The sequence below is a fragment of the Coptis chinensis genome, chromosome 7, assembly GCF_015680905.1.
Source record: "Coptis chinensis isolate HL-2020 chromosome 7, ASM1568090v1, whole genome shotgun sequence".
In the NCBI taxonomy this organism is placed as follows: Eukaryota; Viridiplantae; Streptophyta; class Magnoliopsida; order Ranunculales; family Ranunculaceae; genus Coptis; species Coptis chinensis.
The window spans coordinates 43,818,127-43,890,215 of NC_141462.1; the positions used below are offsets into that span (position 1 = coordinate 43,818,127).

Consider the following 72,089-nt stretch of genomic DNA (forward strand, 5'->3'; position numbering starts at 1 on the left):
AAGACGCTTTATCGGCTAACGGAAAGGAAATACCCTTAGTTTAATTTGTTCCGCACCAACCGTAGGATGGTGGAATGTTGTTAGGACTTGTTCAATCCTACGTAATGTAGCCGATAAGGTTTTTCATGGTCTAATCCATGAAAAACGGGTAACAAATTAAAAATATTTGGGGGGATTCAGAAATCCCCCACAGGGTCTGCTAGAACGATGCAAGATTTGGGGATATCGCTCAAGGCTTTATAAAAGTCCGAGACAGGAGTTTCTTCTTCGTCGGGCATTGTGTCAGGTGGTGTGTGTGAAATAGTAGCTAGAGGTGGAGTGGGTGGTATACTAGATAGAATTGTTTGTTAACGTTGTTGTGTGATTACGTTTGGTGTTTTTGTTCGACCAGACCTTAATCTCATACAAGGCTAAGACCAAATTTAGCTAAACACATCAATACTCCAAACAATTCTGATATACTAGTATAAACCTCTAATAGGAGATGCGAGGTGTGGAAGAAAGGAATACCTGATTGCGTCATTGCTTCGCTTATGAATAGCGTCTTGTTTACTCGTGTTCAGTGTATATAACAAGTTAGAACACTGAAAAACTTGAAAAATCAAAGTTCGAATCAAAACTGTAGTAATCCGGAAAAATTTAGCTTAGGGCGCGGGTGCGCTCGCATAAGGCGCGGTCGCACTCCGTGTAACTTCAAGTTACAGTGATTTAGGGCGGGTCGCACTCCACATGGGGGCGGGTTACGCTCAGTGTTCCAAACTTATAAGGCGAGGTATGCTCCCTCAGCGGTCGGTCCACCCTCCAAGAATAAGGCAGCGCAGGCTTCCACTTGAAGCCGAAGTCGCTCCGCGTTTTTTTTTTTTCGGAAGTTTTCAATGCTGAAACGGACAACCACAGTATGAATCAAACAAGGGTGGGTGGGTGAAATGGGACTTTAAGAAAAGTACTTACACTACGAAAACAATTCGAAAGTGAAACTAAGATGGCAGCGGCGCCATTTGATATACGATAAAATTGAATAGTTTACCTACGAAATGAACGATGAAACTCAAAATATAAGTAAACTAAAACTAGATTATGTGCCTATATTTTATCAAAGATTTCTACTCTCAATCCTATGAGATATAGTGGAGTAGAGTGATTCGTTCCACTCCTAGTCCTTCCGCATGCTGTGTTCTCTACGTATAAGTATTCTTAACTCTAAAGTCTAATAAGAGATTTACGAAGTGGCAACTAGACTACAGATGCAACTATCGACTATTAGAACAACTATGGGAATGCTATGTTGATTCTATGATAAGGAGTTAGAGGGGGATTGATTCCACCTTAACTCGACTTAATCCTACTAATCCATTTAATCGTCAGTAATCGAATTGAATTGCTTCGCAGAACAATATGGTTACTCCTAATCCCTAATTACACATGGCATTTCTACCAATTCATAACTAGTATGTGAACGATTAAACCCATTCTCATGGTGAACTAATCGTTTCTAGAGTGGAAAGGAAATTACGACAACTCTACGATAATCGGAATCAAGCTTTCATCAAGGTTTCTCAACCCCCTCAATGGAGGTTTAGCCGAGAATCATCACGCTATCATTCCCAATGGAATTCAAACAAGACATGATATAAAAGATTGAAACTTTGCTTGTTTAAACCCAATTCAAAACTACTAATGCAATAATTTGAATTAAACTAATAATGACAATTACTTAAATCTGCGAATTGAAATTAAACAATTAATGGAAATGAAACTAACTTATGGAGAACACAATTTTATTAATCTAATGAATAATAAAACAATGATTCAAATACTAAATTAATAATCTAACTAATCTAAGTCTAGCTATCTACGTAATAAGGGAAATTAGATCTACACAATTGTAAATGACAAGAATCGAAACTGACAAACTAGCTAATTTATTAATCAAACTAATTAAGAATAATGATTCTAAGAGTTTAATCTAAAACAAGAATTGAAATGGAACTAAACTTAATTAATCTACTGAAAACTAGATCTATAATTATCTATTGTTTTAGGTCTAACTAGCTACCATTAACTATCTCCTATTAACAAAGAGTGAAGCTTTGGTTTTTATACATTCAGAACCAAAAATCGTGCATGGGCTTGGAGCCATGTTTTGGGCCAGAGAATCAGGCCCAAAACCTAATTCTTTCAGTCCAAAAAGGCCTCTTCAGCTGCAGTTGGCTTCAACAGACTTTTCGTCCACTTCTGCTCCTCTGATTGGATCAAGGCTTCGACCATTGGAAAGCTCTTTCCGAGCCGGTCATTTTGACAAAAGGTAGGCCCCATTCCGAGGTCTGAGTTCAAAGATACGGCCTTCGGAAGTTCTGTCGACTTGTGTACTGTTTCTGCCCACGTCGACTTTTCCGCTTTTGATCGGGCTTTAGAAAGGCTTTGTCTTCTTGAATCTTGGCCTTTAGTCACGGAACTCCTTAGTAACCGACCTTTGCTCCTTTATCTCGTTAAAGTGGCACATTTCTGCACATAATGGACTTTGAAGCCTGAAATGCATAAAAACACGTAATCAGTGTTAACTCTTAATTATTACTCACATAATTGGTCTAAAAGTATGACTGTTATAGTTTTGGGCTCTTATCATGCAACAATGGCCTTTAGTGGAATAAGCCATTTGTTGACGAACTTGGGCCGTGTGTTCTGGGCGAACATGGGAAGCCCAAGCCCGTCAGGGGGCCCAACCCCAATTTCTCCTCATGGTCCCTGTTGTAGCCTATAAAAAGAAACCCCTCTTTCTTAGTCGTTTTACACTATGAAAAACTCAAGTTTCGTTCAAGAAAAAGAGTTCTAAAATCGGTTCTAATCTTGTGAGTGAGAGAAGCCAAGTGAGAAAGAAGGAGCTGGTAGATCGTTGCCCACACAACGTCCATTATAAGGATAGGAATACAACAGAAGACCAAGAGGTTACTGATTCGTATTCTCAGAGATATCACAGCTAATCTAAAGGTATAATTTCTAACCAAAATTGTGAGAAGCTTTATTTCGCTGTGAATAGTTCCCACGGTTTGTAAACTGCAACCGTAATAGTTCCTACAAGTCCTGCCCAAGATCATGTGATAGGGTGTATTAGTTTTTACCTCAACAATGTTTATGATAAGAGTTATCGGACTAGTAGCTACGAGTAGTTGGATCTCCCAAACTATCAGAGCTTTGTCCCCACTGAATCCATATAGGTTGGAGTTGGTAGCGACCATCTCAGAATCAAGAATCTGCAGCTTCTTGAATGTGTCGTAGTATAGCATATCTACTGAGCTGCCTGAGTCAACCAATATGCGATGCAAATTATAATCTCCAAAAGGGAGTGTCAGAACAAGTGCATCTTCATGTGGGCTTTGGATGCTACAACAGTCGCCATCAATGAAAAGGATAAGCGGATCTTTGTGGGTACCACATTGACCTGTGCACCCGTAGTCAGTTCACTGTTCATGATCCTCATTTGCTTGGCAATACGCATTTGATATCGTGCACCATTTTCAATGACCTACCCACTTCGTTTGCTGGCCTTTCTGAAAATCATATTTAGCTGGATGCGGCCATTGAGAGGTCCAGTTCTTGGGGGATCCTAAACTGACATACTAATCTCCTCAGACTGTATTGTGTTCACCTATTTGTGTGTTACAAACTACTTCAAATACTCCCTTTCAATCAGATCATGTAATTCATTTTTCAGGGTCCTACAAGCTCTGGTGTTGTGACCCTTACTTTATGGAACTTGTAGTAGGTTATTTGGTCTTTGGTACCCAAGGAGCATGGCTTAAGTGGAGCTGGCCATTTGAGGTAACTTTGATTCTTGATCGAGTCTAGGACCTCATCTGGCATTTTGTTCAAAGGGGCGAAGTTTCTGTCCAGTAAGGGAAGAGCTTTTTCAGCTCCTTCCACTCATGGTTTCTTCTGTGGTTTTCCATCTGCACTACTGGTTACATTTTGGTAATGTCCTCTAGGCATCCATCCCATTTATGGGGATTTAGCCCTTTGGCTACCTCGATTACCGTCTCTTTTCAGCTTTGGAGGGGAAGAGTTCCCTTCTCGAGGGGCCACAGGAGCTACCCAACTAACTTTTTTTGCTTCCTAACATCTGTTCAGAACATCCTCCTCTCACCACGCATGAGTCTCAACCCTGTCTAGGAGTTCCTCAAAATCACGGGGTGGTTTCCTGAAGTGGGATCCGAATAAGGCGTTATTCTCATCAAACCCTTGTTTGAAAGCTATTATGGCAGTCTGTTCATCGCAAGACTCTATTTGGATTGAAATTTCCATGAATCGTTGCATGTATGACCTCAATGCTTCTCCGTCCTTTTTCTTGATGTTGAACAATGCGTCGATCCGCTTTGGTTGGTGCTTGTTGCATGAATACCTATCTATAAAGGTCCTAAACATTTATTCTGAAGACCTGATATGCCGCTCAGGTAACCTGTGGTACCACTGGAGCGTAGATCTAGATAGGGAAGCTTTGAACTCTTGACACATGACATGGTCATACCTTTCATATTGTCCTATAATTGCTCGATATCTGAATATGTGATCTACCGAATCTGACTTTCCATTGAAGACACTAAACTTTGGTTGTCGATAACCACGGGGGTAAAGCTTTCTCATTATTCGAGATACAAAAGGAGATCTACCTGCCCCCATTATGGGGAATTTAACAAGGGAGTCTTGCATTTTTCTTCGCTTACTTGTCATTCGATGCATCTGACGTATCAGGTCATTCCTCTCAGTTTCCCATGCAGTTTCTTTGGTGGAATGTTTCTTGGTCTGAGCTCTTTTCCTGTGTCTAGGGTCGACATCACGATCCTGGTCAGTTGACACTGGTTCGGATGTTGTATCCGAGTCCTCATCTGAGTTGCTCTATTCTGACTCAGATGTCTCACGTCAAGCTAGCCCCCACGCCTTGGGTTCTTTGCATGACCACCTTCTAGAAAGTCGTCATTATCAAGATCTTTGGTGGAATGTTTCTTGGTTTGAGCTCTTTTCCTGTGTCTAGGGTCGACATCACGATCCTGGTCAGTTGACACTGGTTCGGATGTTGTATTTGAGTCCTCATCTGAGTTGCTTTATTCTGACTCAGATGTCTCGCTTCAAACTGGCCCCCACGCCTTGGGTTCTTTGCATGACCACCTTCTAGAAAGTCGTCATTATCAAGACCAATGAGTAACTCCTTCCCTGTGTCAGATTGATACAAATGCCTCAGCAGTTGTACTTCTCGTTCAAGATTGCTTCTTTGCTATTCCAGAGCCTGTACTGCATGACTTGCCTGAACAGACTCTGGGTTGGTGAGGACAGCATTCTCACCAACTTGACGCTCCTCTTTAGCGTTATTCCTGGGGCTTGCACTAGGAGCAGCTGGTCCGTCGATGATGGTCATAGTTCTTTGGAGGGGGTTATTCATGTCATGGTGACCAACGTTCTCCCCCTTCATGTATCTCGTGCTCTTCTTCTCTCATGGCGATGCTATGCGTGGTAGCTCCACCCTTTGTTTTCTTTACTCCTACCATCACAATGGTAAGAGTTTTTAAACTAAATCAGTCGTTTGAACGAATGTTTACCTACTTTTGTCCCTACAGACAACGCCAAAAGATGTAGGGGAGTTTTCGAGTATCCCCTGATCTTCCTCTGTGCCTTGTGATCCAGAAGCTTTGACTGAGTAGAGAAGGGATGAGATGATTGTGAGTTTAGGGTTGAACCGCCTGGCGGCTGCCTACGTATCTCCTTGTTTATTTAGGAGAATCAAACCCTATTTTGCGTAGTTCCTAAGAGCGAATCCTGATGGTTTATATAGGAAGAGCTACGAGAGTCCTAGTGTTAGGACTGTCCTCACCGCTTGTGAGTTCCCTTCCATCTTTAGACTCTACCTTCCTATTAGGAATCCTCTCCTTATGGAAGTCTGAATCTAGACCATATCTTATGAAAGGTAAGTTTCCTTGTTGATCATAATGTCCCATCGTGTATAGGAAGATTATATCTAAAAGGTAACTCCTAAGATATGTCATCATGATTCCTTACTTATCATCAGAGATCGCCATCTTCAATTTCCTTCTGTTCTGGAACTGTTTATATCAGTTCCTAACAACTTGGGGAACTGTCATATTTAGAGGTGATCAGCAACGTGCCTAGCACATGTCCACTAAACACTTGTGTGAAGCACAAGATCACTTATTCACAGAACTGATCTGATAGTCCTCGTCTCATTCTGAACATTTATAGTCTTAGGCTATTTCCTATACACGTGTCATCTGTTCAATGACCGGAAATCCCCCGTACACTTTCCTTTAGAAATCACAACTTTTTGTACGAGTTGTCTTTATAACATCTCTACGTAGTTTTTCAAAAACTTGAGGATATAAAAATTAAAATCTTACACCCAAGAGTAACCAAAATGATACTGGATAAACGTATGATTTTATCTTCTTGTTAAAACCTCTATATGGTTAGAGATACCTTTTGTGAAAAACAACCTAAAAAAAACACATACACACACACACATTTCAAATGTGTCTGTATATGTAGTTGTTTACATACTTTACATTTCTCACTTTTTTATTTCTTAACTTGTTAATATAATAATAATCATGTATGCATGTTTAGTGCTTGATATATGAGTAGAAGGTAATACAAATACATCATGCCAAAAAATTTCGTATTTCTACATTATATATGTTTTTCAAATATAAATACAAAAACCCAAAAATTTCATGGTAGAATAATTAAGTAGCTTACTATTTAGATAAACCATGAATTTCTTGTTCTATATCCAGCAACCCACGCTCCAAACTTGTATTCTCATCACGAAGAATAGAGTACAGGTTACTGCCATTTTTGCTCATGTTCCTATTGATAGGGTTATATACTAAAAGCATTACTTTTGTATTAACTCTAATTCTTCATATTTTGAATGAGAATCATATGGGCAAATGATATGCATCTTATATATGTTATTAGTTATATGCATGCGTCTAATACTTTATGTTGTAGATGATATGGTGTGTGGTGATGCACAGAAGATCATATCATCAATACCTTATAAATTATAAGTAAACGTTCACAACCTAGATGGATTTGGACAAACCATTAGTACAGTTATAGTATAATCTAGTATTAGTCTATCTTGACTACATGATTACACTAGTACACTTTGTGTGTATTGAACAAGACCAATTGAGGTTGTTTCTCTTTATACTAACTATATAAGAGAACAAACACCTCTGTTATTATGGATGCTTGTCCTCTTAATACGGATATAATAATGGGCACTTACATGCATTGTACATTGCTTTAAATCATCAATGAGTGAGATTCATTTGTGAATCAACAAACTCGATGGATTGGATAATGACATTGTATGTAAGGTGTGATGTTGATTATAGAAGGAATCCATGACCCGCAGGAAGTCGGGTTGATGATGTCCCCTTGAAGAGCTCATAAGGATTGTCATGTAAACCTTGCAGGTTGATTGAATCCGACATGACAATGAGGTTGAGGTAGTGCTCAAGGACTTCAGAAGTTGATTAATGTAGTTGTCAGTAACTTGACTTAATCAATGGGCATTCGATATCTTAACATGGGGAGATCAACAAGCTTATAATATGGAGCCCATAAACGTAATACACATAATTTGGGTTTAGGGTGGTAGTGCAACAATGGCCATTAGTGGAATAAGCCATTTGTTGACCGACTTGGACCGTGTATTCTGGGTGAACATGGGAAGCCCAAGCCCGTCAGGAGACCTAACCCTAATTTCTCCTCATGGTCCCTGTTGTAGCCTATATATAGAAACCTTTCTTCCTTGGCTATTTTTACTAAGTTTTTTCTCAAGAAAGACAAGTTCCAAATTCGGTTATGATCTTGTGAGTGAGAGAGGCCAAGAGAGAAAGAAGGGGATGGTAGATCGTTGCCCACACAACGTCCATTCTAAGATAGGAATACAACAGAAGATCAAGAGGTTGCTAATTCGTAGAGCTTGGATTCTCAAAGATATCACAGCTGATCAAAGGTATGATTCCTAACCAAAACCGTGGACACCCCTTATTCCGCTGTGCATGGGTTTTCGCAGTTTGTAGTAAATCATTCGATGCAACCATAACTGTTCCTATACCTATGGTAATCCCTTTTATTTTCTTCATACTTTGAGGACAAAGCATATTTTTGTTTGGGGGTGGTATAGTAACATTCTACAAAAACTAGGCATTTATTATATAGCAATTCTTATATTAGATATATTAAGTATATATTTCTTTCTTTCTATAAATTTTTTTCAAAAAGAGTAAAAATATTTTTATGTTTAGTACTAAAAGTCTTGTTTCCTTTTTCCATGATGAACAAATGATTTAGAAGTCTCATTATAGCAATAGAGTAAAGATTTGTTCTTTGAACTCAGACTAATATACATACAATAGTTTCCGTATCTTTTCATGGATGGCATGCATCAGCATCATTAATTGTATATAGCAGTAAGTTTTCAAAGTTGAGGTTAAAACAATTAAGTTACATATCCTATGAGGATCTAGCCAAAAACCTCATCTGAATGATTATTGAGTGATGACACAAAAGATGTCTGGATAGAAAGATAACACGTCCACTTGCTTCATCACCACACCATATCCTAAGAGAGAATTTAGGCCCTTTTTGGATCGATATAGCCAAATAAACGTTAAAAACCCAAAAATATTATTTTTCCTCTAGTTCCCCGTTTGAGCCTTCATAATTTATTAAACATTTTTATTGCTTCGTCATCAATCCCTGAACCGTTACTACACACAATAAAGAACGTACCCAACTAACGAGTTGAGAATTGGATAAACAGTTAAAAGAGAAGATAAGGTCTTGTACAAAAATAGAATAGTTAGAAGCTTCAAAAAGCAAAAAAAAATAAATCAAAAATTGAAATCTCCCAAAAGTTCAAAATCAAAAGGAGTCTATTTCAAAAGAAACAAAAGCAAAGTTAGAACTCCAAAAATCAAAATCATATGGAGTCACAAAGTCAAAGGGCTAAAAAATGAATCACAAATTCAGAAGCAAAAGAACAAAGCGAAATTCTTATCAAGTTACAAATATCCTGAAGACTTAATTTCTCAACTTATCAGAGTTTGTTTAAAATTCTTTTTTATTTCTAAACCACTACCTTAGCTCTGTAATTCCTAATAAAAGACCTCTAGCTCAACTAGGAATAAGATGGTGTGAAAGTAAGTGAATATTGTGGTCAATCGACCCTAGTTTCTTTGGACATCATTCGTGTATGTGAGGAATATAAGTGCCCTCTGCACTTGAGAAAATGAAACTTGAGTGAATCTATCAGAGAGTTGTGATTGCAACACACCCCTGTGAGAACCCACCTTAAGGACGCTCTCCAAAAGTTTCAAAAACGACTCTGCTTTTGCATTTCACTGCTCATGTTTTACATGTTTATCTTTAGATGATTAAATTACTGTGTATATGTTGTTCTGAGTTCAAAGGAGCTTTTCCTTATTCCCCCGCTAATGAGATGTATAAACTTTTGAGAATAACAAGGAAACAAGACCCTTTATACTAGATAGAGGAAGTTTGTGAGTACCTTCTTTGGAAAACTCTCATGAGGCTTAAGCTTGTCTACTAGGGAATTCCTAGTGCTTTAAGGACTTGTTGCATATGGTCAATGCAATCGCACTCCGCGAAATGAGATTAGTATAATAAACACATATTTGACCTCTTCTGTTTTAATTTCACATATTTTCTTGGAGACAAGCAAAATGCTATTTTGGGGTAGTTGATTAGACCTCAAATATGTACTTTTATCCCCTTACAATGTTTCAATTCAGTCAATATTATGATCAATAACATAGAATAACCACCTTCTTATTGCCTTTCAGGTTACAAGCCTATTCTAGAACCAGAAACCTCAAAGTATACATTCTAGAGTCAAAAGGAACCTAAAAGGGACCAATTTGGAAGAACAGGAGAAAGTGCTAAAAGTCAAAGGTCAAAGTCAATGGTCAAGGTCAAAGTCAACTGAAGGACCTAAAAAGTCAAAAGCTCAAAACATCATTCTAAAACTGCTATGATCAAGACCCAACTCCTTCCAAGACTTGGACTCTACAAAGGAAGCTGCAGAAGACAAAAGGCCAAAGCTTGTATCAGACATGGGTTTAGGCCCAAGGCCTACTCCACTCAAGAAATCTAAAGAAAGTTCTAGAATTAGGTTTTTTAAAGTCTAAGAAATTAGAGGGCTAAAAGGGTCAATCTCTTCACACTATATAAGTGAAGAGATGGCTCACTTTTTTTTTTAAAAAACAGTTAGGGGTTAGGCAGACCCCAACCTGTATTAAAAGTGCAGCTTAACCACTTTGGTACATCATACCCCTAGCATCATCCTCCACTATTACATTTAACTCATACTCAAGAGGAGGAATTCTATAAAAGGTGCTTAGACTCTCACAAGGACTAAACCTATCCATTATAGTACTTGCCTTAGCTAGCCAGTCAGCCATTTTATTTCTCTCCCTATACACGTGGGAGACTACAACAGACTCAAACTTCCTCATGTTCATTCTGATCACAGCAATCAGGTCTAAACAATACGAATGACATATCTCCACCTTGTTGATTACTTGAACTGCCCTCAAGGAATCAGTTTCAACCATGATGTTCTTACAGTTCATGATTGAGCTCCTAATAGCCCATCTTTAATTCCTTTTAGCTCCTGGACTATAACCGATCTTAGATTAGAGTGTCCCATGTAGATGATTAATGGTACCCCTTCATGGTCCCTTAGTACTCCACCACATCTGGATCCTTCAGTATTTACTGCCCCATATGTGTTTATCTTTATCGTGCCAAGAGGTGGTTTCGCCCATTGCCCTTGTACTAGGGTTTTTTGTTTCAGCAAGAGGTCTATACCGATACTGTTTGTGATCTTCCTGGTTTCAGGTGAGTCTTCTGCTTCCTTTATCACTCTCTGAAGGTAATTTCTCATCCTTTCAATTATGTCTCCAGAGAGAGTGTTAGCAGAGTTTATTTTGTTCTTGAAATTCCTGCTATTTTGTTCGTTCCAGATTCCGAAGACTGTGGCAAAAACAAAGGTTATGACTATCTCACTAGTCACCAAGCTTTTCTAACTAATCCACATAATACTCTGTCATTCTAGAGTAGATTCACATACAGTTGCTTGTAACCCCAGTAGCTACTTTACTGCTACCCATACTTTGCGAGAATACTCACAGTTGAAGTAAAGGTGTTTCAAAATTTATGGATGGGCCTCACAGAAACAACACCTTGAGGAGGTGAGAATCCTCCTGTATATCAACCTGTCTTGTGTGGCTAGGCACCCTGAAAATAGTTGCGAGGTTATGAACGAGTGCTTTGGAAACGTGTATTTACCCCAAACCAACTTGTACCAATTCACCTTCTCTCTTACCTTCTTTACAGCCATATATGCAGATTTAGTAGTAAACTTACCACTGCTGGAAGGTGTTCACACAACTAGATCTTTCCCTATGTTGGGGTTGATTCTCGTCTGCAAGATGTTCACTTTCAGTTCACCATCTGGTAACTGTGCTACCAGCTTATTCCATATATCATTGTGTATGAACCGTTATGGTTGCATCGAATGATTACAAACCGCAAAAACCCACGTGCAGCAGAATAACAGGTGTCCACGGTTTTGGTTAGAATCATACCTTTGATCAGCTGTGATAACTCTGAGAATCCAAGCTCTACGAGTTAGCAACCTCTTGATCTTCTGTTGTATTCCTATCCTTAGAATGGACGTTGTGTGGGTAACAATCTTCTAGCCCTTTCTTTCTCTCTTTCCTTGCCTCTCTTTTTCAATCAAAGAATGAATCAATTTTGGCTAAGAGAAAAGGGTTTCTTTATATAGGCTACAACAGGTACTATGAGGAGAAATTAGGGTTAGGTCTCCTGACGGGCTTGGGCTTCCCATGTTCGCCCAGAACACACGGCCCAAGTCCGTCAACAAATGGCTTATTCCACTAAAAGCCATTGTTGCACTACCACCCTAATCTCAAATTACGTGTATGGGCTCCATATTATATGCTCGTTAATCTCCCCATGTTTAAGATATTGAATGCCCGTTGATTAAGTCAAGTTACTGACAACTACATTAATCAACTTCTTATGTCTTTGAGTAGTACCATTCAACCTCATTGTCATGTCGGATTAAATCCACCTGCAGGGTTTACATGACAATCCTTATGAGCTCCTCAAGGGGACATCATCAACCCGACTTCTTGCGGGTCACGGATTCCTTCTATAATCAACAGCACAGCTTACATATAATGTCATTGCCCAATCCATCAAGTTTGTTGATTCAAAAATAAATCTCACTCATTGATGATTTAAAGCAATGTACAATGCAAGTAAGTGCCCGTTATTATATCTGGATTAAGAGGACAAGCATCCATAATAACAGAGGTGTTTATTCTCTTATATAGTTAGTATAAAGAGAAACAACCTCACTTGGTCATGTTCAATACACACAAAGTGTACTAGTGTAATCCTATATTCTAGATAGGCTAATACCAGATTATACTACAACTATACCAATGGTTTGTCCAAATCTATCCATGGTGGAGTCTTATACACGTATTGATGATTTCTATGTGTGACACCTCCTCCATATTATGGCTCCACCAATAACATATCCCAAGGTAAACAAAATATAAAGAATTGGTGAGGTAAGACTTACCACTTATCTTGTCCCTATAACAAATCTCCGACTTATACTTGAAAATCTAAGAATCAGATATCCCTTCAAAGGGAACCAAACTATCTATATGGTATACTAACATATAATCCTTAGTCTTTTTCCTTAGAGTTAGTACTTCGTTAGACATATGTTTTACCGCGTCAAGTCCAACAAAGGTTCCCGAGCCCTTTGTCTGGGTTATTCCATGGTGGATATCTCCTAACAATGGCTCCACCTAGGTAAACACAAAGCGGATGTACTCTTGTCCCTATCGCTGAAAATAGCATAAAGGGAACCAAACTATTATATGGTATACTAACATATAATCCTTAGTCCTTTTCAGGTACTTCAAAATATGTTTTTACCGCAGTCCAATAAGGAACCGCTTTCATGTCCTCTATCTCTATTTGGTGTCTTGGGACACATATCCTTTGATAGAGGAACTCCATGCCTGAAAGGCAAGAAACCTTTCTTGGAGTTTTGCATGTTAAAACGAGTCAACACAGTATCAATATAGGTAGCCTGAGATAAGCACAACATCCTTTTCTTGCGATCTCTTATAATTTTGATCCCAAGGATGTGACCCTCTTCTCCCAAGTCCTTCATATAAAGCACAAGAAATACCACTACGTTTCCATCAAAATTCTTGTACAAACAAGATGCTCTTGACCTTTTTCAATGAATCCTTCTGGTTGCTTCATATAGATAGTTTCCTCAAGACTTCCATTAAGGAAAGCTATCTTGATATCCATTTTATAGACCCACTTGCATCCAATGGGTTTTACACCATTGGGTGGCTCTACAAACTCCCAGACCTGATTAGAATCCATAGATTCCATCTCAGAATTTATTGCCTTTTGTCAAGATTCTACATCTCTATCTTGGAGTGCTTCATTGTAGGTCCAGGGATCAGGATCTTAGTTATCAGTGGTTATGTCTGAAGACATTCCCAAACCAATCCACCTGTCAGGTTGTCTAACAACCCTCCCACTACGATGAAGCACATCTTGTTCTTGTACGTCATTAGTGACACGTTGTGGTTCATGTTCTTGTACTATTGGTACTGAAGGAGTTTAATGTCTCTCCTCTCAATACTTTTAGAATAATACTACTCGGGGTAATAATTTAATGCACTGTGGGTGGAGTAAGATTAATGATGTATAAATTGCCTTCAAATGCACCAAAACAGATAAAATGTTTATTTTTCTTAATGACGATCTTGTCATTTAAAAGAAACAGGATACCCATCCTTAATTAACACAGAAACTGGAATCAAGTTCTTTCTAAAATTAGGCACATAAAGACAATTCTTTAACACCATAGTTTTATTTCTACCAAAAGATAAACAAACATCTCCCACTGCAACAGCTACTACTATCGTAGCATCCCCCCCAAGATATAGTAATCTCTCCAGCACTAAGTTTTCTGGTTTCCTAGAACCTCTGCAATGAAATGCAAACATGGTTAGTGGCTTCCGTATCTACACACTAGGTACTGGTAGATAACACCGCTAAACATGTTAAACGACTAGTGCATGAGACATACCTCCATTATTCTCTTGGTTGAGAAGAGGACAATCTGGCTTCCAGTGTCCTAACTGCTTGCACTTGATGCACTTGCCCTTATGCTTTTTCACAGCTCCTTGAGGTCCCATGCCTTTCTTTGCCATATTCATATGCTTCTGAACATTATTCTTCTTCTTACCGCCATTAGGCGTAGAAGTAGAAACCTTCTCAGTAGCATAAACCTGAACATAACTCTGCTTAAAGAAACTCTCAGTTGACTGAAGTTCTGTCATAAGTTTCACCAAAGAATACAACCTTTTGTTCATATTGTAGTTAAGGCAGAACGTTCAAATCTCTCAGGCAGCGTCATGAGAATGATATCTACCTGCGTTTCTGCATCGATATCAGCTTCAAGGATCTCCAACTCATTCAGATAAGCCATCATCCTGAGTATATGATCCCTTATAGGAGTCCTTTCAGTCATAATTGTGGTCATCAAGTTTTTCATGGCAGTTTGCCTAGCGGCCCTATTCTGGTGTCAGAAGAGTTCCATGAGATTGATCATCATATCATAAGTCATGGTCATGGCCTAATGCTGATGTTGCAGCACACCTGACATAGATACCAGAATGTAACACCACGACATTTCATCTGCCTTGATCCACTTCTTATATGTTCCTTTCTCCTCTTCTCCAACATCATTTTTAGGCTTAGGTGGCCATTCCTCATTGAGTACAAATTTGTACTCTTCAACAATCAACACGATATCCAAGTTAGGTTTCCAATCTATGTAATTAGGGCCAAGGAGTTTGTTTTCCTTAAGAATAGTTGCTAGTGGGTTGAAAGTAACTATTTTGAATACCTGAGAAACACATAAATTAACTATTATGTAGGGCAAAAACTTTTTAAGTTAATAACAAAAATTAATTAATTAATCAATCCGTCATAGCACCCTACACACTGAGAAGTAGTAAGCCACGATAGTGTGGACGTTTACCATTCTACATTCATGGAAATAATTTTGGAGTTAACTTAAAAATTAATTAATTAACCCGTCAGCACATTGGTAATCAATACACTGAGTTTGGCATCATCAGGTATGTCCTGCAGCATGTTTCGAGCTTAGTTGTTGTGGATCAGCAGTTTTGAGGACATCCAAGGATCATGCCACAAGCTAGTATCCTCTCCATCTGCTATCAAACATTGAATGAATTTTCTGGAAGTCTTTGAGTGCTTAAGAATGCATCTCCAAGCCCAAGAACAGTCTTGTGGTATCTTCATGGTCCAAAAGTGCTTACCCCTTATGTGATATTCCCAAGTCCACTTTGTCCATAAAGTTTCCTCTTTACTCACCACTTTGAGGACTAGCCCACAATATGCACCTTTGTTCCACACTCTCGGGTTCATAATGTTTAACCCCTTTTGATTTGTGTAATCTCAGTTTTGCACGACTAGCTTTATGCATTTTAGCTTGCATGGAAACTCCAGCCCAAAGAAATCGGTTGTATAACTTGGCCACCTTATCAAGTACCCCCATAAGCAAGATGAAGGTCTAAGCCCAATAGATGTGGAAAGAAGAAAGGATGGATTGTATAAGCTGCAATCTTCCCGCATATGATAAGGCTCTATTTTTCCATTTAGAAATTCTGACAGTGATCCTTTCAATCAAAGGTAGACAGTCCTTGGAGCTTATTCTCGTAGAGGTAAGAGGTAATCCAAGGTACATAATAGGAGGAGTAGCCTTCTGAATCCCTAGCAAGTTTGCAAGAGCAAGTCCATCATCCTCCGTCATACTACCAGTGAGCATAGTTGTTTTCATGGAGTTAATCTTGAACCCCGTATGAGTGGAGAAGCAATCAATGGAATCCTTTACTGCGGTAATAGATGTTGCTTCCCCTTTACAGAAAGGAAGGACATCATCTGCAAAGCTCAAATGAGTGATGGCGAGTCTTCTACACTTTGAATGTGGGGCAATACTTCGTGATTTCAGACCCTGCTTTAAAAGACCCTCCAGCAGTTCCATGATCAACACAAATAGATATGGAGATAATGGGTCTCCTTGCCGAATCCCTCTCTTGCCTTCAAAATAACCTTGTGGGCATCCATTCACCAATACAGAGTAAGAAGGAGAGGTGAAGCACATGGCAAGCCATTTGATAAACCTTGGGGGAAACTCAAATTTTTTAGGACTAGGATCAATGTTTCCCAGCTGACCGTGTCATAGGCTTTCTGAATGTCAACTTTGATTGTACATCTCTGGGGACCATGCTTCCTTGTATAGCCTTTGAGGAGCTCATGAGCTAGTAGAAGATTGTCTAGGATACACCTTCTAGGAATAAAGGCCGACTGGTTGAGCTCTATCAACTCTTCCAGGTGAGGTTTCATCATGTTACTTAAAACCTTGGCAATACATTTGTAAGTAACATTATAGCAAGCAATCGGTCTATACTTATCAACTTTATACACAATATATTTCTTTGGAATTAAACACAAAAAAGTAGCATTGGTACCTTTGTGTATATTCTTATTTCTGAAGATTGAATGGATAGCTCTAAGGAAATCACTGCCTATTATGTCCCATGTTTTCTTGTAAAAGAAAGTTGTATAACCATCTAGGCCCAGAGCTTTAGCATATTCCATAGAGAGAAGAGCATTCTTGATCTCGTCATCTGATATATCTTCAGAGAGCATATATGCCGTCTCTTGATCCACCACATTTCTAACAGGAATCTCTTGTAACAAAGTTTCAGAGCACATAGCTTGGGATTGTACTCCCAGACGACCTTGGTAAAAATGAATAAAGGCTTTAGAGACATCGACCCCTTCATGTTTTACCCCTCCATATCAGTCACTGCCCAAATGGAATTTTTATTCTTTTTTCCTTGATAGCTTGATGAAAGAATTTGTTACCTTTATCTCCAAAGTCAAGACAGTCATTTTCTGCCCTAGTTTTTAAATCCATAAACTCCATCTCTATCAAGTTACAGAGTCTAGCTCTAGCTTCTTTTTCCTAAACATTTAAAAGAGCATCTTGAGGGAACTGCTGTAGTTGCCTTTGTAACTTGTGCAAATCATCTCTTGCTACCTCTGTTTTAAGATGAAGGTCCGACATGTGAGTTATGGCCCATCCACGCAATCTGTTTTTCAGCAGCTTCAACTTGTGAACCAGGATATAAAGTGGACTACCAACCATTTCAATATTCCAAACTTGCTGGACAACCTCCTTAAACTCGTTGTGTAGTGTCAAGACATTGCAGAAACGAAATGAAACTTTACCCCTTTCTAAATCAACAAGATGCACCAGCATGGGTGAGTGGTCTGAGATACCTTGAGTTAAGAATTCAGCTGAGGCATATGCAAACACTCTAGACCATTCTACATTTACAAGCACTCTATCAATCTTAGACCATTTCATGTTACTTCCAGTCCCATAGTTTGTCAAAGTGTAAAAACAACCTGAAGCTTTTAAATCATATAGCCCTGTATCAGCTAGATAGTCCCCAAATGGTATAGTTTCCCTCGATTGCACTAATTCCCCAATCCTTTCATGAGAAAAAAGGACATTGCTAAAATCACCCAAGACACACAATTGTTTAAAGATGCTTTGGTGTAGGTGTCTAAGGTCCATCCATAGTCCCACCCTTTCCTGACTATTATTACTTTTATAAATAACTATTGCAAAGAAGCTAGAGGAGTTAAGATGCACAGACACCTTACAATGGATAAATTGAAAGGTTTCATGCAGCTTGTGTACTGATACTAGGTTAGGATCCCATATTATCCAAATCCGTCCATTTGGGTTGCTACTGTAGTTGTTTACAAAACAACAGCTTGGTGCACAAATTCCACTGATAATGCTGCTATTTGCCTCCTTAACTTTTGTTTCCATCAATCCCAGGAGACATAATTTATTCTTCAAAATGAGTTTATTTATTTCATCCACTTTCTTGAAATCATTGAGTCCTCTTATATTACAAGTGCAAAATTTAATCATCGAACCATTTAATGTTTTTTCTTCCTTGACCCCTTGGGTCTGCCTGTCCTTTTCTTCTTCTCACTGATGTGGGCTTCCTTGCTTTTCTTAGTTCTGGAATTCTCACATTCTTTCTCAAGTTCAACAACTCTTTTTTTAGCACGAGTCTTATCTTTTACCACCACATCCCTAGGGGGTACATTGATAAAATGTAAAATGAATAGTTTACCTACGAAATGAACGATGAACTCAGGACGTAAGTAAACTAAAACTAATTTACATGTCTATATTTATCAATGTTTCTACTCTCAATTCTATCGAAATAGAGTGGAGTAAAAAATCGTTGCACTCCTAGTGCTCTAGCATGGAATGTTTTCTAGTCTAATTAGTCGGTCTTAAGTCTAATGAGAGTTTTACGAAGGGTGTTATACTACGATACAATATGAAATTGATTATGTTGAATTTAAACTACGAATGCTATGGAAATATGATTGTTTTTGAATCTAGATAAAGTATTAGAGGGGAATTGAATCCACCTCGAATCCAACTTAATAACCTAGCATAGATTCTTGTATCTCGATTCTTACGTTCTTACGACAAGAATTTCGAGTTCTAATCCCTAGTGTTCATGGCATTTCTACCAAATACTAACTAGCATGTGAGGTCGTCCACCCATTCTCATGGCGAATCACGACCTTCTAGAGTGGAATAGATTCTACAATGTTTCTATACTATACCACTAAGTTTTCATCAAAGCTTCATCAACCCCTCTAATAGAGGTTTTAGCCTTGAGTCATCAAACCATCATTTCCCATTGAATTATAACTACTCATCATATTAAAATTCTAACTTAACTAAATTAACTAACAATGTTTCAATCTACTTAAACTACGAAATGATAATCAACAGGAATTAAAACTAGATCTATAAATCGAGATGACAAAAATCAAAATTGACAAAATAACTATTTTATTTATCTACTCAATCAAGAACAATGATTCAAAGACTTAATCTAAAACAAGAATTGAAAATGGAACTAAAACTTAATTAATCTACTGAAAACTAGATCTAGAATTATCTATCTTGTTTTAGGTCTAACTAGCTACCATTAACAAAGAGCTAAGCTTTGGTTTTTATACTTTTAGATCCAAAAATCGTGCATGGGCTTGGAGCCATGTTTTGGGCAAGAGAATCAGGCCCAAAACCCAATACTTTCAGTCCAAAAAGGCCTCTTCAGCTGCAGTTGGCTTCTACAGACTTTTTGTCCACTTTTTCTCCTCTGATTGGATCAAGGCTTAGACCATTGGAAAGCTCTTTCCGAGCCGGTCGTTTTGACATAAGGTAGGCCCAATTCCAAGGTCTGAGTCCAAAGATATGGTCTTCGGAAGTTCTGTTGACTTTGTGCACTATTTCTGCCCGCGTAGACCTTGACTCTTCATCTTTTGACCGGGCTTTACAGAGGCTTTGTCTTCTTGAATCTTGGCCTTTAATCACAGAACTCCTTAGCAACCGACCTTTGCTCCTTTATCTCGCTAAAGTGGCACATTTCTGCACATAATGGACTTTTACGCCTGAAATGCATAAAAACACGTAATCAGTATTAACTCTTAATTATTACTCACATAATTGGTCTAAAAGTATGACTGTTACAGGGTTAAAACTACAGTTTTGGGCTCTTATCAAACCACCCCCAAACAGCATTTTGCTTGTCCTCAAGAAAAGATGAGAAATTAGAATAAGTGACCAAAAATGGAGTTCTATCTACTCTCGTTTCGCTGAGTGCGATTGCATTGACCATATGCAACAAGGCCTTAAACCACTAGGAATTCCCTAGTGGACGAGTTATAGCCTCGTGAGAGTTTTCCAGTGAAGGTACTCACAAACTTCGACTATACTACAACGACTAAGAAATAAAACTATTGTTTCCTCATTCATGTCCCAACTATCTATACATCTCACTAGCAACTGAATAAGAATAACCAAGTTAAAAACCTAAACTAATATATGCATAATAATCAATCATCTATGATACAAATATATATACTATGAGTAATACTATGAAATGCCTAGCAGGTTCGTTTCTGAAAACTCGAAATAACGTCCTTAAGTAGGTCCTCACATAATTGTCAAGATGAAAACCACTCTGATTTTTCCGCTCAAGTTTCGCTACTCCAGTGTGCAGTGGGCACACTTTACCTTACAATCTCAATGACAACAAGGAAGTCGGAGTCGATTAAACACATCTGCCACTTACTATCACACTAACACATTCCTAATTGAGCTAGAGGTCTTTATTAGGTGTTGCGGGGATTAGGAGATGGTTTAAGAAGGAAGGAAATGGATATTCAAAAGGACAAGTCTGAGATAATAGAGTATTTATATTATGTAACATAGAGAAAACCTTGTTATTTTCTTTTGCTTCTATACTTTGTTTCCATCCTTAGCCATATTTTTCTTTTTCTTTTCTTTGGCTTTTGACTCCCTTTTATTCTATTTTTGGAGTTTTTATTTATTTCTATTTTTATTATTATTATTTTTTTCTTTTCCTTGGATGGAAACTTCTTTTCTTTTTCTGAAGCAACTACTAATTTTTGTTTACACAGGTTTTTCTCTTCTTCTTTCTTCACTCATTCTATTCTCAGACTTATTCTAGATTGGGTAAGTTGAATTTTTTATTTTGTTTGTTTTTGTAACAGGGTAAAGGAATTGTGGTTTATGGAAGGCTAAAGAAAGGCTCAGAGGGGCGACTAGCGGAAAATAATTCATAGGTTTGAATTTCTGGCTATATCGATCCAAAGAGGGCCTAAATTCTCACTTAGGATATGGCATAGTGATCAAGCAAGTGGACGTGTCATTTTCTAATCCGGATTTTACTTCTCCCTTGTGTCATTTCTCAAATGTTTCGGCTCATATAAGGTTTTAGGCTATATTCTCACAGGATTTGTAGAATAAGTACTCTAGCCTAGATTTCATAAACTCTTGCTAACAATCATAGATACTCATGTAATATATTTATAGATAGATGCAAAGATTATTACCTACATATTAACCTAAGTTGCTAACAATTATTTTGATGCAAAAGCTCACGGAGACTTCTAGATTGTTAAGCACATAGAGAAGGAAAACAATACCAATATTCCTAAGTGTATAGCATAAACTTATTTATTTATATTTTTGAAATTTTTAACTTGAAAACAAATGCATATTATACATATATATATCCTAACAGATGCCTTAATTACAAGTGTTTCTATGCCCCAAACAAGAAGCATGCTTTGTCCTCAAAGCATTTAAATAAAGAGGGTAGAACAATACCATGGAAACGCGTGAAATTCTGGGACATCTGTAAAACAAGGTTAGATCATACTAACATAGGAAATAAAAATACTGATGCAACTCTATAAGAGTTCCACCCATTATGGGGTTAACAGAATTAAATATGCTTGGGACATAAGCGCACAATAACAAAACTAAAACTTACCTTTATCTCCGCTTTAAACGCGTCCTCCTCCTCATTAAAGAGATGAGGTTCCTTCAAGATCCCTGCCAGTCCATTATAACTTGCCAAGCTTGCCGCCATTTATCATCTACTAATGCTAACTTGTTAAGTGTTATTATGTCTGATGGGATGTACGGGGCGACCAAATGAGGCTGCACCTGCCATCCCGGCCAAGTCATTATTCGCAATGAGCGAACCACCCAATTGGTGGGTCTCATGACTTCAACCCTTTTCCAATCTGTGAATTGTGCACAGAATATAGGTAAACAACTACGCATGATGCGGCTTACCAACACAGGCATAAGAAGATACTTACGCCTCATGGTTTGGGCTCTCTTAAGACTAGCGACTAAAACTCGGGGAATGTCATATCGGCGACGTCCCTCAGCTAAAGCGAGGAAAATGTCACCAGCCGAAGCATTGTTTGCGAAATGAAGCGCCATTCCCCAAAATATTCATCAGGATGAATAACATGGTGGTGCCTACGTTTAGGGAAAGGCTACCAAGGGCAATGCTATATCACCCCTGGTCCATTACTTGAAATACCCCTTCCCCATAATACTCATGGAAATATGTATAATCATAAAGATATGCATTATCGGTCATATATGCCCATGTGTGAGCAGGATCGGTATTGGTAATCCACGAAACTAAAGCGACCACATTTTTATTGAATTGATGTGTCGTGTCATCGACTCTGACGGAGAATTCTTGTTCTCCATCGATTACAATAGAATTTAACGTGGTCGAGAAATAAGCGATGAGTTGTGTGGTGAATATGAATCGTCATCACTTAACAGTAGATGACGCCATCCTAACTGCAGGATCTTGTGTCGGAACCAATGTCCATAGGTCTCGGTGCCCAACACGTCTTCGAAAGACTGTTCAGGTATGACTATAGGGGATGTCATCTCAACTACTTTTTGAACAGTTCCAAAAAAAAATCCTGGAATGACCCTCTGAAAATTGGAATTTTCCGCGTTGACAGAAGGCAGGGCGCGGGTGCGCTCGTGGGTTTTTGCTATTACAGTGTTTGGGCGCGAGTCGCGCTCAAGGAGGGCGCGGGTCGCGCTCTGACTAAACTTTGTGAAATTGTACAGGGCGCAGGCGCGCTCGTAAGTGCTGAAACAGAAATTTGGAGGAAAAAGAAGGAAAAGCTTGGAGTGAAAGGTGCGGGATGATGGTGGGGTGTAGTGTGGTTTGTTAGTGTAGAATGAAGGGAGTTTAAATAGGTTTTGAGCTTCCAAAATGAATCGGCAAGTTCCCAAATTGTTTTAAGGCAATTTCCGAAAATAGAAAAATTCCAAACCCGAAAACGGAAACAAACCATTTTCATGATTTTCTAAAAGTCCTGGTATCTTTCATAATGAATTTAGAATAGTAACTTCTAAACTCTCCTACATTTCATGCTACCACCACACAAATCATAGATATGCCGGTATCGGCCAAATTATCAACCTTTCCTTCAAGACTACTTTACCGTAGATGATCATATAACGAATTATGCTCGGTATAAATATTACCACCCCCAAACAAGTAGGGAAGGTGGGATTAATGATAAAAACAACCAGTACTCGAAATTAACCAATTATATTAAAAATAAAATTTAAATCCAAACAACATTAAACAAACACATTAATATTTAAATTTAACTACTTAATTAAAATCCAACTATTAAAACAATCAAAACCATGAAATAACAGCGAACACAACTGATGGTGAACACCTAGTTATGTGATGAAGATGGACCCTGAGATGGAGATTGGCCCTGGGATGGAGAATGGTTTGAACCATCTATCCTTCGGCGACGACGCTCATGCCTGTCGGACTCGGCTGAAACAGAGTCCTCCACGGGTGGCATGCGTCGTAGCATCTCTATTCTATACAAGCGCTCTGCTTCCATCTCAGTCCGGAGTACTGCATACTGGGCTTGTTGATGCTGGTGGATAGTCTCCATGTTAGACAAGATATCGTCCTGAACCCCTTCGAGCATTTCAAGTCTCGTCTGAAGGTTTGTTTGCTTCTTTCGAACTACAATCTGTCTATCTCGGATATCTTCACAAATACCATAAATGCAACGCAAGGCAGTTTGCAATACTTGCATGCGTTCTAAATTAGAATTACATTTATCTAATGCATCGTTTTCCAGAAATGTCATATCCTCCCTTTCATCCTCCGACTCCACCATTTTTTCTTCAGACAACGGCCAAGTCTCTTGGATGCAATCCGTATAGATACTTGCATTAGAATGTAATTTGATCTTAATAGGAGCAAATCTTGCGACAGCTCTAAAGGAGAGCATGATCTTAGTGATTAATACGGGAAGAGGCGCCAAGCTCTTCCCCACTCCTCGAATCACATTAAACATTAAATCGAGGATGCAGAAATTATACTTATTTTTGCAAAATCCAGAGAACATCACCGGACATTGCGGGCCGATATCATCGACTTTGTCTTTCCCGAGGGCGTTCCTACCAATCTACCGAAGCTACTGGTTGATTGGTTCTCGTGGTTGATCGGCGGGATCTAATGAGATGTCGGATTGTATTCACACTCCACAACATTATCCTTCATCAAAGCGGGAACTCCAAGATATCTTTGGGATTCCTGAATTGTCGCTACCAAGTTGCTTTCAAAGCCGTAATTCCTAACAGTTCAAACCAACAACCGCCTCGTTACTTTCCTCCTCGTTCCTCGCTACCTTTATGAAAATCCTATCCCCCTCCAATTCTCGCTTCTTATAAAATTGTTCTACCAAATCATAGTGATAGAACTCCTCAGTCGAGTACCACAGTCCCTTCCAATGCCTCCTAATCATCTCCGCGTCGTAAAATAGTGCGAAGCTGTCGGAAGCAAAAGCGTGCTCCGACAAAATTCTTCGTCGTAGTGCCATTGAAGTTTCTGAGATAACTAATGGTTTTGTAGACTGTGGGGGAGGCGAGTTTGAAGAAAAACAACTAAAACAACGGTGGTGGCGGTGGTTACTTGAATTGGTGGCGGTTTTTTGGAGTTAGGTTGGTGGTGGTAATGGTTTAAAGAAGATTTTAGTTGGATTTGATTATCTTGGAGTTTGTGTAGTTAGGTTTTCTTCTCTCTCTCTCTATTTTTTTTTTTTTTTTTTTATTTTGGTGTTTAAGGTTTGTTTTACCTTGATAACCGACGGGATTGACTAAAAAGAAAGAAACCGCGTTTTTTGGGAAGGAAGGAAGGAGACGACGGATGATGATGAGGTCGTCGGTTTGGGCCCAAGCCCAGTTTGAATTCCGAAATTTTTCGATTTTTTGCGCAATTTCAAACTCAATTTGCCGCTTTGTTACTGGCCCGATTTTGGCGAATGAGTTATGGAAATGATCAGTAGAGAATTTCCAATCCAATGATCCATAAAACACTCAATTTCAACCATGGGTGACGTATAAAAGGGTGGAAAAATGCCTCAAAGTGCGTGTGTGACGTAAGTTATGCGAACGAAGGAAATCTCAATTTAGATTACGTCAACCCAATTGAACTACAAGTAATGGGCCTAAGCAACATAAATGGAAAGTTCGAGCAATCCAGATGGAGAGACCGATTGCCCACTCCCAAACAAATTTTTAAACCCAAAATTTGTTCTAACGCGGGTCGTTTAAAGTCAGATTCCCAAGACTTGTTGGATTGCTATTTCTATGATTAAGAATTTTTTTATTATTATTATTTATTTTATTTATTTATTTATTTATTTATTAGTTTATTATAAGAAAAACGAAAACATTAAATACATAATTCACCCCTTAGAGGAACATGACTCAAAAACCGAGAAAACATGCAAAAGTGGAAAACGTGAATTATGTTAACCGTGGACTTAAGATCTGGTACTTACAGCCACACACTCCATAGGGAGGGCCCGGTTATCTGAATGGTGCACTTACCACTATATGGAAGTGAAAGGAAGTACACCAATGACAAAGGTCAATCCTCATAGACAGGGTCCTGTAAAAGGACTTCCTTTATATCAGGGGACAGAAGTTCGTGAAAATGTTTTAACCGTTGACCATTAACTTGAAAGGTACTGTTGTCATTTGGATTTACCAAGGTGATTGCCCCGTAAGGGGTGACTTCAGTAACCAGAAAAGGGCCAGACCAACGGGTTTTTAGTTTTCCTAGGAAAATATGTAAACGGGAGTTGTAAAGCAAGACCTTTTGACCGACCACAAACTCTTTGCGCAAGATTTGCTTATCATGAACACGTTTCATGTTAGCTTTATAATCCTTCGCGAGATCGTAAGAATCGCTACGGATTTCTTCAAGCTCATTCAATTATAACTTGCGTTTGACACCTGCCTCATCAATATTGAAGTTAAGGCTTTTTATAGCCCACAGAGCACGGTGCTCTAATTCAACGGGCAAATGACATGGTTTCCCAAATACAAGTCTAAAGGGAGACATACCTATAGGAGTTTTGAAAGCAGTCCTATATGCCCATAAGGCATCCGATAGACGCTTTGACCAGTCTTTTCTATCAGGGTTTACAGTTGTTTCTAAAATCTTTTTGATTTCCCTATTAGAAACTTCTACTTGTCCGCTAGTTTGTGGATGATAAGGAGTTGCTACTTTGTGTGTAACTCCATACTTTTTCACTAGGGATGCAACAACTCTGTTGCAAAAATGTGTTCCACCATCACTAATGATGGCTTTAGGAATGCCAAACCGACAGAAAATATATTATTTAATAAAAAATACAACTGTCTTATGGTCATTGCTACGGCAAGCCAGGGCCTCTATCCATTTAGACACGTAGTCCACGGCAACTAGAATATAAATGAAATCGTGGGAAACAGGGAAAGGACCCATGAAATCAATGCCCCAAATGTCAAAAATTTCTACTATTAAGATTGGATTTAATGGCATCATATTACGTTTCGTGATTCGCCCAAGTTGTTGGCAACGAATACACGTCTTGCAATGCACTTGGGCATCCTTAAAAAGGGTAGGCCAATAAAATCCACATTGAAGCACTTTAGCGGCTGTTTTCATCCCACTAAAATGGCCACCACACTCTTTGTCATGGCAGAATGATAGAACTTCATTGTATTCCCACTGGGGAATGCAATGACGAATAATCTAATCCGAACAATACTTAAAAAGGTATGGCTCATCCCAGTAGTATAACTTAACTCTGGCCAAGAACTTCTTACATTCATTTCTTGACCAATTATAAGGCATAACATCAGCCGCTAAATAATTTACAATGTCAAAGATACCATGGTCTTTGAAAAAATCGATCTGATGATGCTAATCGGGAAAAAAGTCCGGTATGGACTCGGAATCACTCGATCGTCGTTTGTGAGTCTAGATAAGTGGTCGGCAACTACATTTTTGACCCCTATTTTGTCCTTTTTATTTCTAATGTGAACTTTGCGGAGAAGGATCCAACGGATTAATCTCTGCTTAGCATCCTTCTTTGCAAGAAGGTACTTAAGGGCTGCATGGTCCGTGTAAACTAAAGTTTTAGAACCAACCAAATAAGGACGAAACTTATCTAAAGCATAAATGACCGCTAAGAATTCTTTTTCTGTAGTTGAATAATTCCGTTGAGCATCGTTTAAGGTTTTACTAGCATAATTAATAACAGTGGACTTATTATCTAGTTTTTGTCCCAAGACTGCACCAACTGTATAGTCACTAGCATCACACATGAGTTCGAAAGGTTTAGACCAATCGGGAGGCTGTATAATTGGTGCAAAGGTTAGGGCGGCTTTTAAAGTTTCAAAAGCCTGCGTACAGTTAAAATTAAAATCAAAGATTGCATTTTTCAAAAGCAGATTAGTTAAAGGCCTAGCTATTTTCGAGAAGTCTTTAATAAACCACCTATAAAAACCTGCATGGCCTAGAAAGGCTCTAATATCACGGACAGTCCGTGGTTTAGGTAGAGTCGCTATCTTATCTAGTTTGGCCTTATCTACTTCGATGCCATCACTAGATACAATGTGACCTAGTACTATGCCTTTTTTAACCATGAAATGACACTTTTCCCAGTTTAAAACGAGGCTCTTTTCTTCACACCGTGTCAAAACCTTAGCGAGTTAGACAAACAAATCTGTCAAGGAGTCTCCATAGATAGAAAAATCATCCATGAAAACTTTCCATAAAGCTCTACCATGTCACTAAATATATGAAGCATACACATTTGGAAGGTTCGGGAGCATTACAAAGGCCAAAAGGCATTTCGTTTATAGGCATACGTTCGAAGGGACATGTGAAGGTAGTCTTTTCTTGGTCATCAATATCAATAATAATCTGAAAATAGCCCCGATTAGCCATCCGAGGAAAATAATAAAAGCATGACCAGCTAGGCGTTCGAGCATTTGATCTATAAAAGGTAAAGGAAAGTGATCCTTTCGTGTCATAGCATTTAAACGTCTGTAATCAATACAGATCCTCCATTTCATAGGACCTTGTGTGACAACATAGTCACCCTTTCCGTTACGTACCATGGTACCTCCCGATTTTTTAGGAACTACATGAATGGGGCTTACCCATTCGCTATCAGAGATTGGGTATATGATACCCGCATCGAGTAATCGTAAGACTTCTTCCCTAACCACCTCTTTCATGGCTGGGTTCAAGCGACGCTGAGGTTCGCGAGAAGTCTTCGCGTTATCCTCCAAATGGATACGATGAGTGCAAATATTAGGGTCAATTCCCTTAATGTCGGTTAGGGACCAACCAATCGCAGACCGATATTCCCCAATCACCCGGATTAAACGTGTCTCTTCATTCTTAGATAACAGAGAAGATATAATTACCGGATGACTACCATCCGGATCAAGTTGAATATATTTTAACTCTGGGGGAAGAGGTTTAAGCACTGGGGTGGAAGGAAAATCAATAGATGTTTCGTCGGGGTCCTCATTTTGCATAATGAATACTTGCTTAGGTAGCAAGTCTTCATACTCAATATGTGGAGCAACCGAAGGGTCTACAATTGGTGTGGACTCAAGGATGGTGTTGACTTCCTCTAAGTAGGAGTCATTTACAAAATCTGAAATTCCAAAAGAAAAGAATTTGTACATATTGTTTTCGGAAAACGTGTTGTTAAAATAATCTTGAGCTAAACTCTCGATCATGCTAACCTCCCCATCTATAGGCGAATCCGTAATAATTGTTGTATCATTTTAAAACATTTACCTCAACCGTAAGATGGCCAAAAGATAAGGACATCTTACCATCAGCGCAATTTATAAGTCGTTGGCGGTTGCCAAGAAAGGGCCCTAAGATGATCGGTACAGAGTCGTTGGCGAATTACGTATCGAGGATAACAAAATCAGCAGGATAGTAGAAAATCTGAACCTTAACAAAGCACGTTTTCCACTACACCCTTAGGATACTTAATTGACCTGTCCGCTAATTGCAACGTTATTTTTGTAGGTTGCATTTCGTAGACCTATTTGTTTATACAAATAGTATGGGAGTAAGTTAAGTTAACGTCGCCGTGTGGGAATCTCCTAAGGTGCATTTCTGATGGGGCGACCAAGGTCTTTGTACTTAACAATTCCATTATTTTCCGATAAGGTTGGGAATGGTGGTTTCTTTAGGTATGTTGGTATTTACACCTATGGTGCAACAACTCTTTAAGAAACTTAAGCGGCGGTTAGGGAGCTTTTTTAATAGCTTGAAAAGGAAGGTTTATTGTTAGATTTTGGTTCCTAATTTCAACGTTTGTTCTTAGTTTGTTGTTTAAGGGAATGGTGGTTTCTCTATATTTACGTATCTCGACTTGATGTGCTAGGCTCTTAGTTTGTTTTTAACTGGGTATTATCTAGTTCGATATCCGATTATCTAGGATATCCGGTGTAGAGAATCGATGGGGTAACTATAGGCATAGTTACTTTGTTATCAACCACTCTTCCAGAACGGAGAGTGGTGATGGCATTCAGGTCACCTACTATTGTCGTTTCCGTACTAGTATTACCGTTTACCTCAAAGGCTGTGTTTGTTGTTTTAGGGTTGGGTATCGCTTGTCCTGGAAACACGCCTTTTGGTTTGGCTTTCTCTTGGGCTAACTGTTGTATGCCTTGATTTATGGATTGTAAGATCTGTTGGTTTGACTGAGTCATTGATTGGAAAAGTTGTTGGGTAACCTGTATAAAGGCGTCTATACGATCCGGATGTGATGGTGTAGTAGTCACAGGTGGTGCGACTGGAACTATCTCACGTTGATTATTTATGGGTGGGTTGTGATAGTTACTACTGTTAACCGAAACGATACCTCTATTGGTATTATAACTATTATAATTACCCTGACCTTGTGCTAAACCTTGTCGTGGTTGCGCTTGGTTGTTATAATTATTATAATTTCCCTGACTTAGTCCCTGGCCTTGCCTAGGTGGAGCTTGATTATAGTTGTTCGCTTGCCTAACATTTTGGTTATTAATCCTTGGAGGTGAAACTTGTTGATTGTTTCGCCAACTAAAGTTGTGATGTTGTCTCCATAGGGCATTAGGAATAGGATAGTTATTAATGGAGCAAACATTGTCTTGCTCTAATTGTTGTTGTTCATAGGCGAGAGGACAATAGGATTCAGGGTGCTCAGGACTCAAACGGACATTACATGGGTTGGAGTTAACATTCATGACGGGGATAGGCTTTTGTTGCATAGAAATAGCCTCAACCTTTTTAGTTAGAGATTCGATTAAATTTTTTAGTTCTAGATCGGGTTTCATCTCAAACATACCGGCGGCCTTAACTATTGAAGAAGAACTAACTGCGCGGGGGATATCATCACTACCCCCCCAATTGTTATTACGTTTAGTTTGATCTTCTAAAAATTTGTAAGCCTCCGAGGCTCCTTTACTTAGGAAACTACCCCCATTCATTATGTCAAGGACTTCTTTATGGTGATGTTGAAGTCCTTTGAAAAAGGCACGAACTAACGTGTCTTTTGCTAGGTTATGGTGTGGACACTCAATAAGCAGATCGGTGAAACGATTCCAAGCCTCAGAAAACGATTCATGAGGATTTTGTCGGAAAAAATGAATCTTGGAAAGCATCTCATCCGTCTTTAGGGGTGGGTAAAAATGTTCCATAAACAGTTGAACAAGTTTAGCCCACGAGTCCACAGAGTTAGGCGCTTGGGCAGTTAACCAAGACGCTGCCTTATTGGTTAAGGTGAAGGGAAATACCGTCAGTTTAATCTGTTCCGTACCAACCGTAGGATGATGGAATGTTGTAAGGACTTGTTCAATCCTACGCATATGTTGGTAAGGTTTTTCATGGTCTAAACCATGGAAAACGGGTAACAGATTAAATATGTTTGGGGGAATTCGAAAATCCCCCACTGGGTCTGCTAGAACGATGCAAGATTTAGGGCTATCGCTCAAAGCTTTGTAGAAGTCGGAGAGAGGAGTCTCTCTTCCTTCAGCCATTATGTCAGGTGTGGTTGGTGGTATAGTAGTTAGAGGTGTAGTGATTGGTATACTCGATAGATTTGTTTGTTGACGTTGACGGTTAATTACGTTCAGTGTTTTTCTCCGACCAGACCTTAATCTCATGCAAGTCTAAGTCTAAACACGATAACAATCCAAACAATCTTGATATATTAGTATGAACCTCTAAGTGGAGATGCGAGGTATGGAAGAAAGGAATACCGATTGCGTCCTTGCTTCGCTTTATGAATAGCATCTTGTTTACGCGTGTTCAGTGTAAATAACAAGTTAGAACACTGAAAAACTGAAAAAATCGAAGTTCGAAACAAACCTGTAGAAATCCGGAAAATTTGGCTTAGGGCGCGGGTGCGCTCGTGTAACTTGAAATTCTAGTGTTTTAGGGCGGGTCGCGCTCCACCTGGGGGCGGGTCGCGCTTGTGTTCCAGTAACTTAGGGTGGGTCGCGCTCCGTATGGTGGCGGTCGCGCTCCGTGTTCTAGGCTATAGGGCGCAGGTGCGCTCCTTATAGGCGCGATCGCGCTCAGTGTAATTTGGTCGCGGAATTTTTTCAACGCTGAAACGGATAACCACAGTATGAATCAAACAAGGGTGGGTGGGTTTAATGGGACTTAAAAATGACTAATTCTACAATGAAAACAATGCTAAAGTGAACTAAGATGGCAGCAGCACCATTTGATAAAATGTAAAATGAATAGTTTACCTACAAAATGAACGATGAACTCAGGACGTAAGTAAACTAAAACTTATTTACGTGTCTAGATTTATCAATGTTTCTACTCTCAATTCTATCGAAATAGAGTGGAGTAACAAATTCGTTCCACTCCTAGTGCTCTAGCATGGAATGTTTTCTAGTCTAATTAGTCGGTCTTAAGTCTAATGAGAGTTTTACGAAAGGTGTTATACTACGATACAATATGAAATTGATTATGTTAAATTTAAACTACGAATGCTATAGAAATATGATTGTTTTTGAATCTAGATAAAGGATTAGAGGGGAATTGAATCCACCTCGAATCCAACTTAATAACCTAGCATAGATTCTTGTATCTCGATTCTTACGTTCTTACGGCAAGAATTTCGAGTTCTAATCCCTAGTGTTCATGCCATTTCTACCAAATACTAACTAGCATGTGAGGTCGTCCACCCATTCTCATGGCGAATCACGACCTTCTAGAGTGGAATTGATTCTACAATGTTTCTACACTATACCACTAAGTTTTCATCAAAGCTTCATCAACCCCTCTAATGGAGGTTTTAGCCTTGAGTCATCAAACCATCATTTCCCATTGAATTATAACTACTCATCAAATTAAAATTCTAACTTAACTAAATTAACTAACAATGTTTCAATCTACTTAAACTACAAAATGATAATCAACAAGAATTAAAACTAGATCTATAAATCGAGATGACAAAAATCGAAATTGACAAAATAACTATTTTATTTATCAACTCAATCAAGAACAATGATTCAAAGACTTAATCTAAAACAAGAATGGAAAATGGAACTAAAACTTAATTAATCTACTGAAAACTAGATCTAGAATTATCTATCATGTTTTAGGTCTAACTAGCTACCATTAACAAAGAGCTAAGCTTTGGTTTTTATACTTTCAGATCCAAAAATCGTGCATGGGCTTGGAGCCATGTTTTGGGCCAGAGAATCAGGCCCAAAACACAATACGTTCAGTCCAAAAAGGCCTCTTCAGCTGCAGTTGGCTTCAACAGATTTTTCGTCCACTTCTGCTCCTCTGATTGGATCAAGGCTTAGACCATTGGAAAGCTCTTTCCAAGCCGGTGGTTTTGACATAAGGTAGGCCCAATTCCGAGGTCTGAGTCCAAAGATATGGTCTTCGGAAGTTTTGTTGACTTTGTGCACTGTTTCTGCCCGCGTGGACCTTGACTCTTCATCTTTTGACCGGGCTTTACAGAAGCTTTGTCTTCTTGAATCTTGGCCTTTAATTACAGAACTCCTTAGTAACCGACCTTTGCTCCTTTATCTCGCTAAAGTGGCACATTTCTGCACATAATGGACTTTTACACCTGGAATGCATAAAAACACGTAATCAGTATTAACTCTTAATTATTACTCACATAATTGGTCTAAAAGTATGACTGTTACAGGGTTAAAACTACAGTTTTGGGCTCTTATCATACATGATCACTGAAGTATTCTATAGGGACCCCTTTAGATATATCATCTTCTATCTCATCTTCACTCTCAGCTAGCGCTTGAAAAGTATTATGTTCATTTATGTAATCTTCATGTACCCTCTTCCCTTTTCCTTGTGATTGCATGGTAACAACATTGTACTCTTCAGTTCTGATAGCAGTGGAGATCTTGTCCTCCTCAACTTCTAGCCATTGTATAGCTCGAGCAGTTCTGTTAGTTACAAGGATGAAACTCTGCACGGCATCTTGCTGAACAGGTATCACTGGTGGTTCATACTATACTATCTCTTGCCCAGAGGTATACATATCCATAACCTCACCATCCTCACACTCAGTATAGGTAGATCCTCCATCAATATAGCTATCTTCTTGACTTGTTTTTCCCCTATATTTGGTGTTGTGCTCTCTTTATACATAGGTTTGGCTCTCCAAACTTGCTTTGGTCGAGATGGGCAGTTTGAATATTTATGCCCAAACAAGTTACACCTTGTACATGATGAAGGCACCCAAGGATATTCTAGTACCAGTTCTACAACCTCTTCACCCATTTTCACTAGTATAGAAGTCTTATAAGAGAAATCTATCAGGACCTCAACACATATCTTAGCAAAATTAAGCCTGGTTCTTTCCCTTATAGCCTCATCTATACTTACTGGTTTCCCTATCAAGCTCGTTACATAACCTAGTCCATCATCAGTCCAGAGTTCTTTTGGCATATCCATGATCTTAACCCAAATGGGAAGTTTAGTGGTCCTGTGCCTCTAAGCTTCCACTTCCTGCGTCCACTGTCGAACAACAAATAATAGACCAGGAATGAATATAGGGTCCACTTCCAACACTTGTTTTCTATCCTCATCTAGATTAAACTTGAAATAGGACAATTCTCTATCCGTAGATACGGTATAGTTGCCTTTTATCTTCCGTAATCTAGTCAAAGGGAGTCTTTTCTCAACAAAGAAACGAACGACATAGTCACTCCAAAAAGATACTTATTTCTCTAAAATACTACCTAGTATTTCAGCTACTCCATCAACTTGATGAGTTTTGAAACTTCTCAAAGAAGTGTTTGTAGTACTGAACCCTCCTCTAAGAAGAGAACTTCATGAGCCTTGGTTACGCAACCTTGACAAAACATTTGTAGTAGAAGGGGGATTAGAGGAGGAAGAAGGTAGATCAACCATTAAAAAAATGGGGTGGCTAGAATCATGGAGGAATGGGGCTGATCTATCTTTTTAGTAAGCAGAAAAAAGGGAATGGATGGCAGGAAGGGTTTGGTCAGGCAGGTCAATCAAAACAAAAAAGGAAAGAAAACCTTGTAAAAAATGGATAGACCTGAGGGAGAAGACTAAAAATAGTCAAAAAGAAACAAATGCGGTGCATCTGATAGCAAAATTAGAGTAAGCTAAGTTACTCCCTTTCTCTAACTCAAGGTCCCCATTAGAGTAATTTTCATAATTAGTTTTTTCTTAGATTGACAAACCAAGTAACATTTTACTTGTTTTAATATAATTAGTTTTTATTATTGTCTTTATTTGTTTTTATTGATTTTAATTAGTTGTTTTCCATTTTCATATTTAGTTCGTCTTTTATTCAAGTTCTTGCTTCTAATCAATCTATCTCAAATTTTTAGAATCTTGTTTTTATGTTATTGAACCCATCATCTATTTCTAAATCATCTTGTTTTCCTTCATTCAAAGCAACTTAAGCAAGTTGTATTCAATCAATGAATACAACTTGTTCATTTAGTTACTAAGCAACCACATCATTTACATACATGTTCTTGAGTCCATTAATCCATGTTTCCATGTTTTAATCCTTTCTCATAAGATAACTAGTGTTTTCCACCATTTAAACATCAAGAACAAGTTAAAGAAAGAGTAGAAAGTTTAGAAAGAGGTTTCCCAACCATCAAACCCCTTCCTCCTAACAAATGATCTAAGATGAACAACACACCCAATACCAATACTAAACAACAATTAATGGCAATTCTGTAAATATTAAAGTTGTTGATATAAATGTTATATAATGGTTTGCAACACATTTTATGATTTTTTTGTACATCTAAAAGATGCTATATTGATTAATTACCAATGCCATGGTGTGTTATGTTGCATTCTCTAGCCATGTTGACTTTTTTATTAATGATGTAATATCATTGTTTTTGATTGGTTGTAATGTAATATCATTATTAGTTAAGGGTGTTGGTCATTTATGCAATATTTTTGAGGAATGATTACGTAACTAAGGTTGCGGCATTATATTTACGATTGCGTTGCTATGAAATAGTATGACAATGTCTTTGGATAAATTTGAGACATGTTTGAACATGGATAATTAGTTGAACTTTACGTAAACAAGTTAAAATGACACTTAGAAATTTTATGACGCAAAATCCTAGCCCCTAGTTACCACAACTCTTGTGATAAATATGAAATTTGACTTTTTAAGACAATGTGAATTTAAGGGAACTTGGAGCCCTTGTAGCCAAATGATGGCTTTGATTATCTCGTCACCAATTCAGAATGAGATGCATGATATGTTATGTCTTGTAAAGGCTTACTCACATAATTTTGGCGTCCGTGTGGGGGTTACCTGGTATGCGACATTCCGCTTAGGGTAACTATACACGTGAGTGGTTCCATTATGTGAGAGAGGCATGCGGATGTGCATGTTTGGCTCGATTGAGGGGAGCGATTGTGGTAGATAGGACTAGGTAAGACTTAGAAACGACGCGCTGCTAGGGACACTTGTTAATTAAACATTCTCAAAATGATATTTTCCTCTTGCAAAGTTATTATTCTAAGACTTACAAGTTACGTTTCATTTTATAATATTACAACTAAAAGTTGTTTTGCAAGAAGAATAGGTTAAACTAATTATTTTTATAGAGATAACCCACTCTGTGATAGAGAATGCATAATAAGTGTAGCATAATTTTATTTATTATTAGCTAGAAGCTAAGGTGCCTTTATGAATGAACTAACTACCTTAAGCTAAGGTGCCTCGGTGGAGGAACTAACTGCCTTATTAATGTATGCATATTTAAGTTGTTTTATTACTAAGGTTACTCATACCAGCATTGTTTATAATGCTGACCCGATTTGCATATTTGCTAATTGGGTGTGTTCTTATATGAACATAGTCGAGAAGGTGACTTGATATTCGTGAGTTTTGTTAGCATTTTCAATAAGATGGCATTCATTTTCCTTTGAGATGTAGTGTAATTTGTTGGAGACAGATGTTTTTGTTTATTTCATAGTTGTTAAGTGAGGAAGTTGTAACTTAACTTTGATTGCGAGTTTTCATAATGATGAGATATTTGTTTTGCGTATTAATTAATTATTATTATATTCTTTGGAGTTATGATACATCAGGGAGTATGCGATAGGTTGAGTTTTGAGGTAGTTGTCACACCTCGGATATCGAGGAGTCGGATATTAAATATGTTATCTGATTTATCGAAATTCGGGGTGTGACATAACCACTAATCCTAAAACACCAACTTAAAACCAAAACTTAGTATCAATTATTGAACCAATATAGCAAAACTTATATGTAAGTCATATAATCACTACAACAAAAAAGTAAAATTGAATATCAACTATTAACCTTGCCACAACAAACATATGGAAAACATTTGTTTCCAATGTAATATTTTCTACTTAGAAGTTCGAACAACTGAAGAAAAAAAATTAATATTAGAAAGCAAAGAGACTAGAATATTTGTTGTAAGGGGGGATCAATGATCAAAATCTCAGTCTTGCAATCCTACTACCATCCCGTAATAAACATGCAATATGATGCAAAACTTGAAGCTTATCATAGGATCACAATCAACATATTGCATCCGCAGCAACCCACTAGCACTAATGGATATTGGTGGACTTGAACCACCATCTCTTAAGATAGCGTTCTCAAGCGCTCTACCGTTTGAGCTAAATTCCATAATGAAAAATAACATACAGTACCAAAAATTATGTGTCGATAAGCATAATGTCTTAGATTCTAGTTATCTTGTCATATGATGCACGTGTCATGTTCCTGAAACTCTTACTTGAAATTTGAATCTAACCACTTAATGAACACAAAAACCGTTTTCTATATTGACCTGAGGGGGCTACTTATAATGTCTTAGATTCTAGTTATCTTGTCATTGGATGCACGTGTCAATTTCTCTTAAATCCCAAAAATCACAACCAACTCAAAAACTCTAGCTCTAAATCCAATTAAATCACATCTAACATATATTCATAGCATAAATCAACAAAAAGTTCTTTAAACTAAAACACCATTTTTTGAAATTCAATCCCCAGCCAAGAAGCAAAAAAATTATGTGTCGATTATACGCAATGAAATCATCATCGCCTTGCCTGCCACAATGTTCTATCCTCGCACAAATTCCTCAAGACAACAATTACAACATAAACTTCTCAAATATTATGATTCAAAGAAGAAAGAAGCAACTTCAATTTAGTTTGTGGGGTTTTATGAAGATTGGAGTACAAAAGAGAGGAGAGAGAATTACAATTGGAGAATAACGGGTGAGAGACGAAGTGTTGAATGAGGAGAATGGGCTGTGAAGTACATGGGTTTTCTTTTTCTTATTCTTTTTTCGATATTTTTTTGTTCTATTTTTTATTTACAAGTATGTGAACTGTGCTACGTGAAGCTTTAATATTGTAGTGAGTATACATCAAAAGAGTTTAGATTAAGAGTTGAGGTTCATCCTAAATTGTTTAGAGTTTGAGTGAAGGAGATATGAAGAAGAAATGCAAACTCTTGTAGGATTAGAATAGTTCTAAGCTGATGAAAACTTGAAAGCTTTTATTGTTGTATTGAAATGAATTGAACACATGAAGAGGAAGATTGATTAAAACATTGAAATGATAGCAAGAAAACAAGATTAAAGATTAAAACAAAGAACAAATAAACAAAATTGATTGAAATAAAATAAAACAACAAGAAAGTAAAAACATGAATTGAAAAACAAGACAAGAAATTAAACAAACCAAATGGTTTGGATCCTAAGGCAATAGATGGGTTCTCTCTCCCTTGCTTTTAGCTTATATACCCCTACTTTTGCCTTTTACATATTTGCCCTTCTTCATTACAAACTAGACACCTCACCTTTCACTTTTGCTTTTGTTTTTGTTTTTGATTTTTGGTTTCTTCATGACCAAGGTAGGTTTAGGGAGAAAAGTCTTCATAATTTGAGATAAGGGCCTCCATCTTTGGTCTTCTGATTTGAGGACTTTGACTGTTCACTTTGATCGTTGACTTTGACTTTTTTAGCACTTTTCCACAACAGCTACTAGTTTTCACAATAAGCGTGATTAAGGCTCCTTTTGGTACTAAGATGTAGCTTTTATGATTAATGGTATTAAATACTTCTTACCTGAAAAAGGCAGTAAAAACTATGAGTTGTCTTTTCGTTAAGTGTAAGAGAGACTGTAATGCAGCAATATACGGGTAATAAAATGCACATTTGGGAGCTGATCACCACCCCCAAATAGCATCTTGTTTGTCCTTAAGCAAGGATGAGAGAAAGAACTAAGATCATAAATGAGTTGTTTATTATTAGTTATACTAATCTCATTTCGCAGGGTGCGATTGTATTGACCATATGCAACAAGGCCTTAAACCACTAGGAATTCCCTAGTGATCGAGCTTTAAGCCTCGTGAGAGTTTTCTAGTGAAGGTACTGACAAACTTCTTCTATTTAGTACAAAAGGTCTTGTTTCCTTATTTATTATCAGAAGTTCATACATCTCATTAGTGGGGAATAAGGACAAGCTCCTTTGAACTTAGAATAACATATATATAGTAATTTAATCATCTAAAGATAAATATACAAAACATGAGCAATGAAATGCAAAAGCAGAGTTATTTCGAGGCTATTTGGAGAGCTTCCTTAAGGTGGGTTCACACAGGAGTGTGTTGTAATCAAAACTCTCTGATAGATTCACTCAAGGTTCATTCTCTCAAGTACAGTGGGCACTTATATTCCTCACATACTCAAATGATGTCCAAATAAACCAGGGTTGATTGATCATGCTTGCCACTTACTATCACACCATCCTATTCCTAAACGAGCTAGAGGTCTTTTATTAGGAGTTACGGGGCTAGGGTGATAGTTTAGAAAGAAAAAGGAAGGGAAAAACACAATCTAATAAGTCGAGAAACTGGGTCTTCAAGATACTTGTAACCAGAGAATAACCTCGTTTTGTTCTTTTGCTTCCGAATTGTGATACATTCTTTTAGCCCTTTGGCTTTGTGACTCCATATGATTTTGAATTTTTGGAGTTCTAATCTTACTTTTGTTTCTTTTTGTTTTTGATATCGTCTCCTTTTGATTTTGAACTTTTGGAAGATTCAATTGTTTTAACTCCTTTGATTTTTTTTGGAGTTTTGGGTTTTTGATGGGTTTTTCTTTTCTTATTTTTTAAGCGAATAACTATTCTGTTTTTGTACAAGGTCTTCTCTTCTCTTTTTCTGATATCCATCTAGTTCTAAACTCATCAGCTGGGTAAGCTTTTTATTATGTGTTGTAATGGGTTAGGAATTTTTTATGAAGAATAAAAAGGCTTTTATAAAGGGTGAAGGCTCAAGAGGGGTAACTAGAGAAAAACTATATTTTTGGGTTTTTAACATTTATTTGGCTATATCGATCCAAAAAGGGCCTAAATTGATCCCTTATAGAATATGGCATGGTGATCAAGCAAGTGGATGTGTGGTCTTTCTATTTGGACATCCATTGTGTCATCACTCAATAATCATTCAGATGAGGCTTTTAGCTAGATTCTCACAGGATATGGAACTTAATTGTTGTAACCTTGGCTCCAAAAACTCACTGCTATATACAAACAAATATTGATGCATGCCATTCATGAAAAGATGCAGAAACTATTGTACGTATATTAGTCTAAGTACAAAGAACAAGTCCTTACTCTATTGTTATAATGAGACTTCTAAACTTTTTATTCATCATAGAAAAAGGAAACAAGAATTTTTAATAATAAATGGAAAAATATTTTTCGTCTTTTTTTAAAAAAAAAAATTAGAAAGGAAGAAATATACTATTATATATACTATATAGAAAATGCCTTGTTTTTGCAAAATGTTACTATACCATATGGAACTATGCTTGTCCTCAAAGTATGAAGAAATAAGGAAAGAGATTACCATAGAACATGAGCAAAAACGGCGATACACCTGTATTCTATTCTTCATAATGAAAATATGTCACCCCCAAATAAGTTTGGGGCGTGGGTTGTTTGATATAGAATGAGAAATACATGGTTTATTATACTAGGGATATTTATTCTACTATAAAATATTTTTGGGTTTTTGTATTTTTGAAAACATGCATGGAAGAAAAATGGAAAATTTTGGCATAATGTATTTGTTTTACCTTCTACCTCATATACCAAATTCCACAAGAAAATAAAAAAAAAAATAAAACAAGCAAATAATATTAAGCATAAAATTAAACTTATACTACGTCATACATGTGAAAAAGAAATAGAAAAATAAATAGATCCAACTATACAGACACTAGGAATCCTAGTCAGAATCCGTGCGTGACTCGCCTCGACTTCTAGAAGATCCTTCTCCTTGCTGACGTCGAGGCCTGGCATGTCTCTCACTATGCAGGAGCGCATTGCTGATGTTCTGAAGTGTTCTAGTGACACTGTGCTAAAAATGTCACTGCTCCTGCTGGAAGGATCGCTGCTCCTCTCTGAGGGTATGTTATTCCGTTATGATGTTTTGCTAAGTTTCCCTGAGCTGGGGGAGATATGAGTGCAGAATCCTCTGGTCTCCATGGAGGAAGTGAATTCCATCCATGGGCTGAGTGAATTATCGAGTGGCATCTTCAATGAAGTAATACACTTTCTTCGTCGGGTGTGCTTGCTCAGCGGTTCTAGTAATAGGTGGAAGCCATGACTTGTGGATGTAGTGGGCATAGATAGGACCTATGGTAGCGTCCTTGACCTCCACTAGGGCGTCTGTGGCTTGGAACCCCCAGTGCTGTATGATCTTGGTGACCAGCACTGGTAGAGGGGCAGTTGGCTTCTTCGGTTACATAGTTGCTCGAAGATAAAGGAAACGATACAGAAGTTATTCTTCTTCTATTGAAGAATCCATAAAAGATGAAGCATCTCCTTACCTATATCTAAAGGCTTGGCCGAGCCTAGCAGGTTGTATGTTGTCTACTGAGATACTGCTAGCTGGTTCCTTCGTAGCGAACCTTGATAAGCGCAATGAGACTTGGGGTTTTTAACCCCCTCGAGAAGCTTCTCTATCATCATCACGTCGATGGTCTTTCCGACTGGGGACTATTCCGTCTAAACATAAGCCTTTAGAGGAATCCCCATAACACCACTCACCACCTTCTTGGTGAGCTCTAGAGAGCGGCCATCCCTAACAACTGTAATGCGATCATCCTCCCCTCTAAGCATGCAGGTATAAAATGAAAGAGTAAGAGAAGGAGAATAAACCACATCTTCCAACAAAACCAAGGGTTCACATCCACTTCTTCTAATCTCAGCTTTGAAGTGCACTTCAAACAGATCGGAATAGAAGAGGTCTTGAAAATTTTGCTTCTGCATGATTTTAAGAAATCGAGCCATTTAGAGTAGGGATTTAAAAAATTGAGGTTTTGAGTTGGAATGGGGGTTAAAAATGGGGAAGGTTGTGAAAAAATTGTATGGTGGTGTGTTGGGGTGAGGTTGCAACCGCGAGTGGAGTAGGGGCAGGAGCGAGTCAGCTTGTGGTGGCTAGGGTTTGGAAATTGTGAGGAAGAAGAAAGGAAGGTGGGCGATCGCGTGGGCTTAAAGGGTTGATGGCACATGCCTCTTTTAAGAAATTGAAATTTTGGCCCAAGCCCAAATGAAATTAGGAAATTCCAATCTTATCATCAGTGCTTTGCCAACTTCTAGAGCCGATCCGTGCTTCGTTACTCATTCGATATTAACTCATGAGCTACCAAAACGATCAGCATCGAAAATGCAACGTAACGGTATAGGGGACACTCACATCCACCGGTGGATAAAAAACTGATGAAGGAAAGAACTGTACAGGAACTATAGGGAAATATGTACAGATAACAAAAAGAAAATTTAAATTAATTTTTTTGGGTTTTGAATAAGTTTGATAGAAATTTTAAAAGGGTGGGTCATTTTAAGTTAGATCCCTAAGACTTAAAAGTTTTTGAAAACTCGAGTCAATCCCAACCAGATGGCTGGATTACTCTCTTCAGATGTGCTCGATGAGCAAGTAGCTGGCACATGAAAACCGTAAAAACTGAATTGTTATGAGGTTGAAGACCGGGGCAAGTTGATGTTTGAAAATTCGGGCACCAGCCTTCTCTCATAGGGTCGTCTCTTACGTGCGTATGATCTCTTACCTAAACTAGGAATGATTTTCAATAAATGTGTCCATATCTTAAGATGCAGTTCTCTAGGAAATGCTTGCACACGATTATTGAAACTGATCCATCTAGTCTTGCTAGGTGGAGGGTTTTTGTTTGCTACAGAAGACATTTTTGAAAAAAAAATCAGAAACAAGAGAGATATAGAGGGGGAAAAGATTTAAACGAGATGAGAAAGATTTTTAAGAAGGTAAAATTTTGAAATTTTGAAATTTTTTGAGTCTTTTAACGTCAGATTCTCGAGACAAAATAGAAAGGTGGAGGCAAAAAGATAGAATTAAATAGAGAATAGTATCACTTTGGGTTACTCTATTTGTTTAATTCTTGTTTGGAGACGCATCGTCTTTTTTTTTAGTTGGTTTTCTCATTCAAAATATATCTCTATTCATATAGAGGTTTTGCCAAAAAGATAAAATTATACGTTAATCTGGTATTATTTTGGTTACTCCGGCATATAATTTTCATTTTTATATCTTCTAGTTTTGAAAACTATAGAGAGATGTTTTAAGAGACTCGTACTCCAAAAGCAGTGATTCTATATGTTACTTACTTTAAAACAAATCATAACAAACAATCTTAGGCAACTTTCGTGTCAGCTCTATGGCGAACCCAATCTAGACAGGCAAAGCTTCAGCTACGCGAGTTGGGGGATTTATTGAGTAATACATGGAATGTCCTTACCCTGGCAAATAGCTCGGTGATATAGGCGACCCTTAGTAAGCAAAGTTGATCTCAAACCGCCCCTAGATTGCGTTGTTCTAGGGGTTGGTCTGTGTAAAATCTATTGCCCGTTTTGAAAAAATCACTTAACTATTGATGTATCGAGAATCCATCATTAATAGCGCAAAGAAAACAAACATTTTTGAAAAAGAAATGTAAAATAAAGAAAAGAAAATTTGTATACTCGCTCCACAGGTTCACACTTACTCTAACAATGAGTAAAAAGTGTTTTACAAAGAATATGCGAGATATACTGTGGAATAAGGCTCTGGCACTTACAACCACACCCTCCAAATGGAGAGGTTCGGTTACCTTATTGATGTATCCCCTTAAAGCAAAATAAAATGGAAAAGGAATACATCACAACAAGAGGATCAATCCTCGTAGATGGGATGATTAAGAAAGAGTTTTTAGGGCTCCAGCTTCGTTCACGTCACTTGTTGCTTCAATGGATGTGTTTGTTAGTTTAGGATTAGGAATAACTTAACCTGGGAACACACCTTTCTGGGCTAACAAGTTCAAAGATTGTTGCATGGATGCTAGGATTTGGGTTTGCTATTACATGACAGATAGCATTATTTCGGTGGGTTTATCTGTTTGGACACTAGTTGATGGTGTTATATAATGAGGACTAGGTCTCTTTGGTTATTAACAGGTGGGTTTTGATAGTTCTGGTTAAACTGGGATGGAACCAATGCTTTGTTCTGATTGTTATAGGCACCTTGTCCTTGTCCTTGTTTGAAGGTATTTGTTGGTTTGTTGAAACCTGGTGGTGTTTGGTTTGGAGGAATGTTGGTCCATGCGAAGTTTAGATTTTGTCTCCATGGTGCATTTGGTACATTGAAAACACATACTTCTTCTGGCTGAAGTGATGATAGGTTTGTGATCAAAGGACAAGTGGCATCTATATGATTTAAGCTTAGACAGAAATTGCATGGTAAGGTATTTACATTCATGACAGGATGAGGGGTTTGGTCTTTTTGTTTGTTTGTGAAGGCATGTATATTTCTTGTGAGGTTTTCTATTAAGGTATTGATTTCTGGATCTGATTTCACCTCAAAAATACCACTAGCCTTAGATGTACTGGGTTGGGCTGTTCTGGAATTGTTTATGTCGCCCCAATGGGTACTCTTTTCATCTTGGTTTTCAAGAAAGATTAAAGCTTCGGTTGCACCTCTATCCAAGAAATTACCATTACTCATGATGTTGAGGGTTACTTTGTGTTCTGGGAGAAGGCCTTTGAAGAAACATTGGACAAGATTGGATTTTCCTAGTTTATGGTGAGGACATGAATGGAGTTGGTCAGAGAATCTATCCCATGCTTCAGAAAATGTCTCACTCAGACTCTGTCTGAAAATCTGTATCTTGCTTCTTATCTCTTCTATTTTCTTCGGCGGAAGTACTTCTTCATGAAGGAGAACACAACGTTTTCACATGTATCGAAAGAGTCGGCCTTCTATGAGAGAAGCCAAGCGTGACTATTACTAGATAGAGTGAAAGGAAACACTCATAGCTTAACCTGCTCATTGGTGACGCCCGGATGATGAAAGGTATTACATACTTCATGTATCTGGCGTAGATGCTCGTACGGTAACTCGTGTTCTAACCCGTGGAAGATGGGTAGAAGATTGAACACGTTCGGTGGAATCCTAAAATCGCTCGTAAGTAGTGTGAGTCGTATACAAGATAGAGACCTATCTTGCAACAGTGTGTAGAAATTGGAGAGAGGCTCTTCAGCTTGCATTACTTCGTCAGCCATCTTAAGAGATGGAGGACTAGAAACAGGAGATTGTCTAGGTCGAAGAACTCTCCTATATGAGTAAGTTTTATTCTTGCTAATACTAGAAATGCCTGTACCCAGTATCATACATTTTTAGCAAGACCCCAAAACTATCCTAACATGCACAAACGGTGCAATATATGCTCAAGCAATCAAAATTCATTTTTGCAAGTATGGAGTTTTGAAAACTTTTCTTTTGGTCTATATTTTACTATGCCCTGTTCAGAGGAACAGTTGGGCGCGAGACTAGGATAGTTCTACTACACGTCTCAGAAGAGTAAGCAATCACTTCACCAAGTGGTGTGCTACCAAGAATCTCACTCACGATGAATCTGGGGTAGGGGAGTGAGGAAGGTAGTTGGTCCACCGAAATCTGGTAACTGATTACTCTAAATCCTTGTGGCTATATTTTTGTCCTTTTATGTAGGAACGTGACTACTTTGGGCTCTAGTTGATTGATTTTAATTAATTTTTTTGGTCTAGGGCTTTCAAGAATCAAGCAACGTCTAATTTACCTACATTGGGTAATGACTTCCCAATGGTTGTTATGGCTCGAGTTCAGCCTTATACGCGAATGTAAATTGCAGTGCGGAAAGTAAATTTCAAACAATCACGTAAGCATGCTTGAACACACAAGTATCCTCTTACTTGGGCTTCGAGGAGGTTTAGGATTTACCTCTCAAGCCATGCTTACATGCTGCTTGAGGAGAAGATGACGTCGGTTGGCGCTTGATCTGAGAATTAGGCCCAACCTTTCAAGCTTTACCCTGTTTTAAGTTACAATAAAGGGCCACTTAAAAAGCCCACAAGTTAGGTTTTTGTCAATTTATACAACTTTGCCTTCAAGGGCTCAAACCTAAAACTAAACTAAGATTATACTAATCTAATTAACTAGTTTTAGATTAATCACCTAGATTAACTAGAGTCAAATGGACTTAGAGTGTTGATTACCAAGTTGATCCATAGTGTGTGAGCTATGATCCACAACTTGAACTTCCCAAGGCAATTAAAACTCTAATCCCTTGGTAAGTATAAAACTTAAACCAAGTTTAACTCATGTTCATCATAAGAAATCAATAAAAAACCAATTTTTCTTTTTTTTCGTTTTTCATTTTATCACTAACTATTATAAACAAGTTCCACTGTTTTCTCCTACTCTATTACAAAATCCGGGCTCGGAGTACAGGTACACACTTCCAAACAACCGATACTAGAAAAAATCATTACTCTATTAAAAAATCTGGGTTCGTTGGTTTTTTTTCTGTGTCTTCAGCTCCTCTCCAGGTTGTTTGTTTCGCAGCCTGATTTGCAAGAAATTGGATCATTACTGTAAAACAATAAAATAAAATGACGAAAAATTGAAAAAAAAAATAGAAATGGATAGATGAGAATGATGCTCCCTTCTTAGATTCTAAACCAATCACTCTCACTCCTTCAATCCATGACGGCGCCATTTGGTAGCTTTAATATTGTAGTGAGTATACTTCAAAAGAGTTTAGATTAGGAGTTGAGGTTCATCCTAAATTGTTTAGAGTTTGAGTAAGGGAGATATGAAGAAGAAATGTAGACTCATGTAAAATTAGAATGGTTCTAAGCTAATGAAAACTTGAAAGCTTTGATTGTTGTATCGAAATGAATTGAAAACATGAAGGGGAAGATTGATTAAAACATTGAAATGAAAGCAAGCAAACAAGATTGAAGATTAAAACAAAGAACAAATAAACAGGATTGAAGATTAAAACAAAGAACAAACAAACAAAATTGATTGAAATAAAATAAAACAACAAGAAAGTAAAAACATGAATTGAAAAACAAGACAAGAAATTAAACAAACCAAATGGTTTGGATCCTCAGACAATGGATGGGTTCTCTCTCTCTTACTTTTATCTTGTATACCCCCCTACTTTTGCCTTTTATAGATTTGCCCTTCTTCATTACAAATTAGACACCTCACCCTTTCACTTTTGCTTTTGTTTTTGTTTTTGCTTTTTGATTTCTTCATGACCAAGGTAGGTTTAGGGAGAAAAGTCTTTATAATTTGATATAAGGGCCTCCATCTTTGGTCTTCTAATTTAAGGACTTTGATTGTTGACTTTGACCGGTTGATGACATTTTCAGCACTTTTCCATAACAGCTACTAGTCTTCATAATAAGCGTGATTAAAAGAGAGGGATTATAATGCAGCAATATACGGATAATAAAATGCACATTTGGGAGCTAATCTTCATCGGTGTTTTTCAAGTCTTTAACATCTTTATTAGGGAGTTTTTGTAAATTGTTTTGATGGGGTAATTAGAATAATTAAGGGAGGTGGTTCTAAAATCTTAAAATAGAGATATTAGAAATACACTAATCGATTGAGAAGTGTGGCTCCTAAAGGCCCAGCTATTGATAAGTAAGATTTGATAAGTGTAAAAATAGTGTTTCTACAACACTAAAACATGTTAATCAATTTATATAATACTCTCTAAATATGTTGGTAAGAGGAGAGTAGTCGTGTTCGAACCACTCTTACTTATATGTACTTGACACAAATTTAGACTAAACAACTATTCAATAATGAGAGAGCAATTTATAATATGAAAACAGTAGATAAAGATACGAAACTATAGATTTAAATGAGAGAAAGATAATTAGAGAGGTAATCCACCACGCGACTCGATTGGCTATTAGTTTAGTGATAAGGGCCCAAAATTGTAGTTTTAACCCTTTAACAATATTGCTTTTAGACCAATTATGTGATTAATAAATAAGAGTTAGTGTTATTTACGTGCTTTTATGTATTTCAGGCATTGTAGTCAATTATGTGCAGAAATGTGTCTCTTTTGCGAGATAAAGGAGCAAAGGTTGGTTGCTAAGAAGTTCTATGATTAAAGGCCAAAATTCAAAGAGAAAAATCCTTTTTAAAGCCGGGTCAAAGCTGAAAAGTCAAAATTAACGCGAGCAGAAATAGCGCATAAAAGTCATTAGAACTTTCGAAAGCCATATCTTTGGACTCAGACCTGAACCGATTGAACCATATGTCAAAAAGCGACCGGAGCTTTCTAATGGTCTAACCATTGACCCAATCAGAAGAGCATAAGTAGACGAAAAGGCTATTGCAATGATTTCCATCAGAGAAACCCTTTTTGGACCGAAGTAATCAAGTTTTGATGGGTTTCATCTATATAAAGAGGACTAAGACATCACTCTTGGAAATATAGTTAGTTATCCAAAAAACCAATTAGATTAGATTCATAATATAGATTAGACTTAATTAATTAGTTAGTACTTAGTTTTTAATACAGTTTTGAATCATTAGACTCTTTTTCATTAGATTAATAAAGTAATTTTATATTTCTTCAAAGATGTCTTCTTCTTATTCATTTATTAATGATTGTTTGATGAATCGAAGCTAAAACCTCCATTAGAGTAGTTTAAGGAATAAGTTGAAATGAAATCTATTCCACTCTAGAAGGTAGTTAATTTGCCATGAGAATGGGTTTAAATGGCTTCACATGCTAATTATTAGTTAGCAGAGATTGCCATGAATAATTAGGGATTAGAAAAACCCAATCTTTATGTGAAAACATAAAGATTAGGATTACAACAAATCTATGCTAGTTTATTAAGTTGAATTCAAAGTAAAATCAAATCCCCCTAATTCCTTCCCATATTCACATCATAGTATTGAATTGCCATAGTTTAAATCATAACATCTAAATTAGTTAAATCACCGTCTTAGCATAATTTTATTTCATTACTCTCATCAATTTTGTTAGAATTACCTAAACTAGGAAACGTTATAACATCTAAACAAGCTAGGAGTGGAACGAATTCTGTACTCCAATTATATTCTGATTCACGAGAGTAGAACTTTGATTAATAAGCGTAAACAACATTTAGTGTTACATATTCTTAGCATAACTAGTTAAGAGTAGGTAAAACTATCGTTTTTACGGTTATCAAATGGCACCGCTACCATCTTAGTTTTGTTTATCTTCATTTCCTTTAGTAATGTTAATCCTACCAAAATCCCATTAAACTCACCCACCCTTGTTTGGTTCTAACTGTGTTTGTTTGGTTCAGAAACTGATATTTTTCACAAAAATACAAGAGCGTGCACCGCACCCGTTCCAGACCAATTTGAAGCGTGCCCCAGGCCAAAGTGCCTGGACATCGTCTATGGCAATAGCACGCATCGCGCCCTTTTCTGAATAAGCCCGATTTCATAGGTTAGTTCAAACTTTCATTTGTTCAAGTTATTCAGTGTTGCTATCTTTTTGAATACACTGAAATCGAGTATACAAGACGCTATTCAAATGCGTAGCAATGAGACATTTAGGTACTCCTTCTTCCACTCCTCGCCTCTCCTGTTAGAGGATTTTATTCTAACATATCAAGGTTGTTTTTACTGTTGTCGTGTTTCTTTAACATTGGACTTAGCCATGCATGAGATTAAGGTCAGCTACGGAAAAACGTCTAATGTAATCTATCGTGAACGTCAATGCACACACCTATCTAGTATACCACACACTACACCTAAATCAATGGCTGAAGAATGAGAGACTCCTCTCTCTTACTTTTACAAAGCCCTGAACGATAGCCCTAAGTCTTGCATCGTTCTTGCAAACCTAATGGGGGATTTCCGAATCCCCTCGAATATATTTAATTTGTTACCAGTTTTTCATGGGTTAGACCAAGAGAAGCCTTATTAGCATATGCATAGGATTGAACAAGTTCTTACCACATTCCATCATCCTACGGTAGGCGCGGAACAAATTAAACTGAGGGTGTTTCCTTTCACCCTAGCCGATAAGGCAGCGTCTTGGTTAACTGCCCAAGCGCCTAATTCTGTGAACTCATGGGCCAAACTTGTTCAATTGTTTATCTAACAGTTTTACCCACCACTGAAGATAGATGAAATGCTTTACAAGATTCATTTTTTCCGCCATAATCCTCATGAATCCTTTTCAGAGACCTGGAATCGTTTCACTGATCTTTTATAAAGTGTCCACATCATAACCTAGCAAAAGACACGTTAGTTCGTGCCTTTTTCAAGGGGATTTTACACTATCATAAAGAGGTTATTGATATAATGAATGGGGGTAGTTTCCTCAATAAAGGAGCCTCAGAGGCTTATAGGTTTTTAGAAGATCAAACAAAACATAATAATAACTGGGGGGTAGTGATGATATCTCCCTCTCTGCTAGTTCTTCTTCAACAGTTAGGGCTGCCAGTATGTTTGAGGTTAAATATGATCCTGAGCTTAAAATTCTAATTGAATCCCTCACTAAAAAGGTAGAAGCTATTTTTGTTCAACAAAAGCCTAAGCCTACCCCTATCATGAATGTCAACTCTATTCCATGTAATTTCTGTTTGAATCCTGAGTATCCCGACTCCTATTGTCCTCTCGCCTATGAACAACAACCATCATAACCAGATAATATTTGCTCCATTAATAGCTATCCTATTCCTAACTCCCCTTGGAGACAAAATCCCAACTTTAGTTGGAGAAATAATCAACAAGTTACACCTCTAGGGTATAATAATCAAAATGTTAGGCCAGCAAACAATTACAGCCAAGCTCCACCACGACTAGGACAAGGACAAAATAATTATAATAATTATAGCAATAATAATTATAATGCTAATAGAGGTTTCATTCTGGTTAATAATAACTATCATAACCCACCCGTTAATAATCAATATGAGATAGTTCTTGTCACACCACCTGTAACAACCACTCCTCCACAACTGGATCGTTTTGACGATTCATGCAAACCCAACAATAGATTTTATAGTCCATCCAACTTTCCTTATAGCAGTTAACCCAAGAGAAAGTACAACCAAAAGGTGTGTTTCCAGGTCAAGCAATACCTAATCCTAAAACACCAAACACAGCCTCTGAGGTAAACTGTAATACTAGTAATGAAAATAGAAACGTAGGTGAGTTAAATGCTATCACCACTCTTCGTTCTGGCAAATTGGTTGATAACGCCGTAACTATTCCCGTTGTTACACCACCAGTAGTCATAACAAATGAAAACTTACTAGATACTGAAATAGAATTTGAAGATCCTACCCCTGTAGAGGTACCAGTTAAACCACAACCAAAGAAACAAAAGGCCAAGGTTAAACATCCTGTTGATCCATATGCTAAATATAGAGAGAAACCACCGTTTCCCTAGATATTAGCCATGTTAACCAAGGATACAAATTTTGATGAGATTAGGGAAGTTTTTAAAAATCTAACGATAAACCTACCTTTTCTTGAAGCGATTAAAAAGTTACCACACCATGCTAAGTTTCTCAAAGAGTTGTGCACTATTAGGCGTAAAACAAATATTCCTAAAGACACCTTTTTAACTGAATAGTTTCCAACTTTATCCGAACATAATTGAATTGTTAAGTACAAGGACCCTGGTCATCCTATACAATGCACCTTATGAGATACCCATACGATGACTGCTCTATTAGACCTGGGGGCGAGTGTTAACTTTCTCCCTTATTATTTAAATAGGTCTACAGGAGATGCAACCTACTTAAATGACGTTGTAATTAGCTAATCGGTCTATTAAGTATCCTAAAGGTGTTGTTGAAAACGTGCTTTTTAAGGTTCAGGATTTCTACTATCCGGCTGATTTTGTTATCCTCGATATAGAAGTCGCTAATGACTCTATTCATATCATCTTAGGGCGTCATTTCTTGGCAACAGCCAGCGCACTTATAAACTATCGTGATGGTTCGATGTCCATATCTTTTGGCCATCTTTCTGTTGAGGTAAATGTTTTTAAAATGATGAAACAGTTACCAGATTCGTCTATAGATAGGGAGGTTAGCATGATCAAGAGCTTATCTCAAGATTTCAATAATAAGTTTCCAGAAAATCAGATGCATAAATTCCTTTCGTTCAGAAGTTCAGATTTTGACGATGACTCCTACGTAGAGGAAGTCAACGCCCTTTCCGAGTCTACACCTATCTTAGATCCTTCTGCAGCTCCATCTACCGAGTTAGAAGATTTGATACCTAAACAAGTCTTCACTGTCACGATAAGGAACCTCTAGAAGCCTTTATCAACATTCCTCCCACCCCTGTGCTTAAACCTCTTCCTTCTGAGTTGAAGTATATTCAACTTGATCCAGATGGTAATCATTTGGTAATTATATTTTCTTTGTTGTCTGTTGATGAAGAGGCACGTTTGATTAGGGTGATTAGGGAACATCGTTCTGCAATTGGTTGGTCCCTAGACGACATTAAGGGGATTGACCCTAATGTATGCACAGATCATATCCATTTGGAAGATAACGCAAAGACTTCTCGCGAACCTTAGCGTCGCTTGAACCCTGCCATGAAAGAGGTGGTCAGGGAAGAAGTCTTATGGTTATGATAACAAGCAGATTTACATAAACTAACTATCTATGCGTAAACACAAATAATCAATCACATAAATAAGTGTTTATATCAAAATACCTACTCTCAATTCATTATACAATATAGAGAGTCAAGATTCGTTCCACTCTTAATCTATCTAGACTTAAACGAATTCAATTACTCAAACACAAGAAAATAATGGTGAGAACAATGAGAGTAGTGTTATGATTTATTTATACTAAAACTAATTATAAATTAAACTAATTTAACTAAGCAATTAAAAGGTGAATTTAATGAATTGGAAGAACAGAGAGGTAGGATTAATCCATTTATGTGAAGTTATAATTATTCTAACTAGTTTCTCATGTTTTAATTTTAACCTTTATTAATCTACACAAGGTAAAAAAACAAAAGCCACAATTTATTATTGATCCCTAACCAATCCTAGCAATCTCTGTACTAAGATATGATTAGCATAAGAGAAATTCTCCTCCACAAATCTCTTTGTGGAGTTTCCTTTCTCTAGTTCAACTTCTATAATCTCTATCTCTAGACAATTATAAAACTTGAACTTGAAGCACATAAGACAATACGAAAACTAAAGAAGAACAATCATAACCCTCACATAGACTTCATAAAACTCCTCTAACAGAGTTTTTAGCATAGTTTCATTGGGTTCATTAACAATAAACAATAATAATAAGACATAATTAAATTAAATTAAACTTGATTAAAATAGCTTGAATTCAAATTTGAAGATTGAAATATAAACTAAGTATTTTATTCTAAAATTTAAAACTTATTCTAACAACTAATAAAATTGACAACTAACTAGATTAATCTATAAAAACTAATTTAATGAATGAAAACTAAGTATTTTGATCATTCACTAATTAAAAATTAACTAAAAACTAATTGACTAAGTAAAAACTAGTTAAAAACTAAGTACCTATTGTTCTAAAACTAATTTTTATGAAGTAAAACTCAGTAACTTAAGAGCTACAATTTTCTCTCTTCAAATAGAGGAGACAAGATCCACAAATTTATGCATGGGCTGAGGAGTCATATTTTGGGCTGGAAATTCGAGCCCAAAACCTCATTACTTCAGTCCACAAAGGGTTTTCAGCTGAAAATGACTTCAACAGCCTTTTCGTCCTTTTCTGCTCCTCTAATTGGGTTAAGGCTTAGACCATTAGAAATCTCTTTCCGAGCCGGTCATTTTGATGTAAGGTAGGCCTAATCCCGAGGTCTGAGTCCAAAGATACAGCTTTCGGAATTCAGCTGACATTTGTGGGGTATTTCTTCCCGCGTTGACTTTGACTTTTAGCTTTGACCGGGCTTTAAAAAGGCTCTTTCTCCTTGAATCTTGGCATTTAATCATAGAACTTCTTAGCAACCAACCTTTGCTTCTTTATCTCGCAAAAGGGATGCATTTTTGCACGTATTCGACTCCAATGCCTGAAATACATAAGAACACGATAATAGTATAGGAACCGTTATTTCAGAATTAGTATTTCTACAAACTGTGAAAACCACGCGCAGCGGAATTAATGGTTCTCACGATTTTGGATTGGAAAACATACCTGTAAATCCTGTTTCTTGATATCTCTGAGAATCCAATAGCTATGAAATCAACAACCTTTTGATCTTCTGTTGTATTCCTATGCACAGAGTGGACGTTGTGTGGGCAACGATCTTCCAACCTCTTCTTTCTCTCTTGGCCTCTCTCTCTCTCACAACCTTAGAACCAAACTTTTGGATATGTTTTTGCTTGAGAAATACCTTGAGAGCGAAGTGTCAAAAAATGGCCAAAGAAAGTGGTTTCTTTTTATAGGCTACAATAGGGACCATGAGGAGAAATTAGGGTTGGGCCTCCTGACGGGCTTGGGCTTCCCATGTTCACCCAGAACACATGGCCCAAGTCCGTTAACAAATGGCTTAGTCCACTAAAAGCCATTGTTGCACTACCGCCCTAATCCCAAATTACGTGTCAGCGTTTATGGGCTCCATATTATATGCTCATTGATCTCCCCGTGTTTAAGATATCGAATGTCCATTGATTAAGTCAAGTTATTGACAACTACAGTAATCAACTTCTTATGTCCTTGAGAAGTACCACTCAACCTCATTGTCATGTCGGATCAAATCCACCAGCAGGGTTTACATGACAATCCTTATGAGCTCCTCAAGGGGACATCATCAGCCCGACTTCTTGCTTGACACGGATTCCTTCTATAATCAATAGCATACCTTACAAACAATGTTATTACCCAATCCATCGAGTTTGTTGATTCACAAATGAATCTCACTCATTGATGATTTAAAGTAATGTACAATGCACGTAAGTGCCCTTTATTATATCTGGATTAGGAGGACAAGCATCCATAATAACAGAGGCGTTTGTTCTCTTATATATTTAGTATAAAGAGAAACAACTTTACTTGGTCCTATTCAATACACACAAAGTATACTAGTATAATCCTATAGTCAAGATAGACTAATACCAGATTATACTACAACCGTACAAATGGTTTGTCTAAATCCATCTAGGTTATGAACGATTACTTATACTTTATAAGGTATTAATGATAAGATCTTCTGTGTGTTCACACCATATCATCTACAACATAAAGTATTAGACACATGCATATAACTAATAACATATATAATATGCATGACATTTGCCCATATGATTCTCATTCAAAATATAAAGAATTAGAGTTAATACAAAAGTAATGCTTTTAGTATTTAACCCTATCAATCTCCCACTTATACTCAAAGCATTGCTTTTTAGTATACTAATAACAAATCTCCCACTTATACTTAAAGCTATGCTGCCAAGCATCTGATTCCCATCCCCTCAACATGCCTGTCGAGGGGTCAGCTAGGTTATCTTCTAATGCTATCTTGGTAACAGTAACATCTCCTCTTATTAGGTGGTACTTGCCGTCAATGTGTTTACTTGTTTACAAGAAGATCCGGAGCCAAACTGATTCTTTGGATACCTCAGTAGCTGCCACATATTCAGCTTCCATGGTGGAGTCAGACACACATTTCTGCTTGGCACTCCTCCATACTATGGCTCCACCTCACAAGGTAAACACACAACCTGAGGTAGACTTACTCTTGTCCCTATCTGACCCTTCAGCACCCTCCACACCGAGAAGTAGTAAGCCACGATAGTGTGGACGTTTACCATTCTATATTCGTGGAAATACTTTTGGAGTTCACGATAGTGTGGACTGTATACCCTAAGGGAACCAAACTATCTGCATGGTATACTAACATATAATCCTTAGTCCTTTTCAGGTACTTCAGAATATGTTTTACCGCAATCCAGTGCCCTTATCCTGGGTTCTTCTGATATCTGCTAACCATGCCAACGGCAAAGTAGATGTCTGGCCTCGTGCATAACATGGCGTACATTAAGCTTCCTACAGCCGAAGCATAAGGAACCGCTTTCATGTCCTCTATCTCTTTTGGTGTCTTGGGACACATATCCTTTGATAGAGGAACTCCATGCCTGAAAGGCAAGAAACCTTTCTTGGAGTTTTGCATGTTAGAACGAGTCAACACAGTATTAATATAGGTAGCCTGAGATAAGCACAACATTTTTTTCTTGTGATCTCTTATAATTTTGATCCCAAGGATGTGACCCGCTTCTCCCAAGTCCTTCATATCAAATTGCTTTGATAACCATACCCTTATGTCTGACAACACTTTCACATTATTTCCAATGAGTAAGATGTCATCTACATAAAGCACGAGAAATACCACTACGTTTCCATCAAATTTCTTGTACAAAACAAGATGTTCTTGACCTTTTCAAATGAATCCTTCTGGTTGCTCCATATAGATGGTTTCCTCAAGACTTCCATTAAGGAAAGCTGTCTTAACATGCATTTTGTAGACCCACTTGCATCCAATGGGTTTTCCACCATTGGGTGGCTCTACAAGCTCCCAGATCTGATTAGAATCCATAGATTCCATCTCAGAATTCATTGCCTTTTGCCAAGATATTACATCTCTATCTTGGAGTGCTTCATTGTAGGTCCAGGGATCAAGATTTTGGTTATCAGTGGTTATGTCTGAAGACATTCTCAAACCAATCCACCTATCAGGTTGTCTAAAAACCCTCCCACTACGACAAAGCACCTCTTGTTCTTGTACGCCATTGGTGACACATTATGGTTCCTATTCTTGTACAATTGGTATAGAAATAGTTTAATGTCACTCCTCTCAATACTTCTAGAATAATACTACTCAGGGTAAAAATTAATGCACTTTGGGTGGAATAAGATAAATGATGTATAAATTGCCTTTTAATGCACCAGAACAGATAAAATGTTTATTTTTCTTAATGACGATCTTGTCATTTAAAAGAAACAAGATACCCATCCTTAATTAACATAGAAACTAAAATCAAGTTCTTTCTAAAATTAGGCACATAAAGACAATTCTTTAACACCATAGTCTTATTTCTACCAATAGATAAACAAACATCTCCCACTGCAATAGCTACTACTTTCGTTGCATCCCCAAAGATAAGGCAATCTCTCCAGCACTAAGTTTTCTGGTTTCCTGGAACCTCTGCAATGAAATGCAGACATGGTTAGTGGCTTCCGTATCTACACACCAGGTACTGGTAGATAACACCGCTAAACATGTTAAACAACTAGTGCATGAGACATACCTCCATTATTCTCTTTGTTGAGAAGAGGACAATCTGGCTTCTAGTGTCCTGACTGCTTGCACTTATAGCACTTTCCCTTAGGCTTTTGCACAGCTCCTTGAGGTCCCATGCCCTTCTTTGCCATGTTCCTATGCTGCTTAACATTATTCTTCTTCTTACCGCCATTAGGCGTAGAAGTAGAAACCTTCTCAGTAGCATAAACCTGAACATAACTATGCTTAAAGAGACTACCGACTAGCGAAGTTCGTCATAAGTTTCGCCAAAGAATACAACCTTTTGTTCATGTTGTAGTTAAGGCAGAAGGGTTCAAATCTTTCAGGCAGCATCATGAGAATGATATCGACCTACGTTTCCGCATCGATATCAGCTCCAAGGATCTCCAACTTATTCAGATAAGCCATCATCCTGAGTATATGATCCCTTATAGGAGTCCCTTCAGTCATAGTTGTGGTCATCAAGTTTTTCATGGCAATTTCTCTAGCAGCCCTATTCTGGTGTCCGAAGAGTTCCTTGAGATTGAGCATCATATCATAAGCCGTGGTCATAGCCTGATGCTGATGTTGTAGCACACCTGACATAGATGCCAGAATGTAACGCCACGACATCTCATCTGCCTTGTTCCACTTCTTATATGCTACTTTCTCCTCTTCTCCAGTAATATCGTCAGGCTTAGGTAGGCATTCCTCATTGAGTACAAATTTGTACTCTTCAGCAGTCAACATGATATCCATGTTGCGTTTCCAGTCTATGTAATTAGGGCCAAGAAGTTTGTTTTCCTTAAGAATAGTTGCTAATGGGTTGAAAGTAACCATTTTGAAAACTTGAGAATCACATAAAATAACTATTATGTAGGGCAAAAACTTCTTGAGTTAATAACAACAATTAATTAATTAATCAACCCGTCAAAGCACCCTTCACACCGAGAACTAGTAAGCCATGATAGCGTGGATGTTTACCATTCTACATTCGTGGAAATACTTTTGGAGTTAACTTAAAAAATTAATTAATTAACCCGTCAGCACCCTATACACCGAGATGTAGTAAGCCACGATAGTGTGGACATTTACCATATCTACATTCGTGTAAAGAGGTTTTTCCTATTAGTTCTACTTCTCGTCAACTTAACATCACACCACCCGTTAGAGTGGACACATGCCATCTAGACAAGTAAAACTAAAATGGTGACCTTCTTTGGTCCTACAAATAATAGCAATGACTCCGATGGGGAGGATACCATTACTTGCATCTAAGTGTATACCATTACTCAACTTCTTAGCCCATTATTTGTAATGAATCCCTTCAGATGGAGAAGTGAATCCATACATTAATAACTTCATGTAGTTGTCTTTTAGAAGTTTGTTATGGTAATCCGTAATTAGACTCATTCGATATGGAGGAAGGCACTAAAACCGATGCGCAAGTATAATTACATTACCAACAAACCAGTAATGGAGATCGTGGGATTTATATGAAACAAATTCCCACTACCACTTAGTTATTTAGAACTGAGGATCTTTATGTTTACTAGTCAGGTCTATGTTCATGTTATCTATTATTCATGTGGGCTTAGTTTTTAGCAAACATCCACAAATAAAAACATGCATATATAATAAGCAAATATGAACAATAAAATGGAAAACAAATTCCCAACTGTTATGGCCCATATTCATTGCTCCATCCTGTTTGTTGAACTTTTTTAGTTGACTTCGCAAAGTCTGGCGGGGTTTGGGGCAGCACCCTGATTTTTTTTTTTAGAAATCGTGACCTGTTTCCTTCACTAGAAACCTCACGAAATCACCGCATAGACCCCCGAACGGCAAACAGATTTCATCTCACTGAGAAAAAAAAATTCTCTTACTGTCATGAAGGGCGTGACACGCGCTCCAAATATGCTGCATAAAGGTGGTATGGGCATCATCATCTTCTAGCGCATCATAATCGACCAGCTCCACGAGAAAAATTCAGTTTTTCAAATCTTGACCAATCCATTTCTTGATCTTTTGAACTTTTGATCTTTACATATGATTACATCAATGATAATAAACAAATAACATGATACATACGGTGATTTAAATTATATCCACCAATAATCAAAAGCTGTAAAACCAATCAATTTTTCATAAAAACAAAAATCGATCCATTTCTTTTCAGAAATCATTCTGACCATAACAGTTGGTCTAGATGCCTGCAAAACCAAGTTAAAACAGTTCAACATCTACCAACAAATCTACATGCTCTGATACCAATTGTAGGAACCGTTATTTCAGAATGAATATTTCTACAAACCGTGAAAACCACGCATAGCGGAATTAATGGTTCTCATGGTTTTGGATTGGAAAACATACCTGTAAATCTTGCTTCTTGATATCTCTGAGAATCCAATAGCTATGAAATCAACAACCTTTTGATCTTCTGTTGTATTCCTATGCACAGAGTGGACGTTGTGTGGGCAACGATCTTCTAACCTCTTCTTTCTCTATTGGCCTCTCTCTCTCACACACAACCTTAGAAATTGTCAAGTTTTTGCTTGAGAAAAACCTTAAGAGCTAAGTGTTAAAAAACGGCCAGAGAAAGTGGTTTCTTTTTATAGGCTACAACAGGGACCATGAGGAGAAATTGGGGTTGGGCCTCCTGACGGGCTTGGCCTTCCCATGTTTGCCCAGAACACACGGCCCAAGTCCGTCAACAAATGGCTTATTCCACTAAAGGCCATTATTGCACTACCGCCCTAATCCCAATTTACGTGTCAACGTTTATGGGCTCTATATTATATTCTCGTTGATCTCCCCGTGTTTAAGATATCGAATGTCCGTTGATTAAGTCAAGTTACTAACAACTACATTAATCAACTTCTTATATCCTTGAGTAGTACCACTTAACCTCATTGTCATGCCAGATCAAATCCACCTGCAGGGTTTACATGACAATCCTTATGAGCTCCTCAAGGGGACATCATCAACCCGACTTCTTGCAGGACACAAATTCCTTCTATAATCAACAACACACTTTCCATACAATGTCATTACCCAATCCATCGAGTTTGTTTATTCACAAATGAATCTCACTCATTGATGATTTAAAGTAATGTACAATGCACGTAAGTGCCCGTTATTATATCCGGATTAGGAGGACAAGCATCCATAATAACAGAGGCGTTTGTTCTCTTATATAGTCAGTTTAAAGAGAAACAACCTCACTTGGTCCTGTTCAATACACACAAAGTGTACTAGTGTAATCCTATAGTCAAGATAGACTAATACCAGATTATACTACAACCGTACTAATGGTTTGTCCAAATCCATCTAGGTTGTGAACGATTACTTATACTTTAGAAGGTACTGATGATATGATCTTCTGTGTGTTCACACCATATTATCTACAACATAAAGTATTAGACAAATGCATATAATTAATAACATATATAATATGCATAACATTGGCCCATATGATTCTCATTCAAAATATAAAGAATTAGAGTTAATACAAAAGAAATGTTTTTAGTATATAACCCTATCAAACAGTATTAACTCTTACTTATTAATCACATAATTGGTCTAAAAGTAATATTGTTAAGGGGTTAAACCTACAGTTTTGGGCTCTTATCAAACCACCTCCAAACAACATTTTGCTTATCCTCAAGCAAATATGACAAATTAGAATAAGTGACCAAAAATGGAGTTCTATCTAATCTCGTCTCACCGAGTGCGATTGCATTGACCATATGCAACAAGGCCTTAAACCACTAGGAATTCCCTAGTGGACGAGTTATAGCCTTGTGAGAGTTTTCCAGTGAAGATACTCACAAACTTCATCTATAGTACAACGACTAAGAAATAAAACTATTGTTTCCTTATTTATATCTCAATTATCTATACACTTCATTAGCAATGAATACATAATAATCAAGTCGAAACCTAAGCTAATATATGAATAATAATCAAATCATCTTAAGACAACAACTATACAATGAACTATGATATGAAATGCATTGGCAGGTCCGTTTCTGAAACTTTTGGGTAGCATGCCTAAATAGGTTCTCACAAGGAATGTGTCAAAACACATAACACTCTAATTTTTCCATTCAAGTTTGCTAACTCTAGTGTGCAGTGGGCACACGTTTCCATTCAATGACAATCCAAGGAAGTTGAGGTCGATCAAACACATTTACCACTTACTATCACACCAACTTATTCCTAATTGAGCTAGAGGTCTTTATTAGGTGATACGGGGCATAGTTATTGGTTAAAGAATGAAGGAAATGGATATTCAAAAAGACAAGTCTGAGAAAATAGGGTCTTCATATTATGTAACTAGAGAAAACCTTGTTCTTTTGCTTCTACACTTTGTTTCCATCCTTATTGTTTTTATTTTGGCTCTTTGACTCCTTTTATTCTATTTTTGGAGTTTTAATTTTAATTTTATTTTTATTTTTATTTTCATTTTCTTTTCTTTTCTTTGGATGGAAACTTATTTTCTTTTCCTTTTCTGAAGCAACTAACTAATTTTTGTTTACACAGGTTTTTCTCTTCTCTTTTCTTCACTCATCCTATTTCTCAACTTATCCGGATAAGGCTAATTTTATTTTTTATTTTGTTTTATTGGGTAAAAGATTTTTTTGTGAAAAGGCTAATTCGATTGGGGCTTGACTATCGATAATAAATTTCATATCGTGTAAAATAGATCCAAAGAGGGCCTAAATTCTCGCTTAGGATATAGTATGGTGATCAAGCAAGTGGATGTGTGATTTCTCTACTCGGATTTGACTTCTCCCTTGTGTCATCACTCAGATATTTCACTCTTATGAAGTTTTTAGGCTAGATGCTCACAGAATATGTATTAAGTACTCTAACCTAGGTCTCAGAAAAATACTGCCAAGTACAATCAAAGATGCTCATGCAAGATGTTCGTGAAAAGATGCAATGACTATTGCCTATGTATTAATCTATGTTTCAAAATTTAAATCCTAATTCAAGTACTACATGAGATTTCTAGACTAATATCATCATGGAGAAGGGAACAATACTATTATCACTAAGTGCCTAGTATAAACAATATTTATGATTTTTAATTTTTTATAAAGAAAAGTTCATAATTTACATCCTAAAAGTGTCTAATATTTGCAAATGTTTCTATCCCACCCCCAAACAATCGAACGCTTTGTCCTCAAAGTGTAAATAGATAAGGAAAGAATTTACCGTAGGAACGTGGCAATAAAGAAAATATTTTAAAGATGATATGATAACATGAAGCACAATTAAATTGTTACGCACTAACTAACTAACACAAACTCTACTTTGGAGTAAACAAAGGCAAAGGGTGGCAAAAAGATTTGAAATGAAATACCAAAATACGCCACCCCCAAACAAAATTGGAAAACTTTTTTTAAGTTTGAAAATGTTTGTTTGGCCTATACTCCAGAAAGGTGGTATGTTACAAAAAATTATATGGGTCTTTTTAAGTCAAATTCCTTAGACTTAATGTGATATATATGTATTAGCATGCAGTTTACCATACATCAATAATCTAAATAATCTAAATAATTCCTTAGTTAACACGTAATGCACCACCAAACAGAATCAAGCACCAAGACTTTCTATGACGCAACTTAGTGGAATGAGAGCCAGATCTGATGGACCTAGAACCTAATCGAGCGTGTACTCTCTTCTTTTTTGAACGAAAGGGTGTCTAACTAAATGATCGTAAAAAAAGGAATGGTTATGGAAAATACTTGGAATGTGGATAAATGTTAGAAGAAAAGGGTGGATAGAATGATTAGATTCTATGAGGGATTAGCTCAGGTGGATAGTGGTCGGGTGGTGCTCTAGGTAGTTTTTAAGAGGGTGGATGATCACAGGCTCTTAGAAACTCATAGAATTCCTCATCTAGCTTGGTCATATCTACATAATTATGGTATTCATCTGCATCTTTGAAAAAGTTATCAATCTCGTCCAAGGAGTTGAAATTGTGATATTTGTCTTCTTCCATAAGAGAGGTATCTATTAGTATGGGGACGAAAGTGTCGGCTACACTAATGTGAGATACAAAACTCTCAATAGACTTCACTTCTCCTTCTATAGGCAAACCTAGTTGTCCCTGCTTAAGTCTAAACATGTTAACCTCCATAGAAAGATTTCCAAAAGAAAGAGTCATTGAGCCATCCCGACAATTCATTTGGGCATTGGCGGTTGCCAAGAAAGGACGCCCTAAGATAATGGGAATAGAATCATAAGCAGTTTCTATGTCGAGAATAACGAAGTCAACTGGGTTATAAAAATCCTGAACTTTAATGAGAATGTTTTCAACTACGCCTTTGGGATACTTAATAGAACGATCGGCTAACTGCAAAATCATTTTGGTTGGTTGAAGTTTTGTTAGACCTAGTTGTTTATATAAATAAAAATGGAGTAAGTTAACACTCGCCCCTAGGTCTAATAAAGCAGTTGTTATGAAGGTATCACCTAAGGTGCATTGTACAGTAGGACGACCAAGGTCCTTGTACTTAATAATTCCGTTATGTTAAGATAAAGAGGGATATTGTTCAGTTAAGAAGGTTTCATGGGGTATGTTGTTTTTCCAGTTCTTGGTGCACAACTCTTTTAGAAACTTAGCGTGTCCAGGTAGACTTTTTATAGCATCTAGAAAAGGTAGGTTTATAGTCAGATTTTTAAACACTTCCATAATCTAATCAAAATTCTCGTCTTTTTTAGACACAATTAGTCTTTGGGGATACGGTGGTTTATCTATATATTTAGCATAAGGGTCAACAGTATTATTAGTCTTTGCTTTATCTTTAGCCGTTTTCCATGTAGGTGTCCATATTGGAACCTCTACAAGTGTAGGGTCTTCAATTTCTATTATTGGGTCTTGTAAGGTTTTCCCTTTTTGTTGTGGTTTAACTGGTACTTCTACAGTTGTAGGGTCTTCAGTTTCTATTATAGTATTTGGTATGGTATCATTTTTAGTTTGTAGGTGATATTTAGGCATAGTCACTTGGTTATCAACTACTCGCCCTAAACGGAGGGTAGTGACTGCCTATAGGTCCCCTGGGGTTATATTACCATTACACTGAATACTTTTTATTTCAAAGGTGGTGTTTGTTATATTACCATTACACTAAATACTTTTTATTTCGAAGGCGGTGTTTGTTGACTTAGGATTAGGCATTGCTTGACCTGGAAACACGCCTGTTTGGATATTATTTTGGTTAGGAGACATGTCAATAACCTTTTGGCACAAAGACTGCATCATTTGCATCGTTTGTTTCATCATATTAGAGTTTTGATCATGCTGATCTTTCATCAAGTTGGAGTTTTGTTGCATAATTTGATTTTGTTTTTCCAACAAGGTCCCTACTACTACTTCTGTAAATGGTTGAACTAGAATTAAGAGTTTTTTAAGCATTCATATCTTGATGTTGATAGTTATGGTCATGGGCACTAAACCTCTATTCTGGTCACCTAAGTTTCCTTGTCATTGAGGTTCAGTTAACTGGTTGAAGTTTGATGGTTGTGGTGGTGGTTGTGCATAAACAAGAGGATAATAGAAGTCAGAATGCTCAAGACTAAAACAGACATTACAACTAGTAGAGTTAATGTTCATGATAGGAGTGGGTTGTTATTTAACAGAGATGGCATCTACCTTTTTAGTGAGGGCATCGATAAGAGTTTTAAGCTCGGGATCATGTTTAACCTCAAGAGAAGAAGGAGAGGAGCAGGAAGAGTCGTGACCTCCCCAATTGTTGTTCTTCGTAGATTGATCTTCTAAGAATTTATAAGCCTCCAAGGCTCCTTTACTAAGAAAACTACCCCCAGTCATGATATCTAGAACCTCCTTATGACGATGTAAAAGCCCCTTGAAGAAGGCACGAACAAGCATGTCTTTCGCAAGATTATGATGCGGGCATTCAATGAGAAGATCAGTGAAACGATTCCAGGCCTCTGAAAAAGATTCATGAGGATTCTGGCAGAAGAAATGAATCTTTTGAACAATTAAACTGTTCCATGAACAATTAAACCAGATTAGCCCATGAGTCCACAGAGTTTGGCGTTTGGGCAGTTAACCAAGATGCCACCTTGTCAGTTAGGGTGAATGGAAACACCCTCAGTTTAATTTGTTCCATACCTACCATAGGATGATGGAATGTGGTAAGGACTTGTTCAATCCTACACATATGCTGATAAGGTTTTTCATGGTATAACCCATGAAAAAGTGGTAACAAATTAAATATATTCGGGGGGATTCGAAAATCCCCCACTGGGTCTACAAGAATGATGCAAGATTTTGGGCTATTATTCAGGGCTTTGTAAAAGTCAGAGAGAGGAGTCTCTCTTTCTTCAGCCATTATTTCAGGTGTAGTGTGTGGTATACTAGATAGGTTTGTGTGTTGACGTTCACAGTAGATTACGTTAATCGTTTTTTCTCTTCTTGATCTTAATCTCATGCAAGGCTAAGACCAATATTAAAGAAACACGGCAATAGTCAAAACAACCCTAATATGCTAATATAAATCCTCTAACAGGAGATGTGAGGAGTGGAAAAAAGAAGTACCTGAATGCCTCCTTGCTTCACTTATGAATAACGTCTTGTATACGCTAGCTCAGTGTATTTAACAAGTTAGAAACTTAATAACTTGAAAAAATAGAAATTTGGACTAACCCGTGAAAATTGGGCTGCTCAAGAAAAGGGGGCGTGTCGCGCTCATAAATGGCCTTGAGAGGGCGCAGGTCGCACTTAAGTCCAACTCAAGTTCTAGGCGCTTCAGCGCAGGGGACGCTTGATATTTGCCTCGATACGGCGCGGGTCGCGCTCAGGTCCAACTCAAGTTCCAGGCGCTTAAGCGCAGGGCTTACTTAAACTTAGCCTTGGATGGGCGTGGGGCGCACTCAGGCTTTTCTTGGGAAATTTTTTTGTTTCTGAACTAGACAATCACGGTTAGAACCAAACAAGGGTGGGTGGGTTGAGAATGGGGGATTGCCCCTTAGATTTAAGCAATTGAATTCTTGTCCTGAAAGAGTTTAAGATGGCAGCTACGCCATTTGGTATAGCAAATTTACGTAAACTAACTATCTATGCCTAAACACAAATAATCAATCACATAAATAAGTGTTTATATCAAAATTCCTACTCTCAATTCATTATACAATATAGAGAGTCAGGATTCATTCCACTCTTAATCTATCTAGACTTAAACGAATTCAATTACTCAAACACAAAATAACAATGGTGAGAACAATGAGAGTAGTGTTGTGATTTATTTACTAATTAAAAATTAATCTAATTTAACTAAGCAATTAAAAGGTGAATTTAATGAATTAGAAGAACATAGAGGTAGGATTAATCCATCTATGTGAAGCTATGATTATTCTAACTAGTTTCTCATGTTTTAATCTTAACCTTTATTAATCTACACAAGGTAAAACAACAAAAGCCACAATTTATTATTGATCCCTAACCAATCCTAGCAACCTTTGTACTAAGATATGATTAGCATAAGAGAAATTCTCTTCCACAAATCTCTTTGTGGAGTTTCCTTTCTCTAGTTCAACTTCTATAATCTCTATCTTTAGACAATTATAAAACTTGAACTTGAAGCACATAAGACAATAAGAAAACTAAAGAAGAACAATTATAACCCTCACATAGACTTCATAAAGTTTTTAGCCTAGTTTCATTGGGTTTATTAACAATAAACAATAATAATAAGACATAATTAAATTAAACTAAACTTGATTAAACTAACTTGAATTTGAATTTGAAGATGAAATATAAACTAAGTATTTTATTTTAAAATTTAAAACTTGTTCTAACAACTAATAAAATTGACAACTAACTAGATTAATCTATAAAAACTAATTTAATTAATTACAACTAAGTATTTTGATCATTCACTAATTAAAAACTAACTAAAAAATAATTGACTAACTAAAAACTAAGTACCTATTGTTCTAAAACTAATTTTTATGAAGTCAAACTCAGTAACTTAAGAGCCAAGCTTTTCTCTCTTCAAATAGAGGAGACAAGATCCACAAATTCCTGCATGGGCTGAGGAGCCATGTTTTAGGCCGGAAAATTGAGCCCAAAACCTCATTACTTCATTCCACACAGGGCTTTTCAGTTAGAAATGACTTTAATAGCCTTTTCGTCTACTTTTGCTCTTCTGATTGGGTCAAGAGTTAGACCATTAGAAAGCTCTTTCTGAGCAAGTCGTTTTGACGTAAAGTAGGCCTAATTCTGAGGTCTGAGTTCAAAGATACGGCCTTCGGAAGTCAGGTGACTTTTGTGCCTATTTCTACCCTCGTTGACTTTGACTTTTCAGCTTTGACTAGGCTTTAAAAAGGCTCTTTCTCCTTGAATCTTGGCCTTTAATCATAGAACTTCTTAGCAACCAACCTTTGCTTCTTTATATCGCAAAAGGGACGCATTTCTTCACGTATTCGACTCCAATGCCTGAAATACATAAGAACACGATAACAATACTAACTCTTTCTTATTAATCACATAATTGGTCTAAAAGTAATATTATTAAGGGGTTAAAACTACAGTTTTGGGCTCTTATCAGGTTACTCAATGTAGGTATCATATATCCCATTTTCAATAACAAATGGGTAAGTCTCATTCATGTAGTTCCTAAGAAATTGGGGGTTACCATTATGCTTAATGCTAAGGGTGAATATGTTTCCACACGAGTCCCTATGAAATGGAGGATCTGTATTGACTATAGATGTTTAAATGCTATGACATGACAGGATCATTTTCCTTTACCCTTTATAGATCAGATGCTCGAACATCTAGCTAGTCATGCTTTTTATTGTTTTTTAGACGGTTACTCTGGCTATTTTCAGATTATTATCAATATTGATGACCAATAAAAGACTACCTTCACATGTCCTTTTGGAACATATGCCTATAAACGAATGCCTTTTGTCCTTTGTAATGCTCCTGGTACATTTCTAGCGTTGTATGCTTCATATCTTTAGTGACATGGTAGAGCGCTTCATGGAAGTTTTCATGGATGATTTTTCTATCTATGGAGACTCTTTCACTGACTACCTATCTAACCTATCTAAGGTTTTGACACGGTGTGAGGAGAAGAGTCTGGTTTTAAATTGGAAATAATGTCATTTCATGGTTAAAAAAGGAAAAATGATAGGGAATATTGTATCTAGTTATGGCATCGAAGTAGATAAGGCCAAATTAGATAAGATAGCATCTCTACCTTTACCACGGACTGTCCGTGACATTAGAGCCTTTTGAAGCCATGCAGGTTTTTATAGGCGTTTCATCAAGGATTTTTCAAAAATAGCTAGGCCTTTAACTAATCTACTTTTAAAGGATGCCATATTTGATTTCAATTATAACTGCAAACAGGCTTTTGAAACTTTAAAATATGCTTTAAGATCTACACCGATTGTACAGCCTCCCAATTGGTCTAAACATTTCAAACTTATGTGTGATGCTAGTGATTATTCTGTTGGTGTTGTGTTAAGACAGAAACTAGATGATAAGTCCACTGTTATTTATTATGTTAGTAAAATTTTAAACGATGCTCAAAGAAATTATACAACTACGGAAAAAGAATTTTTAGCTGTGGTTTATGTTTTAGATAAGTTTCGTCCATATTTGGTTGGTACTAAGACTTTAGTTTACACAGACCATGAAGCCCTTAGGTACCTTCTCGCAAAGAAGGATGCTAAACAGAGATTGATCCGATGGATTCTTCTCCTATAATAGTTCACCTTAGAAATTATGGATAAACGAGGGGTCAAAAATGTAGTTGCCAACCACTTATCTAGACTAACAAATGATAATGATAGTGATTCTGAGTCCATACCTGACTCTTTTCCTGATGATCATCTCTATGCTATTTTTTCTACACCATGGTATGCTGACATTGTGAATTATTTAGCTTCTGATATTATTCCTGATGTTTGGTCAAGAAATGAACGTAAGAAGTTCTTGGCCAGAGTTAAGCTATTCTACTGGGATGAGCCCTACCTTTCTAAGTATTGTGCGGATCAGATTATTTGTCGTTGTATTCCCCAGTGGGAATAAAATGAGGTTCTATCATTCTGCCATGACAAAGAGTGTGGTGGCCATTTTAGTGGTATGAAAACAGCAGCTAAAGTTCTTTAATGTGGGTTTTATTGGCCTACCCTTTTTAAAGATGCCCAAGTGCATTACAAGATGTGTGTTTGTTGCCAACAACTGGGGCAAATCACTAAACGTAATATGATGCCATTAAATCCCAATATGGTAGTAGAAATTTTTGATGTATGGGGCATTGATTTCATGGGTCCTTTTCCTGTTTCCCACGGTTTTATTTATATTCTTGTTGTCGTGGACTACTTGTCTAAATGGATAGAGGACATGGCTTGCCGTAGCAATGACCATAAGACAGTTGTGTTTTTTGTTAAGGAATACATATTTTGTCGGTTTGGCATTCCTAAAGCCATCATTAGTGATGGCGGAACACATTTTTACAATAAAGTTGTTGCTTCTCTAGTCAAAAAGTATAGAGTTACCCATAAAGTGGTAACTCCTTATCATCCACAAACTAGTGGCCAAATAGAAGTCTCTAATAGGGAAATTAAAAAAATATTAGAAACAAAAGTAAATCCTGATAGGAAAGATTGGTCTAAGCATCTAACTGATGCCTTATGGGCGTATAGGAGTGCTTTTAAAACTCCTATAGGTATGTCTCCCTTTAGACTTGTATTTGGAAAACCTTGTCACTTGCTCGTTGAATTGGAGCACCATGTTATGTGGGTTATAAAAAGCCTTAACTTCAATTTTGATGAGGCTGTATTAAGCGCAAATTGCAATTAAACGAGCTTGAAGAAATCAGTAGCGATTCTTATGTCCTCGCAAAGGATTATAAAGCTAACATGAAATGTGTTCATGATAAACAAATTTTGCGTAAAAAGTTTCTAGTTGGTCAAAAGGTCTTGCTTTACAACTCCCATTTACATATTTTTCCAGTGAAATTAAAAACCTGTTGGTCTGGTCCTTTTCTAGTTACTGAAGTCACCCTGATAAGAGCCCAAAACTGTAGTTTTAACCCTGTAACAGTCATACTTTTAGACCAATTATGTGAGTAATAATTAAGAGTTAACACCGACATTCGTGTTTTATGCATTTCGAGGGCTTCAAAGTCCATTATGTGCAGAAATGTGCCACTTTAGTGAGATAAAGGAGCAAAGGTCGGTTACTAAGGAGCTCCGTGATTAAAGGCCAAGATTCAAGAAGACAAAGCCTTTCTAAAGCCCGGTCAAAAGCTGAAAAGTCGACGCGGGCAGAAACTGCACACAAAGTCAGCAGAACTTTCGAAGGCCGTATCTTTGGACTCAGACCTCGGAATGGGGCCTACCTTATGTCAAAACGACCGGCTCGGAAAGAGCTTGCCAATGGTTTAACCCTTGATCCAATCAGAGGAGCAAAAGTGGACGAAATGTCTGTTGAATCCAACTACAGCTGAAGAGGCCTTTTTGGACTGAAAGAATTGGGTTTTGGGCCTGATTCTCTGGCCCAAAACATGGATCCAAGCCCATACACGATTTTTGGATCTGAACATATAAAAACCAAAGCTTAGCTCTTTGTTAATGGTAGCTAGTTAGACCTAAAACTATAGATAATTCTAGATCTAGTTTTCATTAAATAAAATTAAGTTTAGTTTTAATTTCAATTATTGTTCTAGATTAATCTTAGAACCATTGTTCTTCATTAGTTTGATAAATAAAATAGCTAGTTTGTCAATTTCGATTCTTGTCATTTACAATTGTTTAGATCTAAATTCCCTTATTACGTAGATAGCTAGACCTAGATTAGTTAGTTATTAATTTAATATTTGAATCATTGTTTTATTATTCATTAGATTAATAAAATAGTGTTCTCCATAATCTAGTTTCATTTCCATTGATTGTTTAGTTTCAATTCGTATATTCAATTATTTGTCAGTATTAGTTTAATTCAATTATTGCATGAGTAGTTTTGAATTGAGTTTAAACAAGTAAAGTTCAAATCTTTATATCATGTCTTGTTTGAATTCCATTGGGAATGATAGCGTGATGATTCTCGGCTAAACCTCCATTTGAGGGAGTTGAGAAGCCTTGATGAAAGCTTGATCCCGATTATCGTAGAGTCGTCGTAATTTCCTTTCCACTCTAGAAATTATTAGTTCACCATGAGAATGGGTGTAATCGTTCACATGCTAGTTATGAATTGGTAGAAATGCCATGTGTAATTAGGGATTAGGAGTAACTGCATTGTTACAGATTCAATTCGGATTACTGACGATTTCGCCGTTAGTAGGTTTAAGTCGAGTTAAGGTGGAATCAATCCCCCTCAACTCCTTATCATAGAATCGACGTAGCATTTCCATAATTGTTCTAATAGTCGACTATTTGCATCTTGTGGGTAGTTGCATCGTAGTCTAGTTGCCATTTCGTAAATCTCTCATTAGACTTTAGTTAAGATTACTGATATGTAGAGAACACAACATGCGGACGGACTAGGAGTGGAACAAATCATCTACTCCACTATATCTCATAGGATTGAGAGTAGAAATCTTTGATAAATCTTAGGCACATAAAATAGTTTTAGTTTACTTACGTTTTGAGTTTCATCATTCATTTCGTAGGTAAACTTTTATCTTTTTATATTTTATCAAATGGCGCCGCTGCCATCTTAGTTTCCCTTTCGCATTGTTTTCGTAGTATAAGTACTCTTCTTAAAGTCCCATTAAACCCACCCAACCCTTGTTTGATTCATACCGTGGTTGTCCGTTTCAGCATTGAAAACTTCCAGAAAAAACACGGGCTAAAGCCTT

General features: G+C 37.3%; 2 protein-coding genes and 1 non-coding gene across 3 annotated transcripts; 1 reads left to right on the forward strand and 2 right to left on the reverse strand.

Moving 5' to 3' along the window:
• Nucleotides 1–17,233: 17,233 nt before the first annotated feature.
• LOC147487634 (uncharacterized) lies at nt 17,234–18,112 on the reverse strand. Its single transcript, XM_086574086.1, has one exon. The coding sequence runs from the start codon at nt 18,110–18,112 to the stop codon at nt 17,234–17,236; it is 879 nt and encodes a 292-aa protein (XP_086430212.1).
• A 26,598-nt stretch (nt 18,113–44,710) lies between these two features.
• LOC147487635 (small nucleolar RNA R71) lies at nt 44,711–44,816 on the forward strand. Its single transcript, XR_015203366.1, has one exon. It is a non-coding gene; the product is annotated as a small nucleolar RNA R71 (small nucleolar RNA).
• A 12,793-nt stretch (nt 44,817–57,609) lies between these two features.
• On the reverse strand, nt 57,610–57,996 carry LOC147487636 (uncharacterized). Its single transcript, XM_086574087.1, has one exon. The coding sequence runs from the start codon at nt 57,994–57,996 to the stop codon at nt 57,610–57,612; it is 387 nt and encodes a 128-aa protein (XP_086430213.1).
• Between the last annotated feature and the right edge of the window lie 14,093 nt (nt 57,997–72,089).

Coding starts and splice junctions, on each gene's coding strand:
- LOC147487634 (XM_086574086.1), bottom strand. CDS start 18,112: ATGGAAACAAAAGTTAAGGAGGCAAATAGCAGCATTATCAGTGGAATT.
- LOC147487636 (XM_086574087.1), bottom strand. CDS start 57,996: ATGGATATCATGTTGACTGCTGAAGAGTACAAATTTGTACTCAATGAG.